Consider the following 67,715-nt stretch of genomic DNA (forward strand, 5'->3'; position numbering starts at 1 on the left):
GATTGGGTTTGCCCCCCCCACTCATTTAATGACCCCAACCTTAATAACCCCCCATTTAATGACATCCGCATCCAATTAATGGCCCCCACCCCCATTTAAATGCCACTCACACCCAATTAATGACCCCCCCCATTAATGGAATCCCCCCTTATTTTAATGCCCCCCCATTAATGCCCCCCCCACCCTATTAATGACACCTACCTGTTGGATTAGGGTGCCCCCCCCCCCCATTTAATGGACCCCCCCCAATCAATGACCCCCCCCCCCCCAATTAGTGACTGCCCCTGTTGCTTTGCGCGACCTTCCCCCCCCCCATTTAGTTGAAACCCCCCCCCACCAATGCTTGGACCCCCCCCCATTAGTGACACCCCGCAGCCCCCCCCCACCATAAAAACACTGGGGGAGGCCTCCCTCCACCACCCCACCCCCCCAAATTAACCTCCCCTTCCCCCCCCTTCTTTTTAACACCCCCCCCACAATTTACCCCCCTTTTTAACACCCCCCCAATAACCCCCGCCTTTATAACCTCCCCAATTAACCCCCCTTTATTTAACACCCAACCCCATTATCCCCCTTTTAACACCCCCATTAACCCCCCTTTATTAACCCCCCCATTAACACCCCCTATTAAACCCCCCCCATTAACCCCCTTTTACCCCCCAATTACCCCCCTTTTAACCCCCCCATTAACCCCCCTTTTAAACACCCCCCTTAAACACCCCCCTATTTAACACCCCCCCCAATTTAACCCCCCTTTTTACCCCCCCATTATCCCCCTTTTTAACACCCCCCCAATTAACCCCCCTTTTAACACCCCCCCATTAACACCCCCTTTTTAACACCCCCCCCATTAACCCCCCCTTTTTTTTTACCCCCCCAATTATCCCCCCTGTTAAACACCCCCCCAATAACCCCCTTTTTAACCACCCCCCATTACCCCCCCCCTTTTTAACACCCCCCCCATTTAACCCCCTTTTTTACCCCCCCAATTATCCCCCCTTTTTAACACCCCCCCAATTAAACCCCCCATTATAACACCCCCAATTAACCCCCCCATTATAACCCCCCTTTTTAACACCCCCCCAATTAACCCCCCTATTAACCCCCCCCCCATTAAACCCCTTTTTACCCCCCCAATTAATTCCCCCCTTTTTAAACACCCCCCCAATTAACCCCCTTTATAACACCCCCAATTAACCCCCCTTTTTAAACACCCTCTCATTTCCCCCTTTTTAACACCCCCCCCAATTCCCCCCCCTTTTTAACACCCCCCCCATATCCCCTCTTTGATAATTACACCCCCCCCAACCCCCTTTTTATCACCCCCTCCCCTTAATTCCCCCCCCTTTTATAACGGCCCCCCCCCCCAGTTTTCGGCAAGATCGACGACCACACGAGCGCTGGCACCGCCTCCTCCCACCCTGGCAACCAACAGGGGGGGGGGCCCACCGGGGGGTCGGCCCACCGGCGGGCGGGGGGGCGGCTCTTCGGGTTGCCCCCCCCCCACTGCAAGGCAACCTCCATGGTGCCTTTATCCCCCAGGGTCCGAACGCCCCGTTACCCCCCGGGCCCCCCCTCCGCCCCCCCCCCCTCTGGCTCAGGGGGGTTATGTACGCCCCGCCGCCCCCCCCGCCCCCCCCATGGACCCTTTTCTAACTGTTCACCATGATGGGGATTGGGGGGTCCCGTGCGTTGCCCCCTTTGCGCATGGCCCCCCGCCCCCCACCGCCCCCCCCCAAAAACTGACCCCAACGAGGGGGCGGACGGACGGGGACTCAACGTATGGAGGGGGGTGGAAAGTAAATAAGGGGAGGGGCAGCATTTTAAACCCCCCCCCCCCCCAACCTTCTCCTCTTGCCCCCCCCCCCTCTTTGCTTCCTCCGTGCTTCCCCCCCCTCCCACACCGGATAAAAGGGGGGGGGGGGATTTATTAGGGGGGGGGCACGGAGCCCCCTTTTCTCTTCCCCCCCTCTCTTATTTGAAATGAATTAGGAAATTAAGCCCCCCCCCCACCCAACACGCTCCTGGCTGCCCCCCCCCCCCCCCCAACACATGGCTTCTTTTTTGTCTATGAATAAAATGGGCCGCCACGGCCCCCCTCCCCTCCCCCCCATTCGGCTCCTGTTTGGTTCTAATGGGTTGGGCCCCCCTTCGGGTTATCAGGTTTACCTCCCCTGGCGTTATCAGTTACCCCCCCTGGGGTTTATCAGTTACCCCCCACACTTATCCAGTTACCCCCCCCCATTTATCAGTTACCCTCCCCCAGTTATTCAGTTCCCCCCCCCTCGGGTTATCAAGCTACCCCCGTTTATCTTCCCCCCCCCCTATTTATCTTCACCCCCCCCCTATGTATCTGCTACCCCCCTCTATTTATCTGTGCCCCTCCCATTTATCTTGCCCCCCCCCTCTGCCCCCCTCAGGTTATTCAGTTACCGTTCCTATTTATCTGTACCCCCCCCCCATTTTATTCTGTACCCCCCTCTATTTTATCTGTACCCCCCCATTTATATGTACCCCCCCTCTATTTATATGTACCCCCCCCCATTTATATGTACCCCCCTCTATTTATCTGCTACTCCCCCCCCATGTATCGTTGTGGCCCCCCCCGGCCCCCCTCCGGTTATCAGTTACCCCCCTGTTTATCTGTGCCCCCCACCCCCATTGGGTTTCTATTACCCCCCCCCGGTCTAATCTGTGCCCCCCCCAATCATTTATCTGTGCCCCCCTCAGGTTGATCAGTTACCCCCCCATTCTATTCTGTTGTCCCCCCCCCCCCCCAAACATTATTTGTTTGCCCCCCCCCCATGTTTATCTGCTTACCCCCCTGTTTATATTGTGCCCCCCCCCCCCCCCCCCCCGTCTGTTCTGCCCCCCGTTTCTGTAGGCCGCCCCCCCCCCCGTCTATGTGTTGCCCCCCCCCCCCCCCGCCTCGGGTTATCTATTACCCCCCCCCCCCTTTTGGGTTATCGCCTCCCCCCCCCATACCCCCATATTCTTTTTCCCCCCCCCCCCCCAATTGGGTTTCCTGTTTACCCCCCAACACTCCCCATCCCTTCTCAGTCCATTCCCCCCCCCCATTCTCATTGCCCCCCAGTGTTCCCGTTGGCCCCCCCCAATTCTTCCTTACCCCCCCGATGTTGTTGCTTGCCCCCCCTACGGTTCCCTCCCCCCCCCATTCTCGGGTCCCCTCCATGTGTGCTCCTTTTGGCTGGCTCTCCCTCTCCAGCTCTGTGATTTCACCCCCCCCTTTAGGAAACCCGAGCTAGCTGGATGGGGGGAGTGGGCGACCCCCCCCTCCCCCTGTAGGCCGCAGTCCAGCCCAGCGTCCCCCGAAATGCCAGACCTTCAAGTGGGGGGGGGGGGCCTTAAGGGGGGGGATGGGGGGGCTCTAAGCGGGGGCAGGGGCACTCTGGGCGTATGGTGTTGTCCGGGGCGGTCCGATAGGGGGGCTATCTAGCGGGGGGGGGGGTCACTGAATGGGTATGAATGGAGGGATGAGGGGGGGGACCATGGTTTTGGGGGGTTGGGGGGCACTGTGTGGGTGAATGGGGGTCTATGGGAGGGGTAATGGAGTGGCATGGAGATGGGGTCTGATGGGGGGGGGGGGCTCATGGGATGGATGAATGGAGGCAGCTGAGGGGGGACCTTGGTTTGGGGGGGGGTCTGGGTCACTGTGTGGGTGAAAATGGGGGGGTAATGGAGTGGATGAATGGGCGGTCTGGGGGGGGGGGTGGGTCCGCTGATACGTGAGCATGAATGGAGGATCTATGGGGGGTAATGGAGTGGATGAATGGGGTCTGTGGGGGGGGGGTTTTGGGGGGTCGCTATGATGGATGAATGGGGTTTGGGAGGGGTTTTGGGTGACTGGGTAAATGGGGGTCTGGGGGGGTCTGGAATGATGAATGAGGGCTGAGGGGGGGGGCCTATGGTTTGGGGGTGGGCGTTAGGTCACTGTGTGGGGTGAATGGGGGTCTATGGGGGGTAACGGAGTGGATGGACATAGGGGGTCTGGGGGGGGTTGGGGGTCGCTATGTGATGAATGGGGTTCTATGCGGGGGATACATGGAGTGGATGGAATGGGGGTTTATCGGGGTGCGGCTAATAAGGGCATGATGAAGGGGGTCTTGAGGGGAGTGGGTTGGGGAGTCGCTATGGCTGATTGATGGGGTTTTGGGGGGTTTGGGGTCACTGGGGATGAATGGGGGTCTGGGGGGGGTCATGGAATGGATTGAATGAGGGCTAGGGGGAGGGGACTTTGGTTTTGGGGGGGGGGTTGGGGTCATTGGTGGGTTGACAATGGGTCTATGGGGGGGGGTCATGGATTGGAGAATGGGGTCTATGGGGGGCGGTCATGTGGAATGGATGAATGGGGGTCTGTGGGGGGGGTCATGGGATGATTGATGAGGGCTGAGGGGGGGGGACTTGGTTTTGGGAAGTGGGGGGTTGGGCCACTTGTGGGGAATGGGGGTCTATGAGGGCGGGGGTAACGAGGGATGATGGGGGTCTGGGGCCGGGGGGGGTTGGGGGTCGCTATGTGGATGAATGGGGGTCTATGGGGGGGGTAATGGAGTGGATGAATGGGGGGTATGGGTGCGGTAATGGAGTGGTGATGGGGGTCTTGAGGGGTTTGCGGGGTCGCTATGTGCGATGAATGGGGGCGTTCTTGGGGGGGTTGGGGGTCACTGCGTGAATGGGGTCTGGGGGGTCATGGAATAGATTGACTGGAGGGCTTGAGGGGGGGACTTTGGTTTGGGGGGGTTGGGCGTCTGTGTGGGGTGAATGGGAGGTCTTGGAGGCGGGTAATGAGTGAGATTGAATGGGGTCGGGTGGGGGGGTTTGGGGAGTCGCATGTGGATGAATGGGGGTCTATGGGGAAGCCGCAGGTATGGAGTGGCATAATGGGGGATCTTTGGGTGGGGGGGTATGTAGATGGGTGAATGGAGGTACTGGGGGAGGCCACAATGGATGAATGTGTTGTGTGGGTCGGTAGGTTAGGGTGTGGGGGTCTGGTTGGGTTTATGGGGTGAATGGGGGTCAATGAATGAATGGAGGGGGAATGAATGAGTGGGGGGCAATAAATGGGGGAGTGGGGTCACTACAATTGGGGGGCATTGAATGGGGGTTGATGAGTGAATGGGGGTCAATGAATGGGGGACACTACAAGTGGGGGTCACTGTAAGATGGAGTCTTTGAATGGGGGTCATTATGAATGGGGGTCACTGAATGAGGGGTCACTGCGAGTGGGGATCAATGAATGGGGGTCACTGCAAGAGGGAGTCAATGAATGGGCGGTCATTGAATGGGGATCATTATGAATGGGGTTCACTACGAGTGGGGGGCAATGAATGGGGGTCATTATGAATGGGGTCACTACAACTTTGGGGGGCAATGAATGGGAGTCACTGAGTGGGGGTCACTGCGAGAGGCAATGAATGGGGGTCAATGGGGGTCAATGGGGTCATGAATGGGAACACTACGGGTGGGGGGCAATGAATGGGGGTCACTGGGTGAATGGGGTTCACTACGAGTGGGAGGCAATGAATGGGGGTCTCTTGAGTAGGGGTCACTGAATGGGGTCGTCATGAATGGGGGTCATTGTGAATGGGGTTCACTACGAGTGGGGGGCAGTGAATGGGGGTCACTGCAAGAGGGAGTCAGTGAATGGGTGGTCATTGAATGGGGGTCATTATGAATGGGGTTCACTACGAGTGGAGGGCAATGAATGGATGAATGGGGGTCACTGAGTGGGGGGCAATGAATGGGCTAATGATGGTCATTATGAATGGGGGTCACTACGAGTGGGGGCAATGAATGATGGTCATTATGAATGGGGTTCACTACGAGTGGGGGGCAATGAATGGGGGTCACTATGAGTGGGGGGTCTGAGTGGGGGTCATTAGGAGTGGGGGCAATGAATGAGGGTCATGAATGGGGGTCACTACAAGTGGGGGTCACTACAAGTGAGTGGCAATGAATGGGGGTCTCTGAGTAGGGCTCATTATGAATGGGGGTCACTGAATGGATGAATGGGGGTCACTATGAGTGGGGGTCAGTGAACGGGGGTCACTGAATGGGGGTCAGTGTGAATGGAGATCAATGAATGGGGGTGAATGGGGGTGAATGAATGGGGGTGCCAATGAATGGGGGTCACTATAGGGGTCAGTATGAATGGAGATCAGTGAATGGGGGTCACTATGAGTGGGGGTCCAATGAACGGGGGTCACTGAATGGGGGTCAGTGGGGGGGGGTGCTCAGCCTTACTGGAGGGGTCCAGATGTTAAAAATAGCCCCAACGCGCTGGAAATTAAATAAGGGCACCGGGGTGAGCGGGGAGATGGGGGGGGGAGGAGCTGTGGGGCTGGAGCTCCGTGTGGGGCGGGGCTGCTGGAGGGACCCCCCACCCCCCATTGGGGTCGGATGGATGGATGGAGGATGGAAGAATCCTGCCACTATTTGGGGGGGGGGGTGTCCCCATTTGGGGCTGCTCTGATCCTTTTATCCTTTTGGGGGGATCTGAGAGTGAAGGAGTGAGGTTTTACTCTCCATCCCATCTCAGAGAGTGGGGAAGATCCACCCCCCCCCCCCAATAAAACACCCCCACCCAGCCCAGCCGACAAGGGAAGGGGCCTTTGTTTGCCCTCCGGGCTTTGTTCCGCTGCCCAACCCCACGTGGAGCCGCCCGGCACTTTTCATTCATTTAAACCCATTTTCCTCACCCCATTTCAGCTTTAACCCCCCCCTCACTGCCCGGCCGTGCCCTGCAGCCCCACATGCCCAACTTCCCACATCGGTACGTGCTGCAGGTGGGCGGGGAGGGGGGTCTCAATGCCCCTTTATCCCACCCGGCCCCATCCCGGTGCTGGGATTTAGGATTTGGGTGCCCGATTCCAACCCATTTCCTTGGGAAAAGGGAAACCGGCTCCTCCAGGGGCTGCTGGGGAAAACAAACCCCAGCCCACATCGTTGGGTGACTGGAACCAGTTCAGCCGGGCTGTGTTCAATGCCCTGAGAACCCTCTTCATGAATCCTTTAATGTGACCCCATCGCACGGCAATGTGTGGGGCGGGGGGAGGGCAGCACTGATGAGGGGAAGCATTGGGGGCAGCCATGGGTGTGCTGGGGGGTGAGCAGCAATGGGAGGGTTGTGTCCATCCCTGTGTGCCATATATATATGGCACCCAATGGACCCATCCTATGGGGTCTGGCACCCTGCTGGTGCTCCTCATCCCTCCGTGCTCATAGTGGGGTGGGAGGGCGATCCTTTGGGCCCCTGCCCGGGGCCATGCTGGGGCTTGGAGCAGCCTCACAGCGCACAATGGGCTTTTGTCCGGGAACATCCCCCCATCCCATTCCCAGTAACATGAAACCTCCTCGGGGCTGCGGAGCACAAAGCAAATCCTCATCATAAGGACACTGCCAGCCCCTGCCGTGCCTCCTGCACACCCGGTGCTGGGACTGGGGGTGATGGGGTCCATGGGGTCCATGGGGTCGGTGGTCGGAGCAGCCCCGCTCTGTGATGCTGCACCTCCCGGCCGTGCTTAATTAACGGGTGTGGAGGGAAATGGGTGATGGTGGGTTTGGGACCGCGGTTCCCTGCTGCCATCTAACGGGCACAGCCCACCCGGCAGCTGCGTTGGGGGCTGCGGGAGGGGCTTCACCGGGACCACGTTATATGGGGATGGGGGGAAGGTGTAGGGATGAGCTGTGCCTCCCTCACAGCCCATCCACGGGGGGGGGGGGGGGTCCTAGTGATGCTGGGGGTGGTGCTGGATCGGGTGGGACCCTCTGCTGTGGGGTTTTCCTTGGCTTTGTCCATTGGCCCCATTTCAACCCCCAGGTAGAGAGGGACAGCTGTGGTGCAATGCATGGGGCTGAGCCATATAGGATCACACCCCCCCCATCCCCAAAGGGCTGTGGGGGCAGCGGGTGGGACCCAGCCCTATGTGTGGCTCAGCCATGCTATGGGGATGTGACACGGTGCCCGGTCGGGGGATTAGGGGCGGCTGTCGGGGGTATCGCTGCCCGTTCCCAGCTCCGGTTACGTGGGGTTGGGATGTGGCGCCTGGCGGTGGTGGAGCCGGGAGGGTCAGCTTTCAAAGAGAGCAGAAATGTGAGCGGGGGGAGGGATGGGGGGGTGTGAGGGGCTGGGGGCTCTGAGGGGCTGAGCATCACATCCCTCTGTGCCCCTGAACCCAGCGGGGGAAGAGGCCCTATGGGATATGGGGAGGGGGGGCTCCATGCTGTGCGGCCACCTCTATGGCTTTGTTGTGGGGTGGGAAATGCGCTCTCCTCCCCCCATCCATCAGCCGATGGGGGTGTGCAGGGCTGGCAGCTGCCTTCCCCTACCAGCTCAGGGCGGGGAGGGGTTGATTAATTGCTCTCTGAGCAACTGCTAATCAGCGTGGGGGGGGTCGGAGCTGAGCGAGGTGCCGGAGTTCCCCCCCTTCGGGGTGCAGCATCACGACGGTGCGAGTCGGGGGCGGCCACCGTGACTCGGGGCTGGGTGGGGAGGAGCAGGGACCGCGATTTTCCTGCTGAGATCCCCCAGAATAACCCCCCCGAAATGAGGAGCCCGAAACATCGCAGCTGTGTGTGGGGTTTAAAGGAAAGCACAAACGCAGCCGATAACCTGGAGGGGCCGGATTTGGGTAGAACGTGTGGGTTGGGAGCGGGGGGTCTCCCGGAGCTCAGGGTGGGGGTGAGGGAGGGGGCGGTTTGTGGCTCCGCTGCGTTGGGGTCTTTGAGCCCATTTCCAGGCGGTTCGGGTGGTGTCAGAGCCGCAAAATGCCCCCAGCTCATTTAACAGCGCTCAGCCCGGCTGCAGTGAGGGCGGCTGCCGCATGAAGGCACTGGAGGCTGAAAGATGTGGGATGAAGGAACGTGGGGATGGAGGTGTAGGGTGTGAGAGCTGGGATGTGGGATGCAATGGGGGCTTCTGGGGACCCTGCAACGACCACCACACAGGGATCTCCTTGCTGGGATGCTGTGAGCTGTGCTGTCCTGGCCCAGCAGGATGATGAAGGCGAGGGTTGGCTGACGAAGGGATGTTTTGATTGTTATTAATTGGTTTAAAGCGTGAGAAACCGTGAAATCTGGGCCGTGCTTTATTACAGCTCCCATCGTGCTGGACAAGGTGGGAGTAATGAACTGCGTGGTGCTGCTGTGTGTGCTGAGAGCACCCCATGACATCAAGGGGGGGGCTCTGATCTGCTCTGGGTCCCCTGGTGGGGCAGTGTCCCCCCCCAAATGCTGCTGGAGCTGCTCCTCCCATGGTCTCACTGAGCAGCCCTGGGACCCTTTTGGGGTGGGAGATGGCACCATTTCTTCCTTTTTCTCTTTAATTAACAACAATACGATCGTTTCTTTAATGATTAATCAAAAGCCCGTTGAAGTATTAATGCAGCACAGCAGACGGGTTATTTGGTCTCAGCCACTCTATGTCCAGCAGGGGTTGATTGGTGTTGGGGTTTCGTGCTCACCCATCACCCACCCCAATGTACCACCAGAGCCCCACAGCTGCACCGTCCCCTCCAGGGCAACCCAATAACATTGGATGTGGGGCTCTGAGATGCTCTGGCAGCGTTTTGCCACCCAGAGAATGAGGATTAATGAGGATTTCTGCTTTGCGGTGGGGTTTGGATACAGCAATGAAGGGGGGGACACACCGACCCCCCCAGCACAGCCCCTCATTGCTGCGGTTGGTCGATGAGCAACATCATTACTCCTGCAAAAGCAAATCCGTGCTGGCCTTGGTCGGGCTCCAAGGAAGGCAGCGTTTCCTTGCAAAGCACGAGGCCATGAATATTTGATGCCCGAGGAGGGTATTTCTTTCAGGAAGATGTTGCATCAATTATGCAGGGCCTGGGAGGGGCACGGGGCTGTTGTTTTGGTGGGGCCGTTTTGGGGGCTGCTCTGGCACCTCGGGGGTCCCGCAGACTCAGCTGGAGCCCATCGCTTCCCTCCTGCATCCAAATGGAGCCGAGAAGAACCACCTGATCCGGTTAAACGACTCCGTGTCTTTTGTGATGCTGAGCGCTCACTTTACATGACTTTACTCTTCATTTCAAGCTGCCCGTGCGATGGGTGCTGCCTTAATGCGCCCGTTGCTGTCGGGTTAATGGGCTCGTTGCTGATGGAATGTCAGCTTTCTCTCTCTCCTGCCATTAGGTGGGAGTGTTGCAGAGGAGAAGAGCAGCGTCGCTTCCACGTCTGGGCTGCGAAACCCGGCCGCGATTCCTTTGTCCTCCTTCGCTCCGGGGGCGATGAGCTGCAGAGGGGAATTAAAGGGGAGGAATAAGGAATAAATCCCTGAGGGGGACCCGGCGATGTGGATGGAGGAGGTTGGGGATGCAGCGATGGGGAAATAGGGCTGAGTGAGCTCTGTGCCCATAGATACCACTTGGGGGAGCACAGGGGGGTCCATGCCAAGAGGTGGCCGGGGGTTCACATCAGCTGGGCAGGGTGCAGGCTCCAGGGTGCAGGGAGATGCTACAAGGGACCCAGAGCCCCCACAGTGGGGCAGCAGGGGGGCGGGGGGCTGCCAGGAGCTGGCACAAGAGCAGCCGCCTTCCTCACGAGGAGGAGGAGGGGGGGGGGTTGGCTGCCGCTCACAACCTGCAGCCGAATCATCCCTCTTTCATCGCTAATTCCTCCCCGTGAGCCCGGATGGGCTTTTTATTCTCACCCCCCCCCCCACCTCCATTTCTTTAAAATGCAACCCTTTTCCATCAAAATCTGGTTAGTCATGAAGCGTATAATGAGTTTTATATATATTTAAAGCGGTCTGACATTCGGCATCCCATTATCCTCACTCCTCAAGAGAAACATGGACTCAACGTGTGCGTGTTGATCCAATAAGAGCTCAGTCAGTACCATTTTTTGCTCTCCGAAATATCCATATCTATTACCCATATTCGTGTTCTGTTTGTGTGTAGGAGTCTCTTTCTTGTGGAAAGAAATCCAAAGCCATTTCTTTTTATTTTTCACTTTTTTTTCCTCCCCCCCCAGGCCTGTAATTGGTGTGTTCTTTGTGCTCACCACATTGCTTTGGCTCTGGGTTTTGTTTGGCCATCCTTTGCTTTGGTAAATCACAGCCCAGCTCTGATTACCCAATGCAGGAGAGCTGGGGGTGCTCTGTGGGCACTCACTGGGGCTGGGGTGGGCAGGTGGCTGCAGGGTGGTGCTGGGCTGCCCCATGTGCTCCTCACACCCCATTCCCAACAACCTCCCAGCTGTGCTCATCCCATCCCCCTTTCTCTCATTGGTGCTTCATGTCAGTGCAAAACTGCTCAACACCCCCCCCAAGGGAGCAGGACATTGGTAGCAATGTGTTCTTCCACCTTCCTTTCCGTCTGAAATCCTCCTCCCCTTTTCTTGCAGATTTCCCTTTGGTTCCTGCATCCCCAGCACAACCTGCCCACATCCACCCCTCTGCTGCACCTCCTCCTTCCCCTACAGACAAATGGGATGCCCCAAAAGCAGCCCCATTCACCCTCCTTCCCCCCACCAACATATTGTTCTTTAAACTCACACAAAACCAGCCCTTGCTGGGACTTTTAGCATTGATATTGCATCCAATTACCATCCTATTCATATTTTGCTTTGAATTAAAGGTTTCTTCTCCCTGCCCTTCCACCCACAGCAGTGCTGGGAGCACATCCCATAGATAACATGGGCCGTGCACCCTCCTCGTGCCTCTCCTCCCCTCTGTGAGTGACCAGTGAATAGGAAGGAGGAGGAGGTGGTGGCTCAGCCATCAATAATTCAAACCCTTCTGCAGAGCTGAGCCGGAGAGTCCGGTCCATAAATGCGGTTTCATGTTTTCCTCTATTCAAAAAATAAAATAAGAACTGCAAGCAGAGCGTCTCCTGGGTTGTGTGTGCAAGGGACGTGGTGACCTTCCCTGCTGGAGGGGAGCCAGGCTGGAGGTGGTGGGTGGGAGCTGTGCTTCTGTGCTATGGGGGGTGATGGTGTGACTGAGCCTCGTGTGAGGCCTGGAGGGTCAGGGGAGGATGCTGAGCTGCTGGAGCTGCTGTTGTTGGTGATCTCCGTGTCCTGGAGCTGAGCATTGAGCTCAGGGTGGGGTGGGTTCCTCCAAACCTGCCTCCAAACGGCAGCGATTTATTCCCTTCCTCTTGGAGCCCGGTGAGGCCGTATCGATCCCTGCGTCCATCTGCTGACAGTGTCCAACTCTCCCGGAGCATCTGATGGTTGGAAATGCCCTCACCTGAGCACCAGCAATGTCTGCAGCACTGACTTTAGTGGGGTGTCCAGCACCGCTCTCAGGATGGCCCTGAGCACACAGGGGTGACCCACACACATCAGATAACCCCCCTGGTGTGCTGCTCTCCTTCTCCCTTCACCCCTGGGATGTCTCCCATCCACCCCCACTTCTCGCATCCCTCCCTCCTCGTCGTGGCCTTTCCCATCAGGCTGAGCCAGGTTTCTAAATGTTAATTGTGTTTTGACGTTCTCGATGCTGACATGAGCGCCGCTGATAGTTTGGCTCCTGGCTGACAGCAGGGAGAGGATGGTGAGAAATGGAGCTGCACATCCATGGGGCTCGGGGAGGAGAGATGCTGTGTGTGTATGTGGGGGGGAGAACATCCCTCAGGGCTGGGGGGGATGGATGTGGATGTGGATATTTCCCACTGGAGCTCTCTCCCAGCTGCTGGATGAGCTGTCAGCTATGGGGCAGTGCTATCTTTTGGCAGCCAGGTGCTGCTTTGCCCAGCACGAGGGCAAAGTTTATCCCCCAGGTTGACTTAAGAGACCTCAAAGTAAAAAGATGTGGAAAAGGAGCAAATGTTCTCATGCGTGGCTGTTTCATGAGTTTCTATGAGAAATAAGAGCCGGGATGGAGGAGGGATGTGCCCAAAGCTCTGCTCTCCCTTTGCTGCTCTGAGCTCTCTGCTCCTGCAGGTGGTGGTGGCTGCATCAGCATGAGGAGTGCAGAGTGTCACTAGTGGAGAATGCTGCTGGTGATGCTTCAGCCCCAAATTCTGTGCAGTTTTAGCTTCCATCATGATTTCTTGGGGCCTGAGCAAAGCAGAGCCACGTGTCCACCTTGTCCTGCTGCAATAAGACCCCGATCCTTCACCCGGATGCCCCTGAAATCCTGCTGAGGTGCTGGAGGGCTTCACCCAACCCGAAGCAGCCAGGATAAGGCTGACCTTAGGGCACCTCCGAGAGCTGCTTTCAGTGAGGGGATTTGTGCCCAGCTTATCCCATGGTGGCTGCAGCCCCCCTCAGCCCCATGTGCGTCCCATGAGCTTCGGACACCATCAGGGCCTGGATGGGCTGCCCCAAGGCTTTGTCACACTGGGGCAGGTAGGGGTGTCCTTGGTGAATTTGGGCACCAATGGGTGTACCCCATACTCCTGCCCTGCACCAGGCCGGGACAGTTATTACCCTGGGTACATCCTTACCTGGCAGCCAGGGTGGAGTAATGGGGTCACTCCAATTCTGGACCCCTAAATGGCCCCAGGGGAACAGCCAGGCAGACTCATCAGTCTGGTTTTGCAGCCTTTGGAAACAACCCACAGACCACAAAGATAGATGGACGCTGGGTGAGAGCTGGGTGCGTGCATGGGGGGCTGGAAGGGCCCACCCCCCTCCAGGGCTGCCCTCCTCTGCACCAAAGCTGAATGCCAACGAGAACCACTCCGGCTCTGGCTGAATATGAGACCACTGCAACAGCCTGATCTGTCTGCAGGAGACAGCACTCCGGGCACGATCCCGTGAGCATCCGACTCCATGGGAATATTGCCACCTATTTAATGGCAGGAGGGCGGCCCGCCAGCTTTCCAGGAGAAAACATCTTGTTGGACAGCACGGAGCTCCTCCAGAGCCTGGCCAGGCTGTTGTGTTGGGAGCCAGGCAGTCCAGAGCACTTCTGGGATGCCAACTCCATCTCCAGCATCCATCCATTCCTCCAGCACTGAGACCTGAACTGCTGCATCCTTCCACCCAGGGCTGTTGTTAGACAGCTCCAAGCAGGCAACACAAATCAACCCTCAGCGAAGACAAGGCTGGAAATGGGTGTCAGAAGGGCCGTGCTTTGTGTTTTGGGGCAGGTGGAGCTGCAGCATCCCCCGTGTGCAGGGCCTGGGGTGTCTGAGCACATGCAAGGTGTGCTCTGCCACTGCTCCAGTGACCGATTATCTCACACTCATTACTGTGATGGATTGGAGCAGTTAATGTGTCAATGGTCATTACTTGGGGGCTGTGTTTTCTCTAGATTAATGAATCGATGCGACACGATGGGCTCCTTAGAGCTGCCAGAGCCCGGTGGGTTGTTTAATAGCAACAAAAACAGGGCAATGCATGTACACAGCCATGGAAATGTGCACAGAGTGGGTGATGGGGAGATGGGCAGCAGCCCGGGGTGATGTGCTGCTGATTCCATTGGGTGAAGGTGGAATTTGGGGACGGCAGACAGTGCACAAAGTGGGAGCTGAGCCTGGAGCAGGGACTGTCCTGTGCCCACCCCTGGCACCGGAGGGTCCCTCAGGGCTCGGCAGTGGCTGCAGCGTTTGTAGCCCTCAGTTTTATGCTCCTCTGCTCCTGCAAATGCAGAAATTAGAGAACGTGACCCACGAGGTGTGGGAGCTCTGGGTGCCTCTCAGTGCTGCTGCCGTGCTCGTGGCTCCGCCGACGGCTGCAGGTGATGGGAAGGGACGGGAGGAGAGGACAGAGATGAGCAAAATCCACCTTGATGCTCCGTGCCGGGAGGGGACGGGTCCGGGGGCACGACGGTATCGGCTCCATGCGCCGCAGTGACCGCAGTGACCGCACTGCCGGGGTGGGGGCGGGCGGGGGTGCGGCTGATCCCCCCTCCCCGGCCCAGGGTGGGGGGTGGAAACGGGGGCGTGGGGCGCCCCATCAACCCCCCCAACTCTCCGCGCTGCGCTGCTGCTTTAAAAGGCTGGCAAACCCCGCGGCGGGCTTCCCAGCGCTTCTTCATGCAAAACTTCCCCAGCCCCAGCCCTCCTCCTCCTCCTCCTGCTGCTCTTCCTCCTCCTCCTCCTCCTCCTCGTCGCGGCTGCGGAGCGCGGCGGGTCCCGCCCGGCTGCGGCTCTCTCGGCTCCGGGCCGGGGCCGGGGCTGCGGGGGGGGTTGTTCCCGGCAGGGCTCGTCCCCTCCTTATGCCGCAGGGCCCCCCCTGGCTGCCCGAGCCCCCCCCGGGGCCGGAGGCGGCGGCCGCGGCCGGAGAAAGGGGTCGGAGCCGCCGCCAACTTCGTGCGCTGCCCGCGGGTAAGTGCGGGGCGTCCCCCCAACCCCTCCCGAACCTTCCTGCAGAGCGGCTGCCCCCTCCTCCCATCCCTGCAGCCCCGCTCTCTCCGCTCCAGCATTTCCCCCCCCCCCCCTTTTTTTTAATATATAATTAATTTTTTAATTAACGGTGGGGGCTGCGGCGGTGGGGATTGCAGCAGGGAGCCCCTCGCTCTCCCTCCCTCCACACCCTTCGGCCACAGCTTGTCCCAAGCGGGTCGGGACCCCCCCCCCCCCCCCAAAGTCTCACTTGCATTTATTAATAGCGATGGGGCAGCCCCTCGACTCCCCGCTGCGGGACACGGAGAGGGGGCACCCCACGGCTCTGCCCTGAGCCTGGGGGGGGAGGACGGGACAGGGAAGGGGGCTCGGGGCGGGGGGTGCACAGCAGGGGCTGAGCGCAGGGCAGGGGGACCCCGGGGGTGGGAGTTCCCACATTACAGCTCTATGGGGGCTGGAGGGGGCGCAGCCTGACGCGGAACTGCAGCAGCCCCATCTCCGGGCTGGGAGCCGCTGTGCACACGCAGCTCCCGGGGTTTGTTTTCCTCTGTCGCCACTCGGTGGTTTTATTTCTCCCTTTTTTTTTTTGCTGGGAGCCGAAGTTGGCGGCCGTGGGAAAAAAGCGGAGAACTCTCCCAGCGCCTCTAAACGCGGCCCCGCCGCTCTCCCCCTCCTCCTCCTCCTCCTCTTCCTCCCCCGGTGCGATGAGCTGGCCGTGCTCTGCCGCTCTCCTGATGCTGCCCCGGGGGTAGAGCCGGTGTCTGCGGCGGAGAACGGAGTGTGTGTGTGTGTGTGTCGGGGGGGACCATATCATATAGGTGATGTGGGGCTGGGGGGTTGGGGTGGGGGGGGGTCTGTCGGTGCTGGCTTTGTGCCGGTGGGGAAGGATGGAGCGGAACCAATCTGTTGAATGAAGCGAGGAGCTGAGGCAGATGCCAAGAGGAGCGGCAAAAGAAAAAGCTTTTTTTCCTTCCCTGCCGTCGTTGGGTGGGAGCGGGGATTTTTCTGCACTGCTGCGGCTGGTGGGGGGGGGGGGGTGCATTGGGTGCCCTGTGCAGATCAGCTTTGTAAGGGCAGCGGCAGGCTCTGGTTGCCCTGGGTTTGTGGATATGAGTAGATCTGTCTGGGGGGGCTGCAGCAGGGCTGAGCTGGAGCTGTTTCCCTGCACCCCAGGGATGCAAAGAGGGGGCTTTCCTGGTGGGTTTATCAGCAGGAGCTGAAGCTGCTGCAGGCTGAGCCTGGATCCCGGGGCACAGCGCTGCCATTTGGAGCCCACCGGCTCCCCAAAAAAAGGGCATCACGTGCCTCAACTTTGGCATCAGTTGGGAGGAGGAGGAGGATGGTTCGTCAGCTCAGCCACCCCCTCCCAGCTCTTCCCAGAAAGGCAACGGCTTGAAGAAGTGGCAGGTCCTAATTATAACGTGCACCAACCCAGCTCTGAGCCCACCGTGGGCACCATCCCTTGCTTCACATCTCATGGTGGGGCTTCCTTTTCACAGCGGCCCTGGGTTTTCTGATGGCCCTGCACCAAACCTGGCTGAGGGATCTCTGTGTTTGCAGGGTGCAGGCAGAGGTTGGTGCTTTTAGAGGGGGAACTCTGGCATGATGGGGAGTAGAAACAGCGCCCAGCACTGCGGGCATCTCTGGGCACCAACATTTCAGCTGTGCTCCCTTCCCAGACCATTCTGACGTGCAGAACTGTTGTGTTTTGCTGTGTGGCAGCAGGGCTCCTTCCACCCACCTCGGAGCTGTTTGCTGGGTGCAGTGGGAGCCCGGTGAGGTGCGGCGCTGCCGTCGATGCTCTGCAGCCGAATCCTCCTTTCTTGCCTTCCCCTCATTGCGAGCCAATCCTTCAAAGTGAGGGATTAACCGTGGCCTGCTTTGCAAAGGGAGGGGGAAGGAGAGCGTTCGCCTGCAGTTAAGGGTATATATATATATTTATATATATATATATACAGCATGATAAATACTCCTGGAGTGATCTGCGTCCAGTGGGAGCTGCTTTCACCGGGCTGCAGCAGCCTGCAGGGCAGCGTGGAGTGGTGGCACCCAGCGTGGGGCTGCTGCTGTCCCCACATCTGTGGGGCTGAGCTGGGGAACATCAGCCCCTTCCTGCAAAGCACCGTTTGGCTGCAGCAGATCCTGGAGTCTGCAGGAGCTCACAGAGCTGAGGGGGCCGGCAGGGCTGGGGTTGTGCAAGCGTTGGGATTTCTATCAGTCTGTGCATCCATCCGAAGGAGCTGCATCCTGGGGTGGATCAGGTGAGTTTTGGGGTTAAAATCCGGGGTTTCTGCTGCCTGCTGAGCCGTGGCTTTGTGAACACTGGGGCACTCGACCTGAATACTTAAGATTTTGCCTGGCGAGAGAGAACTTAACCCGGCGTCCCCTCCTTCAGCACGTCTGAATTCCGCTGTGTTTGACGGAGGTTTTGCAATTAAAAAAGCAGGAGCCAAGGCAAAGCTCCCCTCAATAGATTGCAAGTGGGGAAGAGCTCGAGTGAGCTGACTGGGGTGTTGTGCTGTGCTGCTGTTCCTGCCTGCTGAAGGATGAGCAGGTGGGCAAAGAAACGGCCTTGATTTCCAAGAAGATGCTGGTGAGGGAATGGCAGCAGCGTGGGGACATGGCAGGGGTCTGCCTGGAGGGGTGGGATGAGGTGGGTACCCACTGCTGTCCTGCATTGAGCCTCCAGCTCTGCGTGGGATATGGATGTTGCTCCTCTTGGCTTTGCCCGCAGTGATGCAGACATGGGGGGTTTCTGTCTGATTGTTCCTGGCTCTGAGGCAGCACCAGGATGGGGAAGGGAAATTCTGCAAACATTGCTGGTGGTGCATTCAGAGACGGGATCCGACTGCCTCACCCAGAGCTGCGCCAGCCTTGCTGCTTGCTGGATAGTCCTTGAGGTCCCTTCCAACCCAAGCCATTCTATGAGTCTGATTCTCACCCTGGGAGGAGCAGAGTCCCTGTGAGGTTGAGGGTCCATCTCTGGAGCGCTGCAGCTGGGGGTGCATCACTGCCTGTGGCAGCACTGGGCTCCTCTGCAGCTGATGCACCTCAGCTGAGCCTCGCTGGTGCAATGCTCACAGCTGCAGGAACTGAAGCCTGTTGGTGGCTGGGGAAGGCTGTGCCAGGTTGGGTTCCTCAGTGGGCACTGGCAGTGAGGATGGCCGTGCCTTGGGGATGGCAGGTGGCTCAGGAGCACGGCCACCACTAGAGGGGGGCAGGATGACACCGTGCTGCACCTCCTGCATCCCCAGGGTGCTGGGGCTCCTCCTCCCACCCCCTTGGCTCTCCCTGTCCCGACATGGTTTGTGGGGCAGCAGCCCCATTCTGCAGCTCCGGGTGCTGGTTGGATTTATCTGACCCAAGCAAGGCAATAATCCGTGGGATTTCCTGCTGGGTCTGGAAATATGCTTGGCTGGGATTAATCCTTGCACCCTATGCCAGGTCTCAGATCTGAGCATTGCAGGGCTGGGATGAGGGTGATGGTAGGGTTCATTGCTCACCAACTGAGCACTTGGTGGAAACAAGAGGCAGCAGCCTTGCTCCTCAGCCTGCCTGGGATGCATGCATACATACACCGAGGTGCTTGCAAACATGTGTGCTTTTTCTTTGCTCATCAGGAGCACAGCTCAGCCACCTCGCTGCTCACAGGTGTGCTCCCACCCCACCAGTGCTCATATAGGTGTGTCTCTCCCTCCAGATATGCAGGAAGGGCTGCAGGGTTTGCAGCCCCCATTCCTTGGGGGAGGGATGGACCCACCTCCTCCTCACTCTGATTTTTAGGGTGAGGATTCCTCATCCAGGGGATTTGTCTTGGAGAAATGGCTTCTCATCTCCTGCCCCTTCTGATGAGATCTTGGGCTGCTGGCAGCGCAGGCTCGTACTGTAATTCAGGCTGCATCTCCCTAATGATTCAACAAGGGATTCAAACCAGCTCTCCCCTCCCCATTATTTGCGTTTTTTTTTTTTCTTGCCTGCCATGATATTTTTACCTTCAGTTCGTTCAGTCTGTATGATCAAAGGAGGCACAAAAGGGAGAGAGCAGAGAGGGAAAAGCTTACAAGAAGAAAGGCAGAGGCTGTGGGCTCTGGGGGCTGCAGGCTTATGGGGGGGGGCAGCTTCTGCTCTGAGCTGCTTGGAGCTCCAACAGCAGAACTGTGGCTCCTGGGGTGAAGGCACAAGAAGAGATGCAATTGTAGGTCCTGGGTGCAGGAGGTGCTTTGCTTTGCCCTGCTCCGTGCACAGGATGGTGCTTGCAAAGCCCCAGAGGAGATGGGACTGTCCCTGTGGCGTTATGGTCCTTCCCCTATTCCCCATCCCTATGGGATGCACTCAAGGTTGTGCCCGTGGGACTTCATTGCTGGGAGGTGGCATTGAAGCTGGGGCAGCTTTTGTGCTGCAGCACTCCCCAGCTGCTGCCTTGGGAAGCACAGAGCTCAGCACTGGGTAATTCTGGTTGTCTTAAAAGCCCCAGCTGTCAGAAATGCTTTGGAGATGGGCCTTCAAGTGGCTCCAACAGGCAGGGATGTACATAATTCATGGGGGTCAGTTGAGGCAAGGGCCCTCCCAGCTGGTGAGGCTGCAGAGCTCTGAGTCTCCTCCATGGGTGTAAAGGGGCTCAGCTCCAACATCACCCCCAATGGGGCTGGGGAGGGTCCGGCCCAGCAGGTGCTGGTCATTGAGCTCTGTACCAGAGCTGAGATTAATTTAATCTGTTCTTTGGGTCTTTCCAGCCTGTCCTAGTTGGGGAATGCATCTGTCTGCTGTGCTCTCTGCTTTCTGGTGCCTTGCATTAATCATGTGCTGCCCTCGCAGCATCCATCAGCAGCTGCTACGAGGACAGGCTCCAAAGGGGAAACTGAGGCAGGGGTGTGCTGCGGGGCTCTGATCCACTACTCCTTCCCTGTAGGAACCCAGCTGGGGTCTGAGCACCTTTGCAATAGCTGCTTTTAATTTGAGCCAAGAGTCAGTCAGCTCAGCTCACCTCCCTGGGGCAGGCAGGAAGCCAAACCTGCCTTGCAGCTTGGGTGAGCCCTTGGTGCTGTCGATATTTGCTGTCCATAACTGCTGCTTGCAAGAAAGCAGCAGCCGATGCAGAGCTCAGCAGCCTGAGTGAAGAGCAGCAATGCTTAGGGGGCATTTTGGATACAGAATTCCTGGTTTCTTTGCTGCACAGACAGATCAGCTTTTGCTTAAAGCCTCGATCAGCTCTGAGCCTGATTTGCAGCACAGGTGTGCAGTGTTGATGGCAGTACCCTCGTGGCAGGTGGTGGGGAAGTTGTTGGGCTGCCTTGTCCCTGGGATTGAGCTGTTTGGTGCCTCCATTTCTTGGCCTCATTGCACAGGGATGAAGGCAAGCTGCTAATGGCAGCAGCCTGCACGTGGCAGGGCTGTGGATGGGGACTGGAGGATGTTGTGGATCAGGTAGGTGGGATGCTCTAAGGCAGGAGGGGTCAGGGCTGTGAGTGCTTTTGGGTTTGCCTCTCTCGGAATATTGTGATGAGACTTGAGCCAATCTACCAGCTCTCCTGAGAGGCTTTGGGATGGGATGGGATGAAATGGACCCTGCTGCCTCCCTGCAGCCCATCCAGCCTCCCACCTGGCCCCACTCCTGGAAACATGTGAACCTCTCTGCCCAGATGCAGAAAAGTCCCATATCCCAAATCTTTTCCACTGGGCTCTGATGGAAGCTTGAAACCTTCTGTGCTCCTGTTTAATTTTCTCTCTCTTTCTCTCTCCCTTCTCCCTCCCAAGGGCTCTGCAGGAAGGACCCGAAGCTCTGCTTGGTCTCACATCCCTGCCTCCTCTCCCCATGGTAGCGATGCCAGCCCTGACACCCCATAGCAGCCCCACCACTCACTGCACACAGGGGGCTGGCGTCACCCATGGGCACCACTGACGGAGCCGCCGGAGCCATGCTGCCTGCCTGACCACTGCCGGATTTCGGGCCGCGCACTCTGCCCCAGCACGGCTTTGGCGATGAGCGGGGCTTCCTTTTGCATGGAGCGTCTCTCTTTCTGCCTCCTTCTGAGTGCCTGGAGCTGGGGTTGGGCTCCCGGGGGTGCCGCCAAGCCCAAGGGCCAGGGCTACCCACATATGAACTCCATCCGCATTGACGGGGACATCACTCTTGGGGGGCTCTTCCCCGTGCATGGCCGGGGTGCCGAGGGCAAAGCCTGCGGGGAGCTGAAGAAGGAGAAGGGCATCCATCGCCTGGAGGCCATGCTGTTTGCTCTGGACCGCATCAACAACGACCCGGAGCTGCTGCCCAATGTCACTCTGGGCGCTCGCATCCTGGACACCTGCTCCCGAGATACCTACGCGCTGGAGCAGTCGCTGACCTTCGTGCAAGCCCTGATTGAGAAGGACAGCACCGAGGTGCGCTGTGTCAATGGGGGGCCCCCCATCATCACCAAACCCGAGCGGGTGGTCGGCGTCATCGGCGCCTCGGGCAGCTCTGTCTCCATCATGGTGGCCAACATCCTGCGGCTCTTCAAGGTATGGGTCCCAAAAATAGGGGCAAAAACAACCGTGTGGGTAAAGCACCGCACTTGTTCACGCTTCCTCCTTCCTCCGTGGCTGGGGGCAGGCAGGAACTCTCACGAGCGTCTTTAAAACCATTTTTCCTGCCTCCCCCGTGTCCCCAGGGATCCCCTCCTCCATTCCCCTGGTGACAATGCTGCAGCAGCAGCAGGGTTTTATCTCAGAAGGTGGGATGCTGGCACTGCTGGCATCAGAAGGGATGTGGGATGGAGATGGCCTTGCAGGTTACGGATGGGGATGTTGTCTGCAGGACGTGAGGGGCTCCTTTTTGCCTTCTCCATCCCTGTGTGAGTTGCTCACTGAGTTTGGTCCTGGTGGGTCTTCCCCAAGGCAGACAGTGCTCGTGTTAGAAGGAGCTGTGCTTTCATGCACACCGTCCCAATGTGGTTATGGTGATGGGCAGTTTGATAAGGAGGTTTTGGATTATACACCCAAAATGTAGGGTCACGCCTTGTTGAGTTGCTGGAGATGTGTTTGTTGCTGTGATGGAGGCAGCTGTTGCTGGAGGGGATGCTTGGTGCTCCAGCCCAGGCATTATGTAGGGACACCACTGCATTCTGCTGCTGGTCAGGGTGTGCAGGAGGAGCAGAATGCTCATGGCCATGGCATTATCTGAGGGCTGGCTCTCCCTCTGCTCCAACTGCATGAAAACCAAGGAGTTCATAATTACATCCCCCACGCTGTGCATCTATTTATCCACAGCAATGTCCTGGGGTGAGCACGAGTGTTTGAACAAGAGCCCCTTCAGCAGCAAAAAGCAGAGAGCAATGCAAACAGGCTGCGCACCCCGCAGTGCCGCATGCCCCGAGCCATGCTCTGGGTGCTGCCTTCCCTTTCTGAGCCCCCCCAAACCCTCCCTTCCCGCAGGGCTGGCTGCCTCCCCCTCCTCATCCTCACACTGCAGAGCACTGAGCCCTCCCGGGAGGGCTGGAGGCTGTTAGCAGAGCCTGAAAAACAGTTGGCTGATGGAGTTTGATTTTTCTGGGTCCCTTTTAAAAACGTGTTAATGTTCCAGGCGACGAGCGAGAGGGCTATTCAATAATTAAAATAATATAAATTAGAGGGAGCGGGAGGAACTTAAAAGCTATTTGCCGAGACAAAAAAGATTGAGGGCTTGCTTCAGAGAGGGAGGAAGGAGGCAGCGGAGTGACAGGCGGAGGAGTGCAGGGAGCTGCGTTGGGTTTGGGTTATTTTTCCTCTTTCTTCCCAAATTTGGTGGCTTGGGTGAAGCAGCAGCGACCACACAGGGGGGACACAGCTCAGCCCCAATGGATGCTCCATGGCATTGGTGCTGGTGGCCCAGTGAGGACATATCACAAACCTCAGTGTCCCCATTGCAGCCCCCATCTCCCCACCAGGCACTGAGGATGGGTACATTGATCCTGCAGGGTTCTGTGTCCCGCCGTGCCCTGTGCTGCCTGCTCACCGTCGCTCTTTGTTATTCAAATAGTGGGTTTATGGCACGGACATGCTTAAAATGAAAATAAGGCAACTTCCATTTCACGCTGCCGCTGACCTTTAAGCGCAGGCGGCTCCGCTCTGAGGTTCAGCAAAGCGTTTTCCTCCCCAGGCGCTGCTGTGCTCACGTTGCCTTTTGCTGTTCCCTTAAGAGACGATGCTCTGCTGCTGGGTTGGAGCCATAGATTTGACCCTGGGACCATGCACCCAACTGTTGCCAGAGCACCCTGGGTGCAAAGTGCCAGGACAGCTCTTGTGCCAAATAGAGCCAAGATAGATGCATGGAGATGAGCCCCTGGGTGCAGGGTGAGGCTGGGTGTGTTGTGGCAGTGGTCCCTCTGTACCCCCTCAACCCCATCCTGTGCTCCCCTTCCCTGCACCCGGGTCTGTTCCATCCCCATCCCTTCCCTACCAGCCCAAACCTGTTGGCAGTGAGGGCTGGCACAACGCTGGCAGGGCTTTTGTTGCTTCCAGGCTACATAAATAAATAACGTGTCCTTCGTTAGATGCCGCTGCCTAATTAAAGCTGTACATCAGTGGAACAACTCGCAGATGTGGCATCCTCTGTCCAAGCTGGTTTCATCTCTCCTCACAGCTCCGCATGCAGAAAATCCTCCCCCCAAATCCCTGCTCTCGCCTCCTTGCGATAGCATCTCTCTGTCGTCACCACCAGAGCTTTCTGGCACGCTCCAGCTCCTTCCCAGCCCTGTCTGCTGCCTCTCCAGCCTCAGCACTACCCACTTTCTCCCGATCAACCACAATGATGTGAAAAGAAACCAAATCCATCCCCTACAAATGAGGCTCCCAGAGGCTGTGGCAGGAGCTGGGCTGTGCTTTGCAATCCAGTGCTGACCCAGGGCAAGGATCTCCCCTGGTGAGTGGGCGCACCGAGCGCTTCTAGGCTCTCCTTTCCTGTGTTGCAGTGAGTCGTCGAGCTCTTTTTTAGCACAGGGGTGTTGCACAGCATGAATAATTCACCCTAGGGAGGATGGCGGCCCGTTGTGCAGGAGCTGCGTGCACTATGGCTTCACTGGCTGGGAATGTAGGGCAGGTGCAGACCCTGTGGGGTGAGTGTTGGGGTGAGGGGGGTGGGTTTGCAGGATGGGAGCACATCGCTGCCTGCCCTGAGCTGCATCCCCTCATGTGTTGCTGTGTCACCCCAGTGGCACTGATCTGGGAAGCAGAAGGGCTGGTTATCAGCTCCATGGTGGGGTCTTTTTTGGGTACCTGCCCCCCATTTCCAGCTGGGTAACCAATAGGGCTGAGGTCTGAGCAGGCCCTGCAGCCCCCCCAGCCCCTTTGGCGCTTTCTGCTCTCTAATTAAAAGCTGCCGTCCAAATGGCTCAATGATGGAAATTCTAATTAAATCAATTCCATCTTGTCGGTGAACCAGAGGTTTGCATAAGATATGCATGAAATTAATAATTATGGTTAGGGAATTAGCTGCTCCTGACCCCATCTCTGGCTTGATGTGGGGGGGGGTTGGAGGGTGCTGCTATGCTGAGTGTGGGGCATTGCATCCCTGTGTATCTCCTCTGGGGCCATGCTGAAGTTGTCACCTTTGTTGAATTCTTTCCAAGCTGGAACAAATTCTGCCCCTCCACTCTCAGACAAGACGCTGTGTGAGCTCGTAGGCTGCTGGTGATGGGCTGGGTGTGAAAACTCAGTGCTTTTGTGGTGGAGGCATCAGGGGAGAGTTTGAGGTTGACCACAATGGCCCACTGCCATCAGCTGCTGCCTGCTCCCCTGCCATGCTCTGTGCCCTGGGGATGCCTTCTGGAGGCTGAGGGTGTTTCTGAACAATGCTGACTCTGAATCTTTGTCTGGAGTAAATGGGGAAGGAGGGGCTTTGTTCCACCTATCCCGGGGTTGCTGCTTGTTCTTGATGGGATTAAGGAGCTCTGGGGTGCAGATCTGATCCCACTCATTTCCCCACTATACTGCAGCGTTCAGCTTGGGCTGGCCATGATCTGGGTGAGGAGCTGGGACCCACATGGTGCCTCTGTGACTTCATTCATTGTGCTGTGCCCAAACCTGCAACCAGCTCCCCCCCACCTGCAGCTTTCTTCTTTCTAAGAACCTCGAATTCCCTGCCTGCATTTTGCTTTTATGGACCTGAAAGAACTTTTGTCTTTTATCTGAGAAAATAGCTGATGCCAGGAGTTGGGCTATTGTAAACCATGAGATCAAAAAGGCAGAGGGGGGAGATAGGCAGAGGAAATCTATCAAATGGTCATTTGGGAACTGGTCTTTTATTTTCACTTCTATCCAAGGTAGTACAGTGAGAAAGAAAAGCTCTTTCAATTTGTTTATGAGAATCCAGCATCCTGCTACAGTCCGTGCATCAGTGGGTGTGTTGTAGGTATGTTTCTGAGCAGGGGTTGGACCAGGAGTTAATCCCACACATGTTTTCCATACAGAGCCCAGCAGCTCTTGCACAGCCCTTGGTGGCTTACATGGGATGCAGCATGCTGGGGGCACAGCTGGGAGCTCCCTATCTCTGTCTCCATCTCCATCTCATCTCCAACCCTGTCCTATCCCATCCCCATCCCCAACCCCACTCCATCCCCAACCCATTCCATCCCCAACCCCATCCTCATCCCCAACCCCATCCCCTGCTGAGGACACATGGTTTTATTTAAACCATTTATAGAGCAATGCTACCAAACAGAGAAAAGGGATGGAGGGAAGCAGCCACGCAGCCCAGCTCCCTCCCCAGACAAGAGATGGCTGGGCACACACCTTGCCAGCTGAGCAGAATGTTAATCACAACTTGTGCATCACCTCTTGGTTGCAGCTCCCCACTGAGCAGTCGTGGCCCCTCAGAAAGGAGCACAAAGCAGATTGTCACCGAGAATAATCCCATTTGTGTCCTCATAAAGGTTCCTTCCTTTCCTTCTCCTGCTTGTTCTCCTCTCCCTTTTCTCATCTCCAGCACTGCAGGGAGGTAAAGGGGTGCTGCTCCTTTCCAGGGGCCGTTTAGCATTCAGGTGGAGTTGTGGGTTTATAACATTGGGATCTCATTTAATAGAAAGTGAGAGCCTGGAATGGAAGAGGGGAAAATAATAGAGAAGCAAAGAGAAAACTGGAGCAGGCTGGGAGCATGAGTGGAGGAAAGGTGAGGGGAGATGGGCAGCTCTATGGCTTTGGGAATGCAGGTGAGGTGAGGGCATGGATTTTGCCTCTTTCTCCTGATGCTTTTATCTTTCCCAACTCCCTCCCAGATCCCCCAGATCAGCTACGCCTCCACTGCACCAGACCTGAGCGACAACAGCCGCTACGACTTCTTCTCCCGCGTCGTCCCATCCGACACCTACCAGGCCCAAGCCATGGTGGACATCGTCAAAGCCCTCAAGTGGAACTACGTCTCCACGCTGGCCTCCGAGGGCAGCTATGGGGAAAGCGGTGTGGAAGCCTTCATCCAGAAATCCAGGGAGGATGGTGAGCAGCTTTCTCCTGGGTTGGGGACTCGGAGCGCGTTTTGGGGCAGAAAAGGCAATAGGATGATTTGCAGCTTGTCTGGGAGAGGGATGGCTGTGAGCTGGGGGCTTTGGGGCTGCTGTGGTTGCTGAGCTGTCAGGACATCATGGGGGCAATGTCTTCAGCTGGCTGCCTCTTGGCTGTGCATCCCAGGGCGATGTGCTGCCAGCTCCCCAGTGCTGACGGTCCGGATGGGAGCAGACGTCTGTCTGCAGGGCAGGGTGGCAGCTGCCAGCTCCTTTCAGGGAGCATCTTCAAATCCCATTCCCTGCACACGAGGAGACTTCAAACCTGCCGGGTCGTTGGCTGCCAAGCAAGTGCAAACTGATCCAACCCCCCCCCCCCCCTCCCTCTGCACAGAGCTGGGCGCCTTCCAGAAGAAAAAGACTTTTACAAATAGTCTCAGGTTTTAACAGAAAATAAAGTTGGCACCGGCACACGCTTCACCCAATTTGAGGGCAATTATCCTTGAGGGCAGGTGCTTTAACTTGTCTATAGGCTTTGGACAGGCGGAAAGTCTGCGCTCAGCAAAACTCTTTGCGAGGATTTGTCGGGAGGCAGAAAGAGTTTTGCTGACAGGAGCACTGGGATGCTTAGGAGGGATTAACAGCCTCGGGAGTGCTGCAAAAGCTCGTGGGTATCGGATGGATGCTGAGCACCCGCTGAGAGGGACAGGGACCCCTGGGCATCACTGCTGTGGGTATTAACACCATGAGCATCAGTGCAGGGAATGGCTCTGTGCACTGGAGCCATCCCAAGATCCCATGCAGGGAGTGTTGGGGCCAATCCTCACCCCCCATCACTTCACCTCTGCAGCATCATGTGCATGGGGTGAGCTGGGAGCTGAGGAGTGTTTTCGAGGCAGTTAAAGCCCTGCAGAGAGTCGGCTGCTGCCTATTACTGGCTTAACTGTGTCTGAATGGCACATTAAGTTCTGGCAAAATCGGTGGGACACCAGCCTATCTGGAGCTAGTCAAACTGTGTTATGGCCTTATAAATGGATAAAGGGAATACAAACTTCTAGGTGATGGGCTCCTAATCAAAGCCCTATAAATAGGAACAGCGTTAATTCTGTCTCTCTCTCTCGCTGTGGCGCTGGGAACCGGCTGTGCTTTTAATATGCAGAGAAGCCCATCTGGGGATTCAACCTGGAAACTGCTCTTCAGGATTTCGACTTGAAAAGCAGAATATTTCCATGGCTCTGCGGTCCTGCAGGAGGATGTTTCAGAGCTGGGGATGCAGTGACTCGAGGCTGTCTGTGTGGCTCTGCACAGCCCATGGTGGGGATGTGGAATGGTGCTGGGGTGCTCACTGTGCTGTGTGTGCTCAAAGTAAGAGTGAGTGCAGGCTGCTGCAGGGGCTGCATGGGGCTGGGGGTGTGAAGGTTGGGTGTGAGTGGTACCCAGGGGCTGTAGAATGGGGGAGTGATGCTTATGATGCTGCAGGAGGTGCATGGGGTGGTACCTGGGGGATGGGGGAGGATGATGCTTGTGATGGGGAGGGATGATGCTCAGCAGTGAGCCGAGGGCTGTGTTTGTGGCTCTGTTAACAGTGTAGCTGTTGTCTCTGCTGGGGTTTGTAAGTGCTAACTGCAGCCCCATCTGCTTAGGGATGGTGGGAATAAAGTGAAAGCTACTTTTCTGAGGATGAGGGATATACTGCATGACACTGAGTGTGGTTTGCCACCCAAAATGTTGGGTTTCCTGGCTTGCATTGGGCCGGCAGGTTCTGCTGAGTGCCCACATCCTGTGGCAGGGGAAGGGCTGATGTGTCTGCTGGGTGACATGGAGAGGTGGCATGGTATTGGGCTCTTCTAGCCCTACCCCTTATTTTAGAGCAAGCATAGCACTGTGTGGCCCAATGATAACCAACCCGGCAGCCCTCTGTGGGTCTGGGTGTGGGGTGGAGCGAGCTGGGGGGACTGGGCACCATTAGAGCCTCCATGACACACCAGTAAGGGGTGGTGCTGGGAGCTGTGCTCCCTCCGCAGCCCTCCTGGTTGGAGATACCTGTGGTTGATGCTCACTGCTATAACCAGATGGTTAATGATATGATGGTGTAATTGCAGTATAAACGAGTGTACACGGAGCCGAAATGCACGTGTATTAATCCGGGGCTGAGGCAGTCCTGTAATTTGTGTATCCACATAACCCAACGATTATGTGCATTAGTGATAATTTAGTTATCAAAAAGCATAATTCCACTGTAATTGCGGCAGAGCGGCGGTATAAGTGCAGCCCGTGCCTTATCAGCACAGCGCTGCTCCCCTGCTCCCTTCCATCAGCTGCTGCCACTCGGCTGCCAGCAGGGGGTCGGGGCTGCGCCTTGAGCATCAACCAGTGGGGTGTCCTCAGCTTTGTCTTTGCTTTTTGTCTCTTCCCTTTTCCTTTTTCCTCTTCCCCTTCCTCCTTCCCTCCCTACCCCCCTCCTCTTCTCCATCCCTTCCCCCCCTTCCTCTCTTCCTTTCCCTCTCCTTTGCTCTTTTCCCCTCCCCTTTCCCTTTCCCCATTCCCTTTCATTAAGAAGCCTCCCCCAGCCTCGTGCTCTGTGCTGCCCATTGCAGTGTTTTAGGAATAGCCGGGTTGCGTCTCCGTGTCCCCTATCAATTCAGATGGCTCTGCTGCCACCACATCCCTTTACACCAGCACTGGCAGAGGGCGAAGGATCCTTCCTCTCCTTTTTACAGCCCGTTCTCCTATGTCTGGCTCTCATTTGCACTCTTCCAGCAGCATAAAGCAGCCGGCAATTTATTTCTGCTTTCAGGTGCCTGCAGACTGTTAGGATGATGTAGCAGAGCTGCTGTAGGGCTGAGGATCCGGCCCTGGCCGCCGTTAGTCACACAGCAGGACTGCGGGGTGCAATGCCTGGGGACACAGCAGTGTCCCCCCCGCAGCCTCTGCTCCCCCCCTCTGTGTTGCTCCTCCAGTACATCGCCGCGCTTCATTTCTCATGCCAAGCCTGAGCGTTCCGAGTCGGTTTTTATTTCCATCAGGCAATAATGCTCATTGCTGTAGTTAGCAGTTAGCATTCAAGCTGTTTGCTTTCTGATGCATTAGCAACTTGACCTTCAGTTTCGATTGCGAGCGGATCCTGGTGCTAAACCCGCAGCAGCGCCGCGGTTACGGCACAAAGCAACCCCTCACCAACGGGATGGGAAGGAATTCACCCCAGGGCAGTGTGCTCTGCTGAGTGACCCATGGAAAACCACCCTGCAGCTGCGGGCTGCAGCCTGACCCTGCAGAGCCATTAGGTTTTATATACTGCAATTACTCCTTGGCCTCCGGGGGCTGCGCTGATGGCGGGATGGCCATCATTCATCAGCAAGGAGGTTTTTCAGGTGCTGGAGTTATAAAGATGGTGTTTCATTCAGCATTAGAAGTGCATTTTCTTTTCCCACCAGCCCTGCAAGGAAGGTGGGTGTTGTGCATGTTTGCATCTAGGTTGGCCCCAAAGCCAGCAGTGGGTTGTCCCAACCCACGGTGTCACTTAGAGGGGACCGAGCTGCTGCCGTCTCCATGCTCTGTGTGCTGACACCTCTGCTGTCACTCGAGCTCTTGGAGGTGAAGGATGAGATTTATGCTTATGTAATGGAACTGGTTGGCGCTCAGCGTGCTGTGCCACGCGCCGTGATGTGCCGCGCTCTGCTTTGTGAAGAGGGCAATATTTCCAGGCGAGTGCAAGGCTCCTCCGTCATGTGCCCGGATCAATTTCACACTGTCATTTCCCCCCCTCTCTTGTTTTATCCTTCGCTGAGTTTTCTATATTTTTAGTTAAGGGCCTGATACATATTTGTGATGCATTTGTTCATTACCATGTGACATCCGTGGCTGTCGCTCTGCTTGGCGCTGGGCTCATTACTTTTGGCTGATGCATCAGAATGTCACCCCAAAAGGGGCTCTGACACTCACAGCTGAGCAGGGACTTTGGGCTGCTCTCAAACCTTCGGTTGCAAGCAGATAACTGGGTACCACAGACAACAGGTTTGATGTGTGGATGTGCACGTGGCTCACCACGGGTATCTGCTGACACTGGGGAGCTCCCTGTGCTGTGTCCTGTGGGTGGGATGCCTGTGCATCTCTGAGCATCTTCTACCCAGGGACCTCAGTTTCCCTACCTAAAATAACCTCGCTGCCCTCAAGCTGTTTGCTGGTGGGTGCTCCCAGATCCCTCCCCCCACCTCCCTTCAGACCCAGGGCTTGGTGTGCCTGCAATCTGCCTGTAAATAAGGCTGACCTTGCCTCTTTGCTCTGTTCCTGGTTACTTGTCTGGCTGTAATCCCTTTGTGCTCTGGAGAACAGCAGGACAAAGAGGAGCTAATAGCTGCGGTGGAGGCAGCGCTGGCTCTAAACTGGCTCTGGGCTTTGCAGGCAGCCCACGTTGCTTGTTGATATGTCTGGCTCCTGTCCCATCCCCAACAAGGTGATGCATGGTGGGATGTTGTCCTCTCTGTGGTCTCAGGGGGACCACAAGGGGAGGAGCAGAGCAGGGTGTGTGTAACAGGGTCCTTTCATTGGGGTGGAACCCATCACTAACCCCAGGCTTTGAGGCTGTGCCCTGTCTTGCTGCCCAGAAGCACTGAACCCCACAGTGCCATCACCACCACATCACCAGGCTGCAGTGAAGGGAAGAGTCACTTTTTCCCCCATTGCAAATGTATTAATTACTGCTTTAGGCCCAGCAATGCGGGTGGTTGAAAAGCAGGCACAAATTGCTCAGATCCATAACGTCTGATGAGATTTCAAAGCACTGAAGAGCAGCAATTGAATGCATTCCAAGGCCGAGGCTGGCGGTGAGTGCCAGCAGCCTCCTGTGATGGAAGCTCAATGTGATGCAGAGTGTTTTGAGGGTCTGGGATCCCACTGGTCTGGTGGGACTGGGCTGGGGGAGCTGCCTCTGCCCCCTGCTTTCCATCCCCAGGAGGGACAGGCAGAGATGCCTGTCTTGCAGTGAAGTGCATTGAGCTTTGCTACGTGTGGAGATGCATCAGGGCTGGTTTGGGGTGACAAAGTGGGATGGTGTCCCCCAGTTTGCTCGTGGGCTGCTGGCAGAAGGAGCAGCCAGAGGTGCCCAGCTTTGGCCTCCTGCCCCAGCTTGGCCATGGGTTTGCAACATCCCTGCATGTCCCTGTGCCAAGCAAGCATAGGGCTGCTGCTGCTTATGCCAAGTCATTTACAACATACCCCACAGCCGGGCTGTGCGTGCCCTGATGCTCTCACAGCCCGGAGGGGTCCATGCACACCTCTGTGTGCAGCAGGGCTGAATCAGCCCCAGCTTTTCTCCATCCCAATGCATTTGCACAGCGCTTTGCAGCTCCGCAGGGAGCCCGGGCAAAGCGCTCCCTGATTGATGGTGTACGTTAGCGACAGCAAAAGCTTATTATCTACCTGCAATCAAGAGGGCACTTGAGTGCTGCGCTTCCCGGAGCAGCTGTGCTCCCACCGAGCCTGTAATGGTGGAGATTAAACCCTGACCTGTGTTTGACAACACGTGTTAACCCCACTGTAATGAGGAGAGTACCGGGAGAGCGGCCGATGGATGCTGGGAGGTGATGCTATGGGAAGGGGGACATGGCCACGTGCTGAATATTTCCCCCTCTGATGCTGTGGGACTGGGCTGTCCCAGCTGCGAGGTGCAGAGCTGGGTGCAGGAGTGCTGGCCTGGCCCATTTCAGGTGTGCAGCTGGAGCCGTATTGCTCCTCTTTGGCTCTCCCTCAAAACTGGGGGAGGAGAGGTGTCCCCAGAGCTCAGCTCCTGCCCCCTGCCCAGCCATGGGGTGCTGCAGGCAGGGAGCAACGCTGTACTGCTGACACAGGAGGGAGAGCAGCCACTGCATCCCCACCACCGCCCCCTCCTTTGCCATAAAGGAGTGCTTTGACTAAATGGATTTTTGCATGGAGACAGCAGGAGCATCGTGGCAAATCCCCTCCCTGCAGCAGTGGGGGGTATGAATAATGCAGGCACTAAAAGCTGGGGCTGCTGGAGCACTGAGATGCTCTGCCCTGCCCCAGCCTCCCCCACTGCCATTGGCCTCTTTTTCCAGACCATTAATTAAGGAGAAAAAAAAATACAGGTAATTGGTCTTGCCAGCTTTTGCATGATGGGTGGAGGAGGGCTCTGGGGCTTTCACCTGGGCTGCTTCTGTGTTGCTATTTTGGAGTACAGAGAGCCCCAATTAGCTTTAATAAACTGGAAGTGGTTGCAGACACTGCTGTCTGTCCTTAGGGCAGTTTTCCAGCCATGCTGGAGTTCCCTCCTTGCTTTTCCCACCTGCTGGCCTGGCTGCATCCTGCTCCCGTGCCCTGCTCTCTCCAGCCGCTGCAGTAATAAGTTCCTCATTATGCCCTAATTGGCCGTATCCTTTTTTTGTTACCATCCTCATTAGTGTGATTTAACGGAGCTGCTGCGTAACTCAGCTTCTTCTGAATTGCCATCGATTTCATCTCCTTTCCTATTTATTTATGGGCCCATCTCTTGTGCCACCTCCTTGTCCCATGCATGCAAGCAGCCAGCCCTTTCTGCTGGCAACATTTGTCCCCTTATTTTTTCTGGGCACTGACATTGCTCTAAGCAGATGAATGAGGAATGAACGCAATGCAGACCCCTCACTGCTGCCCTGGGGAAATCCCAAGGCTGAATTTGCTGCAGCCACACTGTGTATGGGCTGGTGCTGCAGATGATGAGTGCACGCTTGGACCTTCATGTCCCTGTGCTGCCCACCTTTGTGCAGGAGCACATAGTGTTGTGTGAGCCTGGAGCACGGTGTGCATTGCTGGGAGCATCACAGTGTCACAATGCTGTGCTGGCTTCAGCACTGTCACACAAAGTGTGTGCTCCTGCTTGACCGCACCGGGCTCTTGGAAAGCTCTGGTGTTTGCAAACTGCTGCTTTGCTTGGAATTTCTCCTCCTATTGCTATGGAAACTGTAATTAAGCTGCACTGGCTCCATAGGCAGAGCCACCGTCCCCGGGCAGTGATGTGTCTGTCCCGCTGGCGCTGCCGGCTGCTGCCCGCCGAGCTGTCCGGGAATCTGTTTATCCAACTCCCTCCTCTCCATCCATCTGGCTCCCCAGATGGGAAACAAGCAGCAAATTGGCCCAGTTTCTTCTTACCGAAGGAAACAAACCATGAAACGTCTCGGCGGTTTGGCTGCATTGGGAATGCAGCGAGCAGAGCCCCCAGCCCAATTGGAACATCCCCTCTCTGCCAGCGGGCTGCAAAGGGGCAAAGGACATCATTTTGCTGGAGGGACTGAATCCTCCCGTCCATCCTCCTCCTGCTTCTCTCCTGTGCTGTGATCTGGGGAATCTCAACCCTCTGCTAATTGCTCTGACCTTTGCTTGAGCAGGGATCTTCTAGTGGCAGGTGAGTATCAGCTGTGTCATTTGCCATGCAAATCGACACCATCAATTACATCCTGAAGGTCCTGCAGTCTTTAATTTTCTCTCTCATCTCTCTCTCTTTATTGGCATCTGTGGTAATGCTGGAGCAGGAGGGCCCTGGCTTTTTGGAACTGAGAACCCAGCAGCCACGTGCAGGGATGTGTCCAGCTGCCAGCTTCCCCTTGTCTCTTCTGATTTGAATTAGCTGTTTCTGCACACTCCCCATGGCTGGCTGGGTGGATGGCTTGGGAGGTTCCTCCAGCCCAACAGGAGGAACCAGGGGGTCTCTGGGCATGGAGTGGGGCTGCAGGAATGAGAATGAATCCCTTTGTGTGGCTGTGCTGTTTACCCAGGGCCAAAGGGCTCTGCCAGGGCTGCAGCCCATTGATGACTCTTTCCAAGTCCTGTATTTGAGCATTGCATGAGTGGAGTCCTTTGCAAAGAGCCAGCACTGGTTCTTGAGGTGATGCCTCTGTGTGGGAATGGTGGCAGTCTGACAATCCTGAGCCTTTGGACAGGGAGTTCAGACCCTTTGGGGATGGAGTGTGACGTGGTGTGGACTGAAGTGGTGGGTGGGAAGCAGGGGTGAGATGCTGAATATGAGGGAGAGATGCGCTGAAGACTGAAGAGGAGGGGAAGGGTATTGGGGCATCGCAGGGCTGTGGGATGGGGCTGTCCCCATGGTGGGACCAGGAGGGTCTCAGTGCTGGGCTGTCTGTGCTGCAGGTGGTGTTTGCGTGGCCCAGTCCGTCAAGATCCCACGGGAGCCCAAACCTGGAGAGTTCGACAAAATCATCCGCCGCCTCCTGGAAACCTCCCACGCACGAGCGGTCATCATCTTCGCTAATGAGGATGATATCAGGTGCGGAGGGGCTGGGAGGTGGGTGAGGAGGAGCTGCAGGGTGGGACAGATATATGTGCAACACGGAGGGGATGCACCTTGTATCTGTCAGGGCTGATTTCCAGCTGACCTCCTGGCTGCTTTGTGCCATTGAACTGCAGCAGCACAGAGCTCAAGGGAGAGAAATCCGCATTGTGCTGGCTCTGCACAGCCTCAGCCCCACCACAACAGATGCTGGGGACCCCTCCTCACTGCAGCCATGGAGCTCTCCATGCCTGGAGCTGATGAGCAGCTCCACAAGCACAGCAACACCTTGCAGCCACGGAGTTGTTTGAGTTGAAAGGGACCCTGAAAGGCCACTTAGTCCAGCTCCCCTGCAATGAACAGGGGCATCTGCTGCTAGATCGGGTTGCTCAGAGCCTGTTTGTGTTGTTTGTGGAGCTCTTGTTGATGATGGAGCAGAGTGATTCACATGGAGCTGCCCCTGATTTCCTAAGGATCTAATTTATTAATCAGCAAACATTATGTAAATGTGGGTAAACTGCGATTTGAAATCAGTTTACATCAGACGTGCAAATGCTGCGAGTTTCTTCCTTCCTTCCTTAATGGAAATGTCTGCAAACGTGACATTTACGTGGCTGTGTGTTGAGAAACAGGGGATTTACCTTGCTGTGCAAGCCCCATTAACAAGGGTTTGCAAGCATTTACCCACCCAAACAGGATTATATTGCATGAAGAGAGGTTTCCACACCCCAGCTTACATGGGGCAGAGCATGGCTTTAACCAGGGCATGGGACAGCCCTCATGCAGGCCCTGGCAGTGCTGGATGGCTCTCTCCCATCCTTTGCCATGCAGATCAGAGCTGGGGGCACACAGGCTCTCCAATGCTGCTCAATTCCTGCCTGCTGCAGCATAACCTGATTTTGTTTTTTTTTTAAGCCTAATGTTGGGTAATTAAGGGGGAAATTCAATTTCCAGTCAGCAGATATGCAAATGGAGTGGGAGAAGCAGCCCGTGCCCAGGCTGGAGAGGATGGAGGGTGCTGGAGTGGAGCAGTGTGGTTTGTTCTTGTGCACCCATTTATGTGGTGCTGATGGGGTGTTGGGGATGGGAGATGCAGAAGGGTCTGAGCCCTGCTCCATGCCAGGCTGTTGTCTCCTTAGAATCACAGGATCTTGCTTAGGGTGCACTCAGTGCCCTCATCTGCTCCCTAACCTTCCCTGGCACTGAGATCAGGCTGACAGGCCTGTAGTTCCCCAGGTCTTCCTTACAGCCCTTATTGTAGATGGGAGTCTAGTGTCCATTGCTTTCTCTCTGCAGAAGAGTGCTGGAGGCGGCCAAGAGGGCGAACCAGACAGGGCACTTCATCTGGATGGGCTCTGACAGCTGGGGCTCCAAGATCTCCCCAGTGCTGCACCTGGAGGAGGTGGCTGAGGGCTCCGTCACCATCCTGCCCAAGCGTGTGTCTGTCAAAGGTAAGAGTCTCCTCGTTAGCTGTCCTCCTGATGGCATCCCATTAACCACAAGGTTTGTGCTAACGCAGCCCTTGCGTTTCCCACTGCGTTGCCCCAGGTGGGCACCTCCCTGCCAGCCCAGGGACTCACCCCGTTGTGTCCCCTCTTCCCGGGCAGGTTTCGATCGTTACTTCTCCAGCAGAACGTTGGACAACAACCGCCGAAACATCTGGTTTGCTGAATTTTGGGAGGAAAACTTCCACTGCAAACTGAGCCGGCACGCGCTGAAGAAGGGCAGCAGCATCAAGAAGTGCACCAGTAAGGAGAGTGGGGATGCTGCAGGGTCGTGTGGGGTGTGCTGGGGATGTGAAGATGCTGCCCAGGGTGGGCACTAGGTCTGATTGCTTTCCCTTTATGATCTCTCAGCTCATCCGTGTCCTTGTTGCTCAGGAGCTGCCAGCCCAGCTCAAGGAGCTGCGTGGCACTTGGTGCTCTATGAGTGGCATTGAATGTGTTTGGCTTGTGTGTGTTCGGTCCTGGTCCCAGGGCTGCTCAGTGCTTCACACAATCCACGTGTATTGTAGTTTCAGTGGTAGGAGGTGAGCACCCCGGGGCATGTGCTGCTCTGCTGTTTGCCCTTGTCTCCTTGCAGACTTTGTGCTGCTGCAGGTGGGGAATGGAGCATCCTTGTGTGCTTTGACCCCAGCAGAGCTCAGTGCCAGGCTCCTGACCTTCTCCTTAAACCCCACTGGGTGTTTTTAGCCACTTCCAGCTCAACCGGTCTTGTAGGGATTAATGCAGCAAACAAGGCAAACAGGGGATCTGTCTTGCTGACAGCACGGCTGCCGAGGTGATGCTTGGAGGCTCAAGGAGGTGACATGTTTACTGAGAGATGGGAGAGATTTACTGCCTGCCTGGCACTGGCTGAAGACAGATAAGAGCCCAGCAGCTGGAAGGCTGCAGCTGGAAGGACGTGAGGACATGGGCATGTCCCTGCATCCTTGGGAGGGATATCGGTGTGTGGTGCCATGGGATGGACAGACCTGGTTGTGCTTGTGAAGTCTGATCACAAAGGGGCTGATTTTTTGATTTAAATCACAGTGTTTGCTCACCCTCAGCCTCAGCTCAAACCACGTAGAGACAGGACAACTTCTCCTTGCTTTTGCATCCCCAAACCAGGCTGCAAGGTGCCCACCAGTGCAGATGGGGTGGAGATGGCTGATACCTCTGCTTTCCTTAACCCCCTTGGCTTCTCCAGACTGACTCTGTGCTGAGGTCTCTGGTGGGCTCACGAGTCCCACACTCATGGGTTTGTTTTGCTCCTGTCAAAAGCCGATGTTGGTGATGTGCTCGGAATCACTGCCAATCCCAAAGCCTCCTCCACTGCTGGAGAAAGGCCCTCAGAGAGGTGCCCTCAAAGGCCCCTCACGCACTTGAAAATTAATTATCAGCCCTGTAGAACGACGCACGACCCTGCTGTTATAATCAGCGAGGTCACATCCCTTTTGCAGCCCTAATCGACAGAGAGATTCATGGAGATTTATTGTCTCCACATCGGGAATGTGACATCATGAACCTCAGCATCCTGCTCCGCATCGTCTCCTCTCAGCATCAGCCCAATTCCCATTGCGGTGGGTGGGCTTTCAGGGGCAGCAGTGGGGCTGGGACACCCCCGGGGGCTCAGCGCCTGCATGCAGTCTGTTACAGCCTTGCTTTAATGGGTAATTATCTTGACAAGATAGAGTGGCTTGTCTGCGTGCTGAGATGAATGTGGGGAGAGGCCCTACGTTGAGGGAGAAGATTAATAGCCCCTGTCAATAACGTGGAAGAAAGGATAACTTGACGGGTTTCGCATGAGTAATCCCCACGTAGTCCAAAAGCATTTTTATAACTTAGAAGAATGGGTTATAAATCCTTCTCCTTGATATCATCTTTTCTTGTTGGTCAGTTCACTATCAATTTACCTTAGCGTGGTCAGCTGTGCCTCCGTGCCCGGTGCTGCTCGTTCCCATCCCATCATGGGGACACGGGGGGATCATCCTTCTGACTCCATGGAACCAGGATGAGTTTGAGTGCCCTCGGATGGAATGCTTGTGTCTCTTTGGAGGATGAGGGCTTTGCCTTTTGCTGGCAGGGAAGCTCTCCTTCCATCTGCCCAGGGTCAGGGCTCCCTGGTGCAGCAACACCTCGTGGGAGATGCTTTCTTAGCTGTAATTAACAGCGTGTTACATCGATCGATGTCTTCTGTTAAATGATGAACATGTTTCCAGTCCTATTAAGGGTGGTTATGACAGGAGAGGCAGGCAGCTGTTGCTGGCAATTAGTGGGTCCTTACAGCATCCTTACAGCACTGCTTTTGTGTGTCCACAGACCGGGAGCGGATTGGCCAGGACTCCTCATACGAGCAGGAGGGCAAGGTGCAGTTTGTCATCGATGCTGTCTATGCCATGGGACACGCTCTGCACAACATGCACAAGAACCTGTGCCCTGGAAAGGTGGGACTGTGCCCCAGGATGGACCCGGTGGATGGTGTGGAGCTGCTCAAGTACATCCGCAACGTCAACTTCTCAGGTCTGGGGCTCTGGGGAGCCCGTCCTGCTTGCTGGGTGTCCCCTGTCATAGGTGACACAGCACCCATAACTGGCTGCCTTGCATTGCTGCTGGCAGAGGTCCCACCGCATCACGCTGCTGTGCCCTTGTCTGTCCTCAGATCTCTGGAAACGCATCTTTTCCTCTGCTCCTCCTCTTTAATAAACATTTTCTGTCTTGTCCTCCTGATTGTTTCTATTTATCTCCTCTCTGTGATCTCCTCTGCAATGTCTCCTATTTATTTCTCCCTCTTGCTTGGTTTTTCTCTTCCCTCCCTTTACTGGTGTTATCAATTGACTTAACATTAAATCTATTTCTCAGTTTTTCTTAAAAGAAGTGCTAAAATGGCCATCATAACAGCACTCCTTGCCTGGCACTACCAATAAATTCCAGCTCTTGGTGGGTCTGCTGGGCTGATCTGTGGCTCCCCATGTGGTCCTTGCATCAGCTCAGGCTCAGGAATGATTTCCTTTCTTTCTTTTCTCCCCTTTCGTTCCTCCTTTTCTTTCCTTTCATCCCCACTTCTCTCTCTTCCTCTTCTTTTCCCTCTTCTCTCTTTTCTTCCCTCTTTTATCCTCCTTTTCTCCTCCCTTTTCTCCTATTTTCCTTTTTTCCTTCATTCCTTTTTTTTTTCCCTAAGCACCCACCCTGAGCCCCAGCTGGCACTGACCACGTGGGGTGGAACACCAAACCCTTGGATGCCATCACTCATGGCACCCTGTGCTGTGGGGAGCTCTGGGTGCTGAGCAGTCCCTCTCCTGTAGGCATTGCTGGGACTCCAGTGACCTTCAATGAGAACGGAGACGCACCAGGACGTTACGACATCTATCAATACCAGATCAGGAACTCCACTCCTGAGTACAAAGTCATTGGGCAATGGACCGACCACCTCCACCTGAAGGTAAGGCAGGGGATCATCATGCAGCAGCTGAGGCTCAAGGGGTGTGTGGATGCAAAGTGTCTTGAGCCAGACACGTCAGCAGGTGTCTGGCTCAAGCATCAGCTAGAGCACCTCTTAAATGAAGAAAGGTCAAGGGAGCATGGAATAGGGGAGGCTCTGGGGAGACCTTATTGTGGCTTTCCAGTCCTAAAGGGAGCCTATGAACAAGACGTAGATCAACTTTTCAGGTTGTCTGATAGCGATAGGACAAGTGGGAATGGTTTTAAACGAAAAGAAGATGATTCAGGTTAGATGTTAGGAGGAAGTTCTTTACTCAGAAGGTGGTTTGACCCTGGCACAGGGTGAGCTGTGGTTCCCTATCCCTGGAGATGCCTGAGGCAATGGATGGGGCAGACTGTTCTGTTGAGGGGCGATAAGCCCATAGCAGGGGTTGGGACTGGATGGGCTTTAAGGACCCTTCCAACCCAACCATTCTATGATGTGACATGATCAGTTGTCCTGATGCCATCTCGCCCCACAGGTGGAGAACATGCTGTGGCCAGGGGGTGGGAGCCAACTCCCCAGCTCCATCTGCAGCCTGCCCTGCAAGCCAGGTGAGAGAAAGAAGCTGGTGAAGGGGATCCCCTGCTGCTGGCACTGCGAGCGCTGCGACGGATACCAGTACCAACTGGATGAGTTCCACTGCAAGCGGTGCCACTTCAACGAGCGGCCCAACGAGAACCGCACCAGCTGCCCCCCCATCCCCATTATCAAGTTGGAGTGGAGCTCCCCATGGGCTGTGGTTCCCGTCTTCATTGCCATCGTGGGCATCATCGCCACCCTCTTCGTGGTGGTCACCTTCGTGCGCTACAACGATACGCCCATCGTCAAGGCCTCGGGGAGGGAGCTCAGCTATGTCCTGCTGACGGGCATCTTCCTCTGCTACGCCACCACCTTCCTCATGATCGCCGAGCCTGATCTGAGCACCTGCTCCTTGCGACGCATCTTCCTTGGGCTCGGCATGAGCATCAGCTACGCTGCGCTGCTCACCAAAACCAACCGCATCTACCGCATCTTCGAGCAGGGCAAGAAGTCGGTGAGTGCCCCGCGGTTCATCAGCCCCGCTTCCCAGCTGGTCATCACCTTCAGCCTCATCTCGCTGCAGCTCGTGGGCGTCTGCATCTGGTTCATCGTGGACCCGTCCCACTCTGTCATTGACTACGAGGACCAGCGGACTACAAACCCCCACTTTGCCCGGGGCATCCTCAAATGTGACATTTCGGACCTCTCCCTCATCTGTTTGCTTGGGTACAGCATGCTTCTCATGGTCACCTGCACTGTGTATGCTATTAAGACCCGTGGGGTCCCAGAGACCTTTAACGAAGCCAAACCCATCGGGTTCACCATGTACACTACTTGCATTGTGTGGTTAGCCTTCATCCCTATATTTTTTGGGACGTCGCAGTCAGCAGAGAAGGTAAGGTGGTGGTGGACCTGTGGGCTGCCAGGAAGGGGCTGAGCAAGGAGGGATGCTTTCTTACGAACCATAGGATATGTTGAGTTGAAAGGGACCCATCAGGATGTGGTTTTGTTGGCTTGGATATCGTGGTAGTGGTAGGAAGTGTTGATTTGAAGCCTCTTGCTCCACTGGGAGCCTCGTCTTATTACCCCTCACCCCTTTTTCTGCATGCTGTAGTCCCCCATTGCCCCTGTATGAACAAGGCTGATGGGGACTGTCTGCTGCTGGGTGGGGAGGATGGGCCCATGGGGCAGCTGTGGGCTGGGGGGCAGACCCAGACCCTGGTGTCATTAGCACCAAGGAAAAATAACCCTGAGCACTACCTGTCCTTCCTCCTGTGCCAAATCAGTGCTCTCTGAAATCCCCCAGAGCTGGGAGCAGCTGGAGGTGAGGGCAGGGAGGAGCAGAACCCTCAGCACTGCAGCGGGGCACACGGCACCTTGCGCCTTCTCGCTCCATTACCACCTTGCTGCGATTTTAATTAACACCCATTTGTTTGGCAACAAGATGCTGACGGCAGATTCCTCAGCGTGGCTGCGAATCACACAAGCTGTGATGGGACGTGTGGCCCTGCTGGAGCTCTGAGTGCCTCTTTGCAGCACTGTGCATGGGGACAGGATGGGTGATGTGAGCACTGGGTCTGCTGCAACCCCCCTCCCCATCCACCTGCCTCCCTCCCTGTGCTGGGGGCAGAGCGTGAGCTACCAGCCTGGATGAAACCCGTGCTCAAGTGAAAACAAAGGGAAAAAATCTCATGAATGAGGAAAAAAAATCCCCTTTGCTTGCCAGACAGAATGGGAATCGCGTTTGTGTTACACACCAGCAGCTCACGCCTGCCAGCCCTGCGACAAATAAACCTCGCTGCTGCTATTCCCTACAAATCCCTGGCATCAACATCCCCAGGGTGACTGCCACTTGGATTCCCCTTCTGGATCCATCACAATTAGGGTAATTATCCCGAGTGTGTCCCCATTGATGCCGAGCTGCTGAAGCAGTGCCTTTTGGAAGCACCTATTGCAGGAGGGCTGGGGTTGGCTTGCTTTTGCTGTGGCCTTTGCATGTGTCCTGAAGTGCTGGCTCTGCTCAGAGCACCTGAGTTTGCACTCACACCTTAAGCTTTGCCTCAGCTAGAAAATCCCTTAGCAAGCCATCCCGCTCTGGCTAAAGGAGTGAAGGAGAATTAAAGGAAACAAATGGAGCCTCTCGCAGCATTTCCATTTTGATGAGATGGCAGGGGAGATACTAACAAGAAAGCAGGTTTTTTAAGAAATTATTGCAAAACAAAAGCTCCCTTAAAGCCGCCTTAATGTGCTCGGCATACTGTGGGTAATAAAGATGGAAATGATAATGATTGTAGATTATGCGCAAGGTTGCTCACCTCTTCACTGCAGCTTGTCATGGGATAATTTAGGGCTGCCGAAAGCTGGCTGTCAAGTAGCAATTCGACAATAGGCTGTGCCTCACTTCGGGGGCTTGTAATGTGCAGGGCTTCTCTGTTATTAGGCTGCTAACAAGCTGATTAGAGGCGGAAAAAGTGATGTTCCCAACTCCCCTTGGATGTGGCTTCTCTTTCTCAATGCCTGTCACTGCCGAGCTGTCCCAGGAGGGCTGGCAGTGTTTTGGCACTGGACGAGGATGTGCTGCTATAGGTGCCTTTATGGAACATCCCTGGGGTATGGGGTGGCTGCAGGGAGAGGAGCAGCCAGAGGGATCAGGTTGGGTGCTGCTTGGTGCTGTTGGCCTCAGTGCTTCCACTTTGGTTTGTGGTTCAGGGGTCCAAACAGTGTCATTGTGCAGCCTGCATGGTGGGGTGGAAGCTGGGGGTGTTTGTATGGGCATTGCCCCACAGCAATGCTGGAGTCTCATGGGGTGCCCTCAGATCCCCATGGGAAGGGCCACCCTCTCCTCTGGGTGGCTCTGCTGGAGTTTTTGGGATGCTGTGGGGCAACATCCCAGCAGTGCCCAGCCCATCCACCACAACCCCAACTGCGGATGAAAATCCCCATTTGCCTTTTATTTCCCTTTGCCTCGTGCCTACAACTTTGCATGGAGGTGGCATATTATTACAACAAGTCCCCCAAGCCTTTGCTCAAAAGAACCTCTTATCCCCACCGATCCCAGCGGATTACAGAAATAGCAAGAACAGAGGATCTAAAGAAAGAGACAATTTCCTGTGCTGATAAGGCAGCAGCTGAACAGTGGTGTCATTGTCTGGTGCTCTGTTTATCACATTTGCTTTCAGCAAGAGAAAGAGAGAGGGAGAAGATGAATAAGGAGTGTCCAGCAGTTTGCTTAGTGCTGCTGGGGAAGGGATAAGTGGGATTTTCCTTCCCCAGCACCCAGTGCAAAGGCTGAGATTGACGCTGCTTGCACAGCTTGCTCGGCCTCTTGCAATGTGTGATTATTGCCAGATGATGCTGAACGTGGCCCATTGGTGCCTGGGGTTGGGGATCTGTGTTATTTAGGGCTGACAGGGTCCCTGGATGCTGCAGCATCTTGTCTCAGACAAAGGCTGGTTTCTCTGATCCAAGCAGTGAAGAAAGGGATGCTGCTGAAGTGGGAAGTGTTGTGTCCTCTGCTATCACAGCGCACATCTCAAAGGGCTCAAAGGGGGCAGATCAGGTGTTCTTAAGAACACATGGGGGCCTGGTTTGGAACCCAACAGAGTGGGAACCAAAAGTGCAAGAGATGGTCGTGTCGTGGTGTGGCCAAAGGTTCTGCCATGCACTGAGGCAGCGTCTTGCTCCCGGGGCTCCAGAAGATGCCACCAGGAGCTGGGACACACCAGTGGGTGCCACTGGGTTCTGCCTGCAGGACCTCATGGAGCAGCAGCAGCAGAAGCCCCACGCACCACATAGCTCCGGGATAAAGTGCATCAAACCTCCTTGTTAGTGATCTGCAAAGCAGCTCCAACATCTGTGCACAGCTGGAGTAAAACAAACTGTGTGCACAAAGCACACGAAGACCTGGAGCTCATCCCTGCTCAGCCAGGGGAGACCCCAGTGTGAGCCATGCAGCACAGGAGGGGATGCTGATGGGGATGGGTGAGAGGTGGGGATGGGAGGAGGGAAAGGATCCTTTTGCCTCTCATCGCTGCCTGCTTGAGATGCCCCTGGCTTGTGAGGAATCTGCCAAACACTTTCCATAGAAAAATGGATTATTCTACAGTCAGATTAATGGGCTTTCATTTTGCAAAACATCTGTCACTGTTAGTCCTGGACAGTGAGCGTGAAATTAGTTTTGACTGCAGAAAGGCAACGTCGGTGTGTAATATGTGACTTACATGACAACGGCCCACGGACCAGCTGGGGAGTGGGGATTACCTGGAGGGAGGTGGTGGGGCTGTGGGGTGCCCCAGGCTTTGGGGATGGAGTGTCCTCACTGTGCCCATCACAGAGCCACCCATTGCCCTCCACATCTCAGCAAGCCGTGGTGGTCTGAGCTCATTCATCCCTTTGTGTCTTGCAGATGTACATCCAGACCACGACGCTCACCATCTCAGTGAGTTTAAGTGCTTCTGTGTCTCTGGGCATGCTCTACATGCCCAAGGTGTACATCATCCTCTTCCACCCGGAGCAGAACGTCCCCAAGCGCAAACGGAGCCTGAAGGCGGTGGTGACGGCGGCCACCATGTCCAACAAGTTCTCCCAGAAGGGAGGATTCCGTCCCAATGGAGAGGCCAAATCAGAGCTGTGTGAGAACCTGGAAACACAAGGTAATGTGGCTCGTGGTGGTGGGGCAGCTGGCAGGCTGTGCTGCGCTGTGTGAGCATTGGAGTGCTCTGGTTACCTGCAATGGGAGAGCATCATCTTCTGCCCATTGGCAGGGCAGATTCCCTCTCCATTTGCTTATTCCCACTCTAGAAACACAGTTTTTTATCACTGTAGCCGCACGGATAAGACAGGACTGGTTCTGCCCACTCCCTCCATCCCCTCCGCGAGCCCACGTGTGTTATCCTATGGGAAATGCTGGTGGGTGGCTGGAATGGGAAATATGCTGCCACTGCTACGTGAGACAGCAGCTGGGGCTTGATGAAATGTGTGTGTTGCAATGAGCACCTGGGGAAGGATCCTAAAAGGATGGCTGTAGTCCCTAATAGGGGCTGATAGGAAGATGGGTGCCCCTATGGGGCCCAGATGAGGCTGAGGCTGCCCTGGGAACACAGTCACTGCTCTGCTGTGGGGAGAGGCCTGGGAAACCCTTAGAAAGGGATTCCAGCATCAGTGGGATGGAGACCAAACTGCTATTCCACAGATAGCCATGATTTCCTTTGTAATCCCCCTCTCGCTCCCTTTCCAGTCTGCGCTATTTCACACCCCTTGGCATCTCTGTACAAGCCATGTGTTCAAATCTCCCCCGTGCAATGGCTCTTCTTGGCTGTAGCCCTCTATGTAATGTTTCTCCATGGGCAGTTTCTCTGCTTAATCCACTCTTTCATCTACCATTGTGAGCTGTGGAAGGCGGCTATGTGGTCAGAGCCCCTTTCTCCCCATGTTGCAGGTTGCTTTTGTCAGATGCTGTCACAGCTCCTTCTGGTCTGTGGTCCCACAGGGGTGAGGGTTCCCCTCCCATCCCCTTTTGTCAGTGGGGATCTGTGGGCTCACTGGGAGCAGACCAGGCTCCCCATGTCATCGCTATCTGTGGTGCTGTAGGAGCATCAGCACATCACCTCCCTCCAGCCAAGAGTATCTCATCCACAATCCGAACCCTCATCATTCCCATGTGCTCTCTGCTGTGCTGAACATCCTTCTCCCCGTGGGACTTGTCGCAGCAGCCTCCAAGGCTGAGACGTGCTGGGAGCAGGGAGCTGAGCTCCTGTCTGCTGCGTCTCCAGCTCCGATGTGTGGTGCATAGGGAATTGGGGAGCTGGGTGTGCAGCAGTGAGCTGCAAGCCTGCCACGACACTGCTGCTGGTGCAGGAGGCACCGAGGGGCTGTCAGTGCCAGGCAGAGGGGCTGTTCTTTGCTCTGTCACCAGCAGGTCACATATCCTTAAATAAACAACGGAATGAATAATTCACAGGGCTTTGATACGGGCAGATTGGCTATGAAAACACTGCGGCTAACAAATAGCTCTGTCAGCTCTAATTTCTTATGGCCTATCTAATTGTTATCAGGGAATACCAGTAGAAAATCTGCAGTGAGGTTCATTTGTCAGCGAGGCACCGAGACAGAGGGAGAGCATAGAAGGGAGAGAGTGGGCACGGATGTGTCCTGTGTGGATGGATGTGACCCTTAGAGCCACAACATCACAGTTCTGCGCCCCTCCAGGGACGCTGACCCCACAGTTTGGGTAGATGCCATCACTGCTGCCCAGCTCACCACTGCTTCTCTTTCCAGCACTGTCCACCAAGCAGACCTACGTCAGCTACAGCAACCATGCAATTTAACTGCAGCGATCTCAACCGCCTGGCACAGAGGGAGGCTGCAGGGGGAGCCAACCCCAGCGCTTACAGCAGAGCCCAGCGGGGAGCAGGACAGGGAGGTGACAGCAGGGTCCTGCTCCGGGCCGGGCCGGGGGCTGAGCTCCCATTGGAAGATGATCAACAGCAGCAAAAAATCAAATCAAGAAACAATCAAACTAAAGCACCGAGCACCGTGAGGACGCTTCCAGCCCCATGGAGGAGCAATGGGGCAGAGGGGACGGAGCGCGGGGAAGAGGGGACGGACTGCGGCGAATCTTTGGGTTTATTTTCCTGTATCTTAGCAAAAAAGAAAACCAACAAACCAACAAACCCACCATTTTCCCTGTTCTGGAATCGTGAGGTTGTTTGTGGTTGTGCAGAACCTTCTGTTTCCTTTCTCTTTTTGGTTTTTAACCCAATCCTCCCCTTTTCTTTTGGTCCCATCTTCCTCCGCCCCCCCCCGCCCCCTCCACTCTCCCGTCTCCAACCAAATTCTCTGTGTTGCAAAAAGGAAAAAGAAATAAAAAAATCTATAAAAATTTAAAAAATAATAATATATATATACATATATATTAAAAAAAAAACCACATTAAAAATAACTGGAGAACGAAATAAAAATAAAGTGAAACCCAGACTGTGTTCAAAGTGCTGATTTCTATAGGTGGTTTCTTAATGTACGTGATGACCGTATGGATTGAAATCTGTCTGCTTTATGTACCGACCAGTCAAACCAACACACACACACACACATGGAATTACAAAGTTCAGTGCCTGGATGTTTATGAACTATTCGATGACTGTGTAGAGCATGATCATTTTTATACGAGGAGATTTCTAATAAAAGACCATGGTTTTGCACTCGGCGTTTGCTGCCTCTTGGTGACTGTTTGCTGAGGGGCTCTGGGTGGGGGGAAGGTTTGGGATGGGGCTCAGCATCCTTTCTCTGCGGGTGGACCCATGTATTGGGATGGGGCAGGGATAGGAGGCGGCTCAGCATCACATCAGGACAGGTGCTCATGGCTTGGGGTGGAATGTAGGGCAGAAAGGGATAAGCTCTCCTTGTTTGCCCTTCCCCAGGGATGGTGCTGGGTGTGCAAACTTATTTCCCATCTTTTTTCCCCTCTTCACAGGTGAGATCAGCTCCACCCCCATCAGGACCCAGCTGGGTTAATTAGGTTGGCTCTGCCTCACTGCAGCCCTGTCTTGTGTGGAGGATGTGGCCCCAGTGCCAGCTTTAGGAGCAGCTTATTGCACCAGACACGTGGTGTCCAGCTTTGGGGGTCCTTGGGGTTGTTGCTTCTTGTGCCTCTGTCTGCTTTGGGAAGGTGCTTGGAAAGGCAAGGTAAAGGGTGGCTGCTCCAAGCTCCTCTTCATTGCTGAGAGCGGATGGGAAGTGGGGAAAGGAGGCATGGGCAGGTGCTGCTGCCCCAAAGAGCTGCCTCCAGCTTTGGGGCAGCCCGTTGCTTTGGGTGCAGCCTGCTGGAGCTCCCCATCCTCAGAGGCAGATTGCTGAGGTGTCCTCCCATCCCTTCAGCTGTGTTCCTCCCAGATGAAGTTATCCCATTGTTTTGGATGTTTCTAGACCCAACTGCAGCCCTATGTCCCGCTCCTGTGCCTGCATGCCCCAGGGGAGGTCTCAGTGCTGCTCTGAGTGCTGCAGGGACTGTCAGCTGTCAGCATGCGCTGCTCCCTGCCAATGTGGGGAGGGCAGAGCATGGCTGGAAGGCAGGAGGTAGGGGAGAAAAAAGGGATATAATGAAAAGCCTGGAACTTTGATAAGATCACACTTGTCAAAAGAGCTCCTCAGGAGGAAAAATTGCTCCGCTCCTGCTACATCCATCACTGTCTGATCGGATGCGAAATGCTGCCTGGTTCAGAGGGCTCCCAGAAAACCTGAGTTGATGTTTCTGGCGCTGTTTCTAGCTCCGAGTTACCAATCTGCTGGTTTTACAAGCAGTTTTCCACCCCAAACTCTGCCTGACAGTGACGGGGATGGCCAATCTCGCCTTAATTACAGCATCCCGTCGCTCCTGTGAGGGATGCTCTCCTCATATGGGGGATGCTCTGAGTCCTCTGGAGGAGCTGTGGATGGAGGACGCCTGCTGGCACCCAGCAGATCCCCCTGTTTGGTCACTGAAGATCCAAGGAGGCTCATGGCAGCTGCTGTAGCAGAAAGGGATGTGAGCTGTGCCAAGGGCTGGAGGGATGGTGGGCTCTGGGCTCCAAGGGCTGATCCCAAAGTGGTGCTTCTGATGCTTGAGCACTCGGCCCATTTTTGAATGTAGTTCCAAGCAGATTCATGTCCCCCTCTTGCTCCAGGCCCTGTTTGAACACAATAGCTACCCTGATTTCTTGATGGATCTGGTGGAGTGTTAAATCAAAAGAGTCCTCATGTGGGCACTTATTTAGGTGTAAGTGTGCTTTGCCGCGATTCAATCTTACTCCTCACAGACTTGCAGCCTAAATGATGTAAAGACGCTCTTAAAACAGACATGCAAAATATTTGCACAAATCCAACCTCGCCGGTCTTGGAAGGGAATTTTAATTGGCCCCATTTTTATCAGCTCAAAACCTACCCTTGCTGGCACCATCCCTGCACGCTGTTAAATAGACCTGCATCCCTCCCAGCGCTGGCTGCCAGTCGGTGGCGGATGCAGTGACCTCCGAACACGGCTGGTTAATTTTGTATGGCATTTCATGATACAGCGCCGCTTAATTCTAGACGCTTATTTGATTATGAAAGCTAATTAAAAGGGAGCAGTCTATAAGCCATTGAGATGGATATAGAGCGCTGCAGGTCTGGGCTGCGGTGCTGCTATCTGCAGAGGCTGCTGGGGCATTTCAGGAGCTAGCTGGCATCAATTATGATCTGATTTCGGTTTTGCTTAACATATTGGAAGACAAGATAGATACTGAGTGTTCTGGTGGGGGGAATTCCTGGGTTTTGGCACTTTCTGTATGTATTTTTGGTCCCTGTGCTGAAATCTGTGCTGCTGTTCTACTTGCCTCTTTCGCAGCTTAAAAGCATTGCTCTGATTTTCCCTTTATTCCTATGAAGGACCGTTGAATTTAAATAGCTCTAATTGCTCGAGTTCCCCCCAGGGTTGGCCTGCATGTTTCTTCACTTCTAATGGAAGCTGAGAAATGGGGGAGGAGCCCACGGCAGCGCTGCCCCCCTGCTCATATCTCATATCTCACCTCCTCCTCTGAGCTCCCCCTCGATGCTTTTGGGGTCCCACTGCCCCTCTTGTTGTGTGTCAGGTCCTGGGATGTGTGTGAGCTTCACCCCAACCCGTGTGTGAGGCAGCAGCGTGGAGCCCATCATTAACTCTGTTCTGCGAGAGGCAAATTACAGACTTCAGTGACACAATTAGGCCAACTCTATGGGAGATGGAAAAACAAAATCATTTCTCTGTAGATTTCTCAGCCTCATCTCTCGGTTGCCCACCAGCTGGGGCTGGAACCCTCCTATCAAAGCTGTGACAGAACTCCTCTGTAAGCAAATCCAGAAGAAGCAGATGGATTGGGAAGGTGGAGGACACAACACCAGTGGTGCATCCCTTGCTCCAGGACTGGTCTCCATCCATCTTCTCTCCCCCTTGGAGAGATGCACAGTCCCAGGTAGAGCTCTAAGCTTGGAGCATTGGGCACCACTGGGAGCTTTGAAGGCACAAGAGGAGACTTTGTGCACAACTTTCCATGGCTGTGGGAAGGCAGGGAGGAGAGCTGTGGTGAACACAACTGATACTGAGGGGATGGGCAATGCCTTGGAACCATTGGCAGATGGAAGACACGCAGTGCTGGGGGCCATGGGACCCCAAAGGGAGGTGGGAGCAGCCCAGTGCCAACTGCTTGGGTTGCCCTCAGCACAGCACCCATGGCCATGCAGGGAGCTATGCCTGTGGGGCTGCCCCAGCAGCCATGTTCCCTGTATGGCCAAGAGAGTCAATGGCAGATTGTGTTGAAATCTCACTTTAGCGGCAAAAGCTGCAATTAGCATTTAATGAAGCTTCTTGCTTTTATTTTTAGGTAACCTCCGATTCCCTGACTGTGTAATTTAGTCCTCCATTGCTTGGAGATAATTAAAGTATGTCACTATAATTTGCTTTTTTTAAAAGCCTGTAATTATGTTTTTATTGAGAGTAAAAAAGGAGAGGGGGAGGGGGAGATGAAAACAATGTCGGAGGAGGAGAAGGCTTTGGATGGGCAGAGGGGATTTAATCTGGCTTCAAGCCTTAGGAGGACTTTTTAGGGTGCAGGGTAGATCAGGCAAAGAGAGAGACCTCCTGCATGAGCACGGCTAACAGCATGTGTGTAATGGCAAGATGTCTCAGGTGGAGATATGAGAGTTTTGCAGGACTTCAGCGTTCATGCATTATGTTCATCAGCACCATAACCACAGCATGTGCAAGGGCTGTGTGTGCAGGACCAGCTGCCTGGTCCTTGCTGCCATTCCCCTTGCAGCACCCCTTGGTTCTGCACTCCGGGGCAGTGCTGTGCAGGACGTGCCCAGCCTGGAGCAGAGCAGCTGAGGTCTCACCCTCGCAGCCTCCCACCTTCGAGACAGCCCTGCCAAGCCCAGCAAACATCTGCACACTCTGGGTGCGTGCCCACCAATTGCAGGCATCTGGTGACAGCAATGCTTTGCTGAGTGCTGACTATATCTAGGGACAGCTGGGTTTGGATTTGAGGTTTTCCCACTCCCATCCTCCAAAGCTGATTCCTCACTAGAACTTCCCCAGCTCCATCCATGACCTGGGAGGTGCAATTGAGAGTCTGCTTCTGCACAATGCAGGGTGGTGTGGCTCATGCATAGGTAGGTCCTGCACAATGACCTATGAACAAAGAGGAATGAAGTCAATCTTTCCATGCCTGCCAGGACTGCACAGGCTTTGTTAGATGCTCCTTGTGTTGTGACAACACAGATGCTGTGTTGGCATCTGTAGCTGCTGCTGCTGGATGTCAAACATCCTATGTTCATTGTATGGGAACTGCTGAATCCCAGCCTGGACCTCTGATTGCACAGGTGAAGGTAATTCAGCTGTGATATTGGAAGAGGTAGAGCCCAGCTGCACCTCTCTTAGAGCCCATTTAAGGGCTGACTTCCACTAAGGAAGGATCTCCTTTGGAGACTGATCCTTGTGGAGGCTTTGGGTGAGCCCAGGAGAAGGGTAAGCTCCATCCATTCTTCTCACAGCCTGCAAAGTGGCAGGTAGAGGGGGGTGGAATATGGTGGGGGAAAAAAAAACACAGGCTAATTGATTGGCCTGTGGCCATTTCACAGCCAGAGAGAGATGGGATGAGTGGGATTGTTGGCTTTTTCTTTTTGTTGAGTTATTCTTGCTCAGATGTTTGAGCACTAAGAGGTTACGTTTGGTTTAGAATATATTTAATTCATTAAAACGTTGATCTTCTCTGCTGCGGAGTTCAGATCTGATCCCAGGCTTTACTCCTTATCTAAATGCAAAGGTTTCCTGCCAAATATACAAAGCAGCAAAGCCTTGGTGCTTAGGAAAAATGACATAATGAAGAGAGAATGGTGCAGGACTGCATTCCAGTGCAGGGACCAACTGCTATTTCAAGCAATATCAGCACCAGTGCGTGCTCAGCCTCCTTCCTGCCCATGCTGTGCTGAAGTTTTTAGGATGTCTTGCCCATTCCCATCATTTGACGTGTCTTGGTTCTGCAAGCAGCAGCCCGAGGCCCTGCAGCCAGCTCAGGTGTGAGGTGCTGGGATGCTGTGAAATGTGCTGTGGTCCTTTGGAACCATCTGCTCCTCGGGGATGTGGGCTCATGGGATGCTCTCTGATGGAGCAGCACCGGCTCAGGGATTTGTGCTATTCTCTGCCCTCACAATGTGCACTTGCTGCTCTCCAGGGGTCTGAATGGAGCACAGTGATTGCAATCTACCCCTCCTCACTGTGCAGAAATCCCACTCCCAAGCCTGGTGTCTCACCACCTTCCTCACAGAGCCTTTGTTATCTGCTGGGGATAACAAAGGGAAGGAACAGCACTTAAAACCCAATAAAACCCACACACCATCATCAGCTTTTGTACTAGTTGCTATGGGAACCCCCATACATGCACCGGAAACGCTGGAGTATGCAGATGAGCTTCTTAATTAGTTCTTCTCAGTCTTTCATGCTCCTGGTGCAGCAATTTGATCATTAGATGAACATGCCTCTTAATTATCCCTGGCTTAACCAAACATGAGCCAGGGTGACCTTTGGGGAGTGCAGGGAGCCTTAGGAGCTGTGGGAGGGGTGAGATGGAGCTGGGTTCTTATCTAGAAGCTTTTGGGATGGGGGGGCTGTGCTGCTCCCCCCACTGATCCCAGAGTCAGGTTGTTTGGGGCTCAGCACTGTGCCAGGGGCTGAATTCGGTGGCAAACATGAGGAAAAGGTCTGAGCTCCTTCCCATCTTCTGGGGCAGTAATGAGAAAGGCTGGCTGGGATACCCTGAGCCCTTCTGGGCCATGGGGGGTGGCAGGGGCTGCAGCTTTATCCTGGCACTGCTGGTTCCCAGGGGTTGGGGCTGAACTTGTTGCCTCCAGCTCTGCGTGCCAGTTCTGCTGAGCCAGATGCCAGCCGTGTGTGCATGCGTGAGCTCTGGCTGTAAATGCTATGAGTTTTTCACCAAACAAGCTTCATTAATCGTCTAATAACCGGATTAATTAAGGACACTGAAAGTAAACAGCAAGAGTGTAATTTGCCTCTGATTGCCATGTAATTGCAGGAGCATGGTCCTATTTGCATATGCAGAAAGTGGTGTTGACAGAGGCGTTGGGACCAAGAATAACAATTTACGGAGAGCATCCACGTCCTTCTGGTGTCCAGACCCCTTTACCCATCCCCTTCATTGCTTTCATTGCATTCCTCTCCTTCCCAGCCGGCCATCTCTCCTGCTGCTGCTGGAGTTTTTCAAGCTATTTGTATTGATGCTCCAAGCAGATCTGCTGAGTACATTCTCCTGTGTCCTGCAAGGTGGTGGAGCAGCAGAGAGGAAACTTCTTGGGGGTCTTCTGCTGATGATTAAGGCAGCCAGGTCAGTCACTTTTTGATGTCCTTGCTTGGGACTCTGCATTATTATGGCTGTGTTTGGAAGAATTTGCCCTTGCAAGACCCATAGAGCTTCCAGGCCTCCATGAGGAGACAGGGAAACAGAGAGAAAGAAGCAAAATGGGGGCACATGGTGAGGAAAGCAGATTATGTGTGGACTGGAAGCAGAGCCAGGGACTGAATAGCAGAGTCTGAGTCCCGCAGCATCTCTGCCTCTCACGTCCTCCACCCCTCATCAGCTGGTCTTCTTTTTTTTTTCCGGCACTTCTCTCTTTCCCTGTGAATGCAGACATCTGGATGGTGACTAATCTTCCAATTCTCTGCCTCCCATTAGCCTCGGGTGAGTTTTCTTCTTGTCTTTGACCTTGTCAAAGCTGGATCTGGGCTGCTTGAGGAATGGCAGCGCGTGGTGCTTTGCAGAGATGCCTGCACGCATCCACCACGCATGTAGGCATGTACCCAAAGGGGGAAACTCAGAAGACACATCCCAGCTCAGAGACCCCCCAGGGTGACACAGCTTGGTGGAGACCCACGCAGGGCTGTGACCCACAGCTGCCACGATTTCTGGTGTTCCCATTTCTTTTTGCTCAAGGCGGATGCAGCATCTCTGCTCCCCAGGTATTTCAGAGCGCTCTTTTGTGCGCTGATGGGCTTGGACCACATCCGTGTGCATTGTTTGCTTGAGAAAGGCACCTGCTGCTCACTTGTGTGCTTCAACACGCGATGAGGATAAGAGGCAGCAAATCGGAGCCTTCGGAGCCATTGTTTTAGAAGAGGCTTGCTGGCAAAATGGATGGGGGCGAGTTTGCCAGCAGAACGCTGCCGACAAATAACTGTAAATGCAAATGGGGACCTGGGACCCCCCTGCCTGCCCGCGGGCATCTTTCCCATCAGCTGTTTGTTTCCTTGCAGCATCCGAAGGTTTTGGGCCAGTTTCCCACAGCTCTGAGTGCCGTACCTGTCCCCAGCAGCTGCCAAGCTCCATTCATCACAAGGCAGCGTTTTGTTTTCCTCTTCTGGAAACTCGAAACATTTAGAAAGGAATCAGGTTTTCCCTTGAAATTCAGTGGGGAGAGAGGTGGAAGGAAGGCAGCCTTCTGTTTGTTTTGCACAGCCTTTCTGTAAGCTGCTATAAACAACCTGTCATCGTATCTCCAGCGAGGCAGTTGAACAGGCTCCCCAGGTGTCTGTGCTTGGTTCCTCGCCATGCGAGGTCTCGTTAAAGGTGCTGTTTGTTCGCGGTTCGGCACGGACTCCCTTCGAGCTTGAAGAGCAAGACGGGGAAATAGCAGCAATTTTGATTAGGGCATTATTGTGAACTTCTGCAATCTCTGTTTCCTGTGGTGCACGAGGAGCTGCTCCTCCAAGAGCAGCTGGAGGCTGCACCTTGCAAACGCCCTGCGGTGAAAGTTTCAAAGCAAGGAGCGAAGGAGGCAATGAGCACCTCCTGAATGCGAGGGAATCCTAAGGGGCTGTGGGTGTTGGCACCCGCTGTGCCTTTGAGACCTGTCCCATTGTCAGCCTGCTTTCTTCAGGGAGGGAGGCCGAGGTGAGGGCCCTGCCATGGCCCACGTTGAGTTGCTTTAGAATGCTGACAGCCCTTCTCTGAAGCAATGTGGGGCTCCTTCTGGAGTGCAAGTATCACTGCCTCTGTTCAGTGCAAGTCAATGCTTCTCATCCTTCGCTCCCTCTGCCCCTCCTGGAGGGGAAGTACCTGGTTGATCTTTCGAAACTCAGGAGTGTGAATCCACCATTGAGGTGTAATGATTTGAAGGTAGCATCCTTCCTCCCCGCCCCTTTCTTTCCTGCTGTGCTGCAGCAGATGTGAGTGGTCCACAGGAATTCGCCTTGGTGAGCCCAGAAGGTTGTGCTTGCAGGCTCATACAGATCTTGACTTGAGCGATCTTTGGCTTTGAGGATACTGAGATCCTAATTCAATATCTGCATGCCCTTGGCGTGTGCAATTAATCTTTCCCTGATCTCGCTCTTGAGTTCCCTCTCTTTCCTAGTGGGCTCTGCATTCTGGTGCCATCTGCCTTTCAAGGCTGATGAGGAAGCTGCCTCCGGTCTGACTGTCAGTGCTGCTTCACTTCTATTACATCTCAGATGCCTCGTGTTGGTTTAGTTTTTGGAGGGGGGTGGGGAAAGGAACCCTCTTTTGTGATGCTTTTTTTCCTCCCTCTTCTCTGTAATTAGATGTAGCAGTGATCAAAATGTGTTGCATTGCACTGCAAACTTCTCCAGGCAGATGTTTCATGACCGGAGGAGAGATGACTTCATCATCTCATCTTCATCCACTGCATTAGGGGGAAAAAAAAAGAAGAAAAAAAGAAAAAGGAGAGCGATGGATTTCCTGTTGTGTGAATACGGCTCTTCAGGCTTCAGGGGAGGGATGCACACAAAAGGAAGCAGGAATGGGTAAGGGAGGGAGTGCAGCCTGTTTTATGGCAGGGCTTGCAGCACGATGCAGGCTGGCACCTCTGCATTCTGACCTTATCATACTGACAATATGGGAATACTGACATCAACTACCACCAGCCCTGAAGCAGAGATGCAGGTTTGGCTGTGGGGTGTGCAGGGATAATACATCCATCTCCAGCACTGGGGATGCTGAGCACAATTCCTCAAGCACAGCTCAATAAGTGAGCCATCAAAAGTAAAAATGACAGCAATTCTGCAGTCAATATCATGTGGCTGCAGGTTAAATAAATAATATTTGAATGATAATCATTCCAAATGACACTATTTCATCCACCACAAACATGTGGTTAAGCTCTCATTAGTGGAGACTACAAGCTTTGCAGGAAGCACGGAGCCTTTGAAAGCGGGTCTCTTTGGATTGTGCTGCTATAGAAATTCCTGGACTGCTCTTGTGAGTGTTTAATAATGGCTGGGACGACTGGAAAGGCCGAAACCCTGAAATAGAGCTTTATATTTATTTAATATTTATCTATTTTGAGTTCTGCCTTTTTTTTAGGTTCTTGGTTCTAAAACTTGCTCATATTTAATGGTCTGTATTATGGTCCTCGGTCTTGGCAGGCAAATCCACGTGGCATTTATTTTCAAGGGCTTTTTCTATCTACACATGAATGTATAAAGATCACTTCAGCAGCAGATGTTGTAGTTTATACAGACTTCAGGCTTTCCCAAAATGCTGCTTTTCCCATCCTACTACCTTTCTCCATTGCCATTTTTAAGCCCTTCTGAAGCTGTCCTGGATCAAGGCTGCCTGTGCCCACCATGCAGGATGTTTTGTTCCCCAGTTTGGGAAACTGGTGAGCTCAGCACCTCATCAGACCGGGCTGATTTTCAGCCTTGGCTGCAATATTGATCCTCGCTTAACATAGTAATGAGAATCTGCTTCCCCAATCAGTGAAGGAAAACTCTTGTTTTCCAGCTGCTGGGAGGAAATGAGCTTCATCACACAGTGCAGGATGTGGGGTGGTATGGACGTGGGTGATGCTGGTATGGCTTCGCTTTGGTGGTTTTCTTGGTGTGGACAGGAGTGCAGTGCCCCATCCCTGGAGGTCCCCAAGGCCACGAATGGGGCCCTGGGTATCCTGAGCTGGTGGGGGGCATTAAGCCTGCAACTGGGTTTGATGCTGGATGATCTTTAAGGCCACTTCAAACTGAAGCCATGCTATGTTTTTAAGATATCCTCATGCTGTGTGGCACCCCTTGTCCTTCTCTCGTATGTCCTTGTGTTTGGTGAACCTCTGCCTTGTGCATCCCAAAGCCAAGAGTGGGGTTGAACCCCATCATCCACATCACCATCCTTTCAACCCTCCTGGGCCAGGTGATGACATCTGAGCCCCATATAGTCATGGAGATGGGGGGGGTTTTCTCTAAGACATCTCCTCGAGGCCTACCATCTTTCTCATTGAACGAGTTATTGGGGGGGAGCCTTATTTCCTCTCAACCTGTGGGTAGATCCAGCTGCAATATGGGTGAGCAGAGCTGCTCCATCCACGCTGCCCAATCTCAGCTCCCCTCTTGGCTCTCCCCATGCCCAGCGCATTGCCGGACCGTCTGGCTGACGGCAAATTGTTTTTTGATGGCTGACTCGGTATAACTGAACTCAATTTGCCTTTCAAAAGCAGCTAATAGTCGCATTAAAAAATCCATTTTCACTTGTGATTGAATTTGACGGCGGCTCAATCAATAAGCGAATGGAGTGTTTCACACGCTGTACCGAGCAGGCGTTACCACAGTAACGGTGTAAAGTGAGCACAGCCCAACAAATCCCCCCTTCAAGAAAGAAATATTGGTTCCATCACCCCACAAGGGGCTGCCCTGGGTGGGCAGCATGGCTGGCAGGGGGTTCTCCTGTTCCTGGAGGTGGTGATGGTGTTAAAATCTCTGTTTTTCTCTCTTTCTCATTCTTTCCCTCTTTCTTCCCCATAATGAAGAGGGAAGAGTGTTTTTGTCTCTACTTGGAGCTGATCAACCTGATGGTGAGTGGTCATGGCCTCATGATGGGATGGCAGTGGGGTGGTGAGGTGACCATAGAATCATGGATTAGTGTGAGTTGGAAGGGACCTCTAAAGGCCATCAGGTCCTTTATGGGACACAGGACACCCACAGCTCCATCAGTGCTCAGAGCCCCATCCAGCCTGACTTGGTGCATCTCCAGGGATCACCATCACATCTCTAATGGCAGCTTTGCACACTCTTGGGGTTCTGCACCTTTTTTTTCCCCTTTTCTCCCCACTCAACATGGCTTGGATGGGAGGAGAGCAGCCCTGGGTAGGGACAGAGCTGGCTCCAAGCTTTCTGGAGAATGTGGGTTTTCCATGAGAGGAGATACATATGTGAGTATGTTGCACAGATACATTAAAATAAGGCTCGTTAACATGTGATGAAAAATGAACCTGGTCCTTTGATTCGTGACATTCAGAATGTTTCCTTTCAGCCATTGTGTGCTTTACCCCTGTTGTAGTGTAAGATGAAAACGAAATGACTCAGCCAGGAGTTTCTCAGTTCTTCATCTTTTATTTTTCCTTTCCCTCCTTCTCTTCCCTTTCCAAAACACTTTCCTGGGGGTCTTTAATGAGATCCTCTCCCCCTGTTTACTCCACAGCCGCCCTGTTCCTTGCTGTGGGTGCAGGGAAACCTACCTGATGCTGCAGCCATTCTGTCAGCGTGGGGCAGATCCCCCACTGATGTGGTGCCTCCTGCAGACCGTGCCCATCTCCATTGCTTTCCTTCAGCCCTTCTGGACTGGGGAATGAAAAAGATGCCTGCAGCACATCTGTGTTTTCTCTGCAGGGAGCTTGCCTGAGGCTCCAGGATGCCTTTATTTGCCTTATATTGCATCTCTAAAGTGCAGGCAAACAATGCAGTGCTGTCTTTGAGCTCATTTCCATAGTTTGATCTGCTTTAGAGGAAGAGGGGGTGGGGGAATGAAGTCTGTGCTAAGTAGGAGATAAAAGGAAAGCTGGCCACCCTGGGCTCAACTGGAGCAACTGGGGGCTTAATAGAGTTGAAATGTGATGCCCACCTGGGCTGGATCTATGTTCTGTATTTTCCCATCTCTCTCCTTTGCTGCTACAAGGCCCAGTTGGTTTCTTAGAGCACTGAACCAGGGAGGGCTCCTGGCCCACTGCAGCATTGCATTTCTCTCCTTTGGGTTGTGCACCATGTCCCGGCTTCTCTGCTCCTTGTAGGTGAAAGCAGCCATTGCCATTCGTTTCAGAAGCTGCTTCCACCATGCCTAAGTTTGCTGCTGCTGGTTGTTAGGGATGGTTCCTCATTCCCATGTATGCAAGGAGAAACAAAACCTGTAACAGAGATGCCTGAGCAATCTGCAGAGCTCTGGAGACAGCTCAGAGGGTCAGGCCTTTGTTTCCTGACAGGTATGGGGCTACTCTAAGCTGTAATTTAATTGTCACTGGGAGCTGGCATCTCTTTGTTTCACATTCTGGAAGGAATTGGCAACAGAGCTGGATTCAGTGTGTGGAGGGGAGCAGCAGCTTCTTTCACCTGACTGAGCACAGCGCTGCTGTACAAAGGAGATGCTGTGGATGAAGCAGGACAGGCTTTGCTCCCAGTGGGCATCGGAAGGACCCAGTCCTGCTTATGTATGGCGCATTGCATGGCTCCCCAAATCGTGCTGCCAAAGGCACTGTGGGCTTAACTGCCCTGGGAAAACTCCAACTGGATGGACCAGGGGCAGCAATGGTGAGATGTATGTAGGGCTCCTGCATCGCTGTCACCTGCACAGACTTTATTAGAGAGCTAGGAGTGAAATGGTTCCTTAGTGCTCCTTTCTCCCAGCTGCAGACTGTTGAGGTGTAATAATGCAGAGGGAGGATGTAAGCTATTCGGTCAGCTCTGCGTGCTGCAGCAGCACGTGTGCTGTCCTTAACCTTGGGAAGCAGTGCCTCATGTAAAAGCCACTTGGGGATGAATTGGCTGCTGCTGGTGGAGTTCCTATAGGGAGATGTTGTTGTATCTTTGGGCTTAGGAGCAGGGGGGGTATCTGCATCACCACAGCAGCGGGACCCTCTCTGCGTGGTTGGGGACCCTCCGTGCTTGGCAATGTGTCTAATGCTGGGGGTTAACCCAGGAATGGGAGAAAGGAAAGAAAGGTTCGCCTTTAGGAAAGCAAGTACTGAGATGAAATGCCTTCCTTGGGTTGTGCAGAAGATGCAGCAATGTTTGGGCAGCGTGCTTGAGGCGGTGATGGGAGCTCTGTGTTGAGGTTTATAATTTGTGATGAGATTAACAAGCGTTGGCTGGGAGAGCTCAGAGGGAGGAAGCAGCATCGCAGAGGGTGCGAGTGCAGAGCCCTGAACTAAATCTACTCAGACTGGGCAGTGTCACGTTTTGGGCCAGGCCAGAGGCTGTTAAAGCTGAGAACTCAGGCCAGGTCTGCTGAATCCACTTAGAGCAGCTTTGCTCCTGGGGGTTGGTGTTCCCAGCGCTGTGTACAGGATGGGTTTGTGTGATGGGATAAATCTTCCCCCTCCATCAAAGTCAGTGGGGACAAGGGACTGATTTCTCAGTATGGAGTCACCAGGGACTGTGGGTCCTGACATCCCTTTCCTATGATGTCAATAGCACAGCCAGCTGATTTGGGTTCTTTTACACGAGTAGCCTGCCTCAAAGTGGGCTTTAAGACTTGTGAAATGATTTCCTGTCTTACAAGGCTGTGCAATTGCTTCCAGATCTTTCCCCTTTACAATTACGTGGAGAAAACTGAAGTTGCGAGGCGGAAGTAAAGAAACAAATGTGGATGGGGAGAAAGTTCAGGGCTGAGTTGGCATTGTGATTAATTACAGATCAGCTGTGTGACAGGGAAGTTGTCCTCATTGCAGAGAGCAGGGAGACCTGCAGAAGGTTTGGCACAAGCCATGAGTGCAATTGGGAGGCATTGAGCCTGGGAGGCATTTTCCTTCTGTCTCCCTCACTGCCACCCTTTGCTTTGGGCTTATGTGTGTGTAAAAGGGCTTCTTGATCATTAATGGAGCTGCTGAGAAAAATGAGGTGGCTGTGGCTGCATCATGTCCACCTCCCCTTCCCTTTCTACCCCAGTAATTTTTTAACACATCAGCCAATTTGAACTGCAGTTGAGAGGAGACTCGAGGCCTGGGAGATGCTCAGTTCTTTAACTCAGAGTTGCTGTTCATTTTTGTTCTTTTCTTTCTTCCCACGTGTGCTCCCTTTGCTCTTTCTTTAGCCCTTGGGAAAAAGAAAAGGGAAAGAAAAAAAGCTATAGGAAAAGAAGGAGATGGTCATAGAGGTCACTGGGACAGGAAGAGTTGTCCTGTTCTGGAACTGCCCTGCAGTCAGTATGAATGAATGCTCATTGTGCTGGAATCCACGGTAATATCTCAAAGCAATTGATAACAAGGGATCTAAGAAATAAGATAATCTAGAAATAAGTGAGCATCTTTTTTATCCCTTCCCCTTTCTCCTCGGAGAGCCCTTATCTCGAGAATCGCCGCCATCATCTTTCCAACTGAAAACTGCTGACAACTCCCTCTCGAGCAGTCCTTGGCCTCTGCCCTCTTGTTTGTAGGACAAATGGCTCCCTCCCTGGAGCTGCAGCCTGTCCTTCTGCCAGCCGAGCCCTCACAAAACCCACAGAAAAGCACATTTTAGGAGCTCTTCTATGTCACCCTTGCAAGGAGGAAGATGCTCAGGGTGTCCTATTCCTCTTGGGAATGCAATCCTTCAGTGAGCGATGAGAAGAGACTGACCAGCCTTGCTGTATCTACCTGCATCCCTGCCATTGAGGTGGCATTGCCAGGAGAGCTCCTGCCTGCTGCTTGTTCTGTTAGGGCTGTGGGCTATGGGAATGCTTGGTGCCTGTTTTTTTCCTTTAGCACTAAGACTGGAGCTGAAGGTGTCCTTCTATATCAGAAAGAGGGGATGGAGGCATTGTTTGTGCAGAGGTTTTGCTGCAGCATGGCTCAGCTCAGCCTCACAGCTCTAACCGTGCTGCTAACGGCAAGTTAAAGCAAACAGAGCCAGGAACGTTTCCATTAAACCAAACATGAGAACTCGTCACCACTACAAAACGCATTGGAACATGTCTGGAGGATGGGAGCTTCTGAGTGGACGTGCTGACACATCCCTAACCCTGCTGCTGGCTGGGGGCTGAGCCACCGCTTCAAGGTGTTGTTTTGCACTGCAGCCCTGGTTGTTGGAGCTGAATAGCTCTGAGCAACTCATGAAACACCGTAAGTGCATGTCTGCGTTGTGTATAAGCTCTCCCCAGGGGGAAAAGTGTGTATTTGAATGTCTTGTTTTGATAGGGCATCGCTGCTGGTTCTTAGCATGCATGGAGCCACAGTCTGTGGCTGGGATCTGCCTTTATATGGGGATGAAGAGAGACAAACCAACATCTCCTGTGAGCTTCAGCAAAACAGCCTCAATTCTTCTTTGCCTCTTCTGTGTGTGTGGCAGGGGGAGGAATCGCTCTTGTTTTTATTTACTATCCGTGGTTAAGCACCAAAGACCTCGCTCTCTATTTGTGCACCTACTCCTAATTACAGCACGGGTTCGCCTGCTTTTAGTGAGAGGCCGGGCTCCAAAGCAGTTTTAATTTGTGCCTTTGTTTTCATCCCCTGCAATGAAACAGATCTGAGCGGCTGTCGTGGGCGCTTTGCTCAAAGTGGAGAACGAGCCCTTATGAGAAGGGTGGCTGGAGGGAGAGATTAATTAACCTGCCCTTCATTGGCTTTGTAAGTGGAGAGGGAGCTCTCTCTCAAACTGCTTGTTGCTTATTTAGCTCGTACAAAGCTGCCCAGTCTCAATTCAGTCTTAATCACATCCACCTTCCCACAGTGCCAGTTTTTGCTCATACATGTGAAGGCCTTCTGTTCCTGGATGGCTGTACTCGCTGTGCACCAAGGGATGGAGAAATGCACCATCAGTGGCTGCTGCACAGACAGCAAAAGTCTGTTGGTTAAACCCAGTTCTGTTCTCAACCATAGGAAGCTACTTCCTAAAACCAGAGAGAGGGAAACAGGGCAGAGGTGGTCGTGGAGAGCATCTCTCCTCCTCTCCCAGCGTGTGTTTACGATGTGAACTAATTAAATGAAGGCTGGGTAGCTCAAACCCATTGATTTTTGTCAGTGGCAACCTTGATATGTTATCAAAAGTGAGTAATCCCTTCCCTGTAAAGCAGACTTTGATAGATCAATAAGGAGAGAACGCGCTGTACCTCCTGGCAGCTCCATCAACCTTTGAGAGAGAGCTCTCAAGGGCACAGACATTCCTGCTCCCCTGCTTCCAAAGCTCTGTCACCCCTTTCCCCGCTCCTGCTGCATTCTGTCTCCACCACCGCTGCCTTTCATCACCCTCAGTTTGTGGTCCATCACTTCCCTGGAGGAACTTCTGGTACCAAACAGGGCACAGCTGCAGCAATGCAAGTAGAAGGGATTTGGATAGAAAGGAAAGGCATTGGGGTGAGAATTAAAGAATTAAAAGCTATCACTGCTGTCATAACCCCAATCAGAGCTCTGCTGTCAAGCTTCTGATCGCATCTTTGGTTGTGAAGGATTAATGCAGTGCTGCTCCTTGTTGGGGTGCAAGGAGATGCTCGTGTTGCCCTGATGGAAAGCAGTGCTGCTTTGGCCATGAGCTTCATGAGCAACCGCTTTGTTTTGCTCCCTGATCTCTCTGCCTATACATCATGTGGTGCCCAGCACACCACTACGATCCAGTGGTTATTCTTAACAGCCAAATACAGCGCATGTAATCTGAGGGTGAGTGTGGGAGCTGTCAGAAGGAAATGTCTGGCCTGTGAATAGCTGAAGGTCATGTCGCTGCGATGGTAACTCTTCCTGATGTTTGCAGCTGGGAATGTGAAATTGAGTCCTCTCTGCCAGGAAGGTCTTGAGCAGCAGGCAGGAAAAGGGAGAGCACACATAGCAGGAGCCCGTGTGTTTTGAGTGTCTGCTTCCATCAGGCTTTGCTTTGGAGGAGCACGGAGCCTGGTTTCAACTAGGGAGCTCTGGCTGTTGAGTTCTATGGGATGCTGTTGGTCAGTTTGTGTAAGCAGAGGATGGTGGCTGATGGTGGTTCTGGCAGAGCAGCTCTGCAGTATGACAGCATGTCATGGTTGTGCTGCACCCAAAGCATCCCCTTTGCTATGGAGGCAGAGAAGCAGTTGTGTGAGGCTCATCTGGAATAAACACAGCTTTGCCCTCGTCTTGACGTTACAGAGGACAGCGTGTCTTGTCATCTGTCACAGCGCTCCTGTCCCTATTCCCCAGTCTGTATTTTTCTAATTTCTTTTCCTCTGTTCTTGGAGATCAATGAAATGCTTCAATCCAGGGGGTGAAGTCTTAGGAAGCATCAAACCCCTCCCCCCCCCCCAAACCAACAACCCCAAGCCCTGCAACAAACAGCTCACGAGTGGTTCTTGTTTCACACATCTTATCTTCCCGAATTAGACACAGAGTGGCAATCAAAGTCAATGCCATGCTTATTGTAAAGCCCTTACAGCGTGTCTGTGCGGCAGCTCCAAGGGGAACGTTGAGTTGTTCCCTGGCAAAGTGGATTTTTTCCCTGTCGCTTTGAAGCTGGCAGCCCTGGGCTCTGCAGCCAGGAGGGATCACGGTGCTACCCAAGCATGGAAAGTGCTGGTGTCCCCTCACCCATGTGCACCCTCCAGCACAGACTGGATAAGATGGTGCTCCATCAGCATCAGGTGCGCCCAGCCAAGGTGAGATAAGGAAGGATGTATATGGAGAGTGAGTAATTGGAGGCCAAGAGGCAAAAGTGTCTGACAGGGCAGGATTGATCTGCAGCTTTTCATTGGAACATTTGCCAAAAAAAAAAAAAAAATAAATACAAAAAAAATCAATGCTTATTCCCTGGACTCGGGAGCGTGTTTACTGTATTCAGCAGCTTGCATTAAAAGTGAATTCCAGCAATTGCAATTACAGCTTTCTCTTTCTTTGCCATTCCCCTTCTCCCTCCCCCATTCCCACTCCCCCCCTTCTCTTTCTGGCTGCCTTTTGTCATGTTTTGGAGCCTAAGGCAAAGCTAATGCAGTCAAACTGAAAGTGGTTTTGTAAATCGTAAAGCCCACCTTCCCCCTTCCTCTCCTTTCCCTTGGGATCTTCTCTTTTCCTGAGCACTGTCAAACTCAATTCAGCCCAGAGACGTGGAGGTGCCTCTCTGAAGCGATGGGAGGCTCGGAGCCGGGCTGGAGCATGGCTCAGCAGCTGGGCAGAAAGCCAGGACATGTTTGTCCTAATGTGCTCTGATAGCACCATTTGATTTCCTACTGCCTGATGGCAGAAGTCTTAAATGCAGCTTGGGGAGATGCGGGGAGACGGTGGGAGAGGAGAAGCATTGGTGGGGATGGGAGGGGAAGGAGCCTGGGCAGTGCTTGGGGTGGGTGTCCTAGGGTGGGCTTTGCACCTCTGCTGCACCAGCACAGCTGTGCTGAGTGTCCCCAAATCCCTCCAACTGCTGGGAGCTGCACAGGGCCCAGCAGACCCTGTAAGCCCTGTGGACTGGTCCCAGTAGAGGGCACTGGTGCCTGCAGTCTGCTCCTCATTATTAATCTCTAATTAACGTGCAGTGCCATACTGGGACAGTGTGAGGGCAGAGGCTTTGCCAGCATGTAAAGCATTGGGTTCTGGGGTCATTCCCATGGTCCCCAGGATCTTCTTAATAGAATCACAGAATGGCTCAGGTTGGAGGAGACCTTAAAGACCATCCAGTTCCAACCCCCTGCCAAGGGCTGGGTGCCACCCACCAGATCAGGCTGCCCCAAAACCACCCACCCTTGGGCACACACACCCCACAGGGTCAACCACAACCAGCAGCACTTCAGGGCTCATCCTGAGCAAAGCTGACTGTTTATCTCCCATCTGCAGCACAGTCTGCAGCTGTAGAAGAGGGAGACGGAGCCTCTCCAGCACTGAGCTCTAACGAAGTGGCTGCAAACGTGGCTTTGATGTGAGGATCTCGTGCTGGTGGGGCTGTGGTGTGTGAAGTGGAAAGAGCTCAGCTTGACTCGCAGACCCCAGCTGGAGCTGCAGGCACAAAGCGCACTTACTGCCGCTTGTAACGCGAGTGGTTTTGATTTGGAGCTTGCTGGTGGGGAAAATAAAGTGTGCAAAATCAAGAATTCATTGTTCCTGCTTTGCTTTTCTGACGGGAATGTTTTCCTTTGCATGTGAACCTGTATGGAATAAAACAAGGGACTATCGAATGCATTTCACTCGTGCTTTCTCTGCGTATTGATCTAGTCTCTTCTGCAGGGGAAGTGCCTCCAAAAGTGCCCAAACCTGCTGCTGTCGGGTGAAACCGAAATGCTCTCTGTCTTTTTTTTTGCTTTGGATGCTTCTATTCATTTAATCCGAAGCAACAACTGCTCCCAGGTACAGCAGTTTCCAGGATGTGCAGCCAAAACCCTGCTCAGCCCTTCATTCCCATTGAGACGGCCTGCAGCACTAACCCTGCTGCTGCATGGGATGCTCCTCCCTCCCCTCTGGGCAATGGGGATGCCCTGGGACTGGTGGTGCCTGGTCAGGATTTGCTCTGCTCATTGCTTTGGACCTGGCAGAGCCTCTGAAATGGATTTACCTCTTGCTTGTGACTCCCATCATGAACTCCAGGCAGTGCTCAGTGCTTTGCCAGTGCATGCTGTCTCTTGCATTGAGTGCCTGGGCTGGTAAGTGCCTATGAGAAGCCTGCTGAGCAGCAGCAGTGTTTATCCAACTCGCTTTGATAAACACACTTTAGAAGCTTCCCTGTTGTGCTCGGGCTGCTCAGCACGGGGCTGACCTCAGCCTTTCAGGTCTGGACGAGGGACAAAGCTGTGGCTCTGATTCCTTCTTGCTGTGGGCTGCCTGTACCCAGCTGCACCGTTTTGGTTCTGTCTGCCCCCAGTTCCATCTACTGCATGTTCTAGGGAGAGGGTTTGCTGCTAGAGGCTGCTTTGGGCTCAGGAGCACAGAAGTGTGCAGTGCTTTGATGCCTGGAAGCTTTGTCCCCCTTTGCTCCTCTCCTGTGCAGCAGTTATGAGAGGAGAATCCGGCCTTCATGGGCAGCCCTTCATGCTTTGAGTCCTGTGTGCTTTGCAAAATCTGGCTGCAAAGCCCAAATCCAAAGCCTGAGGGAATCACAGAATGGCTTAGAATGGAAGGAACCTTAAAGATCATGGAGTTCCAACCCATTGCCCTGGGCCAGTTGCCACCCACTGGATCAGGCTGCAGTGGGTCCCATTTAACCTGAGTTAAATGAGTTAAATGAGCAGGGATGGGGCATCCACAGCTTCTCATGATTTTCCTTTTAGTTTTGGGGGGACGTTGCATTGGGCACTAGGAAATGGATGCTCTGACATCCTGCTGTGGCTGGATTCTGTG

The 67,715-nt window shown here is 54.3% G+C and overlaps 1 protein-coding gene across 3 annotated transcripts; it reads left to right on the forward strand.

The window, feature by feature from the left end:
* The first annotated feature begins 15,029 nt into the window (after positions 1–15,029).
* Positions 15,030–47,682, forward strand: GRM4 (glutamate metabotropic receptor 4). 3 transcript variants are annotated; one of them, XM_015885369.2, is made up of 11 exons: positions 15,030–15,254; positions 21,027–21,770; positions 26,498–26,714; positions 34,859–34,994; positions 36,294–36,448; positions 36,605–36,745; positions 38,798–38,998; positions 39,781–39,917; positions 40,438–41,373; positions 44,884–45,130; positions 46,755–47,682. In XM_015885369.2, the coding sequence occupies exons 2-11, from the start codon at positions 21,252–21,254 to the stop codon at positions 46,802–46,804; spliced, it is 2,739 nt and encodes a 912-aa protein (XP_015740855.1). In that variant the 5' UTR covers positions 15,030–15,254; positions 21,027–21,251; the 3' UTR covers positions 46,805–47,682. The 3 variants fall into 3 exon arrangements, with proteins under 3 accessions (XP_015740855.1, XP_015740856.1, XP_015740857.1); XM_015885370.2 differs by lacking the exon at positions 15,030–15,254 and adding an exon at positions 17,315–17,533; XM_015885371.2 differs by lacking the exons at positions 15,030–15,254; positions 21,027–21,770 and adding an exon at positions 26,369–26,391.
* Positions 47,683–67,715: the final 20,033 nt, after the last annotated feature.

The sequence above is a fragment of the Coturnix japonica genome, chromosome 26 (genome assembly GCF_001577835.2).
Source record: "Coturnix japonica isolate 7356 chromosome 26, Coturnix japonica 2.1, whole genome shotgun sequence".
Taxonomy (NCBI): Eukaryota; Metazoa; Chordata; class Aves; order Galliformes; family Phasianidae; genus Coturnix; species Coturnix japonica.

Coding starts and splice junctions, on each gene's coding strand:
- GRM4 (XM_015885369.2), top strand. CDS start 21,252: ATGAGCGGGGCTTCCTTTTGCATGGAGCGTCTCTCTTTCTGCCTCCTT. Junction 26,715..34,858: donor CCAGAAATCCAGGGAGGATG/GTGAGCAGCTTT, acceptor TCTGTGCTGCAG/GTGGTGTTTGCGTGGCCCAG. Junction 39,918..40,437: donor CCGACCACCTCCACCTGAAG/GTAAGGCAGGGG, acceptor CTCGCCCCACAG/GTGGAGAACATGCTGTGGCC.